The sequence below is a fragment of the Mustela nivalis genome, assembly GCF_964662115.1.
Source record: "Mustela nivalis genome assembly, chromosome: 7".
NCBI lineage: Eukaryota > Metazoa > Chordata > Mammalia > Carnivora > Mustelidae > Mustela > Mustela nivalis.
In genome coordinates, this window is record NC_139026.1 from 77,083,003 (window position 1) to 77,155,091 (window position 72,089).

The following is a 72,089-nucleotide window of genomic DNA, read 5'->3' on the forward strand; positions in this document are numbered from 1 at the left end:
TCAAGTTTTTCAACCCTTGAAGTGATATGGAAGAACAGCGTAATTTTTCTGTCCTCTTGAAGATGTTAAGAAAGTGAAGTGAAATTGTTTGTGGACCTTGAAGAGGTTTCTCAATGATGAGAGAGCTGCTGCAATGTAGATCAAGCAGCCAGAGATGGGGAGAGAACACGGACATCCAGTGGGTATCAACGAAGAGAAAGAATCTTGCCCAAGGACAAGATGGGACTGTTAAACTCTATAGATACCAACATAAATACAAAGGACTGCCATGAAACAGACACCCTACCAACAGCTGCTGCCAAAAAAAATCTCTTAGAATGTATGTAATACTTTGGAGATGAAGACACAAGGAGAGCCAATCCTGAACTGATTGATTGTAAAATCTAAAAATTACTGGTCTTGATCTTATAACAATAAAATACACCATATTCTCTGTCACTTCTGGTTTAAAAATATGTATATATATGACACAAACATATTTTTTATGATACTGGTGGGTACATAGGAACTGAGGCAATTGCTATTAAATCATTGCCAGAGGAATAAATTGGTAAGAACAGTTAGGACAACAATTGATATTAGCACATAAAGTTGGATGTGTAGTCATCCTATGGCTTAGTCCTCTTACAAGAATACATCCCTGGAGATAGCCTTATAGAAAATCCATATAAACATTGTTTTTAATAACTCCAAACTGGTAAAAACCCAAATGATAATATCAAAGGAACACAATTCAATATTTTTCACATAATGGAATATTAATATAGTTCATTCTATTCAGTAAAAAAAAAAAAGGGCTAACAATATAGTCTGTTAACTTACTAATTAAAATATATCATATTTATGGAAAAGTGTGCAATACATAAATATACACTACAGTGCATTGTAGCAAAATGAATTCCTATGTGGCCATCGGAATTAAGGACTAGAATATTGTCAGTACTGCAGAACCTCCTTATCCACCTTCCCCAACATTCCTCCCCAAACATACTATTTTGATTGTTAACAGCATAACATAGTTTTGTTAAAGTTAATTTTGATATAGAAGAAAATAAACAAAGAACTCCCATACACCATTAATCTAGATGCCCTAAGTCTAAATTTCTAACAGTGCAATTGCTGGCTGAAAGGTAAATCCAAATACAGTTTTGTCACATAATGCCAAATTACCTGCCTTCAGGGTTGCACCAAATTGCATTCCCACCAGCAATATATGAGAGTGCCCGTTTTCCCAAGCCTTGTGGAAGAGTATTGCCTATTGGTCTTGATTTTTTGGCACTGTAATAGTTGGGAAATGGATCTTAGTGTAGTTTAATTTGTACTGAACCTGACTGAACTTGAACACCATCTTATATGTTTAAGGCCCTTTTTATACCATTTTATATCATTCTTTCCCATGATCCCCCCCCCCCCCTTTGGCCCATTTCTCTATCAAGTTTCTGATCTTTTTACCCTCTCAATTTTTAAAAATTATTTTTATTAACATATACTGTATTTATTATTTGCCACAGGGGTACAGGTCTGTGAATCATTAGGCTTACACATTTAACAGCACTCACCATAGCACATACCCTCCCCAATGTCCATAACCCAACCACCTTCTCACTATCCTCCAACCCCCAGCAGCCCTCAGTTTGTTTTGTGAGATTAAGAGTCTCTTATGGTTTGTCTCCCTCCCATTTTGTTTCAATTTTTCCTTCCCTGCCCCAAACAACCCCCCACCCTGCCTCTCAAATTCCTCATATCAGGGATATCATATGATAATTATCTTTCTTTGATTGAGTTATTTCGCTCAGCATAATATCCTCTAGTTCCATCCATCTTGTTGCAAGTGGCAAAGTTTTCATTTCTTTTGATGGCTGCTCAGTATTCATATATATATACATATATATATATGTATATAGATATAGTCACACACACACCACATCTTCTTTATCCATTCATCTGTTGATGGACATCAAGGTTTTTTCCATAGTTTGGCTATTGTGGACATTGCTGCTATAAACATTCCGGTGCATGTGCCCCTTTGTATCACTACATTTGTATCTTTTTATTTTTTTTTTAATATTTTATTTATTTATTTGAGAGGCAGAGATCACAAGTAGGCAGAGAGGCAGAGAGAGAGAGGAGGAAGCAGGCTTCTTGCTGAGCAGAGAGCCCGATGTGGGGCTCGATCCCAGTACCCTGGAACCATGACCCGAGCCAAAGAGAGGCTTTAACCAACTGAGCCACCCAGGAGCCCCTACATTTGTATCTTTAAGGTAAATACCCAGTAGTGTGATTCCTGGGTCGTAGGATAGCTCTATTTTCAACTTGTTGAGGAACCTCCGTGCTGTTTTCCAGAGTGGTTGCACCAGCTTGCATTCACACCAGCAGTGTAGGAGGGTTCCCCTTTCTCCGCATCCTCGCCAGCATCTGTCATTTCCTGACTTGTTCATTTTAGCCATTCTGACTGGTGTGAGGTCGTATCTCATTGTGGTTTTGAGTTGTATTTGCCTGATGCCGAGTGATGTGGGCATTTTTTCATGTGTCTATTCACCATCTGGATGTCTTCTTTGCAGAAAAGTCTGTTCATGTGTTCTGCCCATTTCATGATTGGATTATTTATTCTTTGGGTGTTGCATTTGATAAGCCAAAGTTGGTAGCATCACAATTCCAGACTTCAAGCTCTATTACAAAGCTGTCATCATCAAGACAGTATTGTACCGGCACAAAAACAGACACATAGATCAATGGAACAGAATAGAGAGCCCAGAAATAGACCCTCAACTCTATGGTCAACAAAGCAGGAAAGAATGTCCAATGGAAAAATGTCCCAATGGTTTTGGGAAAATTGGACAGCCACATGCAGAAGAATGAAACTGGGCCATTTCCTTACACCACACACAAAAATAGACTCAAAATGGATGAAAGACTTCTATGTGAGACAGGAATCCATCCAAATCCTTGAGGAGAACACAGGCAGCAACCTCTTCGACCTCAACCACAGCAACTTCTTCCTAGAAACATTGCCAAAGGCAAGGGAAGCAAGGGCTAAAATGAATTATTGGGACTTCATCAAGATCAAAAGCTTTTGCACAACAAAGGAAATAGTCAACAAAACCAAAAGACAACTGAGAATGGAGAAGATATTCTCAAATGACATATCAGATAAAGGGCTAGTACCCAAAATCTATAAAGAACTTATCAAAATCGACTCAATTTTTAAGAGTACTTTTATATTAGTTTTAATATTCCTCAATCTATTTTATATGTTGTACTTATTTACTTACAATATATTAGTTGTTTTCCAACTTTTCTTATGATAGTATTTTGGCCATACAAAAGTAAGGTTTTTTTCAATGTAGTTAAACTTAACAAACTTCTTTAACTCAGATTTTGAGCCCTAGTTGGACTTTTTTATACCTATCTTTTCCCCTTCCCATCCTAAATGGTTTCAGTGGGGTTTTTTTTCCCCATTTATATCACTTTTCAATCTGGAGTTTATTCTTATATATGGTGTCAGGTATATAAATCTATTTTTTTATATTTTACAAATGACCATCCAGTTATCCAAGCACCATCTGTTTAAAAGTTCATTTTACCCTAGTGATTCGTAAGACTAGTTTTAATATGTACTCAATTTCCATATTCTGGACTATCCTATTTCATTTGACTGTCTTTTCTTGTAACAATACCAAACGTTTTTAATCACAAACACTTTATAGTCTATTTCCATATCTGGCAGTCCTCTTCCCTCTATCTGTTTTCATTTTTGGAGATCCCCAGCTATTCCTGCATACTTATTTTTATGTATGGGTTTTAGTATCAACTTCTCTACATATATTAAAAAATGTAGACAAATGTCTTTAAGGTGATATTTTTTCCCCTAATTATTGCTTTAAAAATATCCACTAATTTAAAAATTAGTGGGTTGACAGATGGAGGGAGGGAGAAAGATAGCTGGCCACAAAAGTGCAGCAGAAGGGATCTTGTGATGGGACTGTTCTGTATCTAAATTTTAGGGGTAGACACAAATCTACAAATGAGACAAGATCAATTTTATTACTTTTTATTTTTCAGAGCCTGTAATGTTCGATAATTATTCTTCCACTCTTACCACACTTTTTAGTTCTACAATTAAGTATATTAAGTGTATCAGCTCTTTTACTGGTTTCCTAGTTTTCTGTCTGTTGGGTAAAGTGCATCCACTAATAGGCATCTCAGTAGGAGCTCCTGAGTAAAGTATCCCTTCAGTTCATGCTTGTTTAACATTGTTTTTCTGTAAGTTTGATGCTTAAAACATATCCTAGTTGCATGTAGAGTCTTTGATTTTTTTTTTTTTTTCATTTCTGGAAATTGCCTCATTTTATGCCTGGCATCTTCCACGCAACCTTTTATTTCTGAGTTTCATCTGCAGTACCACTGGTAGTAGTTCACTTCATTAAAAGGTATTATTGCATTTTTTGAATGTATCCTGTATCATTTTATTCATGGACAATTGATTTGTTTCCAGCTTTAAACTATTATGAATAATGCAGTCTTATACAACTTTATATATATCTCTTAGTGCCTATGTTTGTGCATTTTTTTGGTGTAAAACTTCTTTATACAACTTTGCAACTTCTCTGTGATAAAGTATATATTCAGTTTTAGGAACTACTGAAAAACTCTCTTTCAAAATTTTTGGACACATTTATGGTGAACAATAGCAGTCATAAGAGTTCCCTTTGCTTATATACTCACCAACACTTGCTTTTAATTTTCGCTGTCTCATGGGTAGTCAGAGGTCTCTTGTGAAGCTTTAATATACGTTTTTCTGATTCCTAATGAAAACAAAACAATTTTCATATGTTTATTGGTCATTACAATATCTCTTTGGTGAAAGGACTACTAAAATCTCATGCTCATTTTTCTGTTAGGTTGATGATCTTCTTAACTTTTTTTTAAATTGACTTGTAAAAAACATTTTTATATGTTCTACAAAACAAACTTTTTGTGAGTGATAGACATTTTAAACAATTCCTCTTATTCTGAAGCTGGTCTTTTAACAGTTTTACTGATGAATACAAAGAACAGTATTTCATAATTTCATTTTGAATGTAGTCATCCCATTTATCATTTAAAATGATAAATTTTAAATTTTATCACTTAAAGTGATAAAGTCATCCCACTTTATCATTTTCTTACATTAGGGCCTCTTTCTTTCTATCTCTTTTCTTTTCTTTTCCTTTTCTTTTCTTTTTCTTTCCTTTCTGTTTGCTCTGTAGGGATCCTATTTGATATAGTAGATATTTTAATTTTATTGTGATAAAATATACATAACATAAAATTCATTAGGCCTTCTTTTAAGAGCATCTATTCTTACTAGAATGATAAAGGAGTACTATATTATGCTCTAGAAGCTTTATTGCTTTGCCTTTAACATTTCATCTCTTTGGAACTGATTTTTTATTATGGTTGAGGAGTCAAACTTTATTTTCCTTTCATGGATATTTGAATACTCCAGAATGATTTGTTTAAAAATTACCCATTTCTCAATGCTGTATGTGCAACCATTGACAAATACAAGTGGTTCTATATGTGTGAATCTCACTGTATAAACTCTATCTTTCCATTTTTTAAAATTTTTGCACCATTACGTTACCAGAGAAGAGAGAAAAAAAATGCTATTATTTGCAAGATGCAAAGCAGTAAATAGTACTTAAATTCCTACATTCAATTTATTGAAATATATACAACCTTGTTTATTTAATACAAGCATAATGAAAGATTGAGTCCCAAGTGATTTCCTGCAATGATCATTCATTCAAAAAATATATTTTATACCAAACCTTCAATCCTGAAACAAAGTCATCTTAATCAACAGGTATTATCTTTTTTAGATATGTATAGATTTAATTTACTCATAGTTTGTTTAGGGATTTTTCCCCCTGATTTTGGTAAAATTTGCATATAATTATCCTTCTAATGTCATTGTCAGGTTTTGATGTCACAGTTAAGTTGGCCCCATTAGATGACTAAAAAATGTTTTGTTTTGTTTTTTTAAATTTACGCTCTGGAAGGTTAATCTCATATCCTTCTTTAAATGACTTTATCTTTTTAATTTTAATTTCAGTATAATTACATGCAATGTTATAGTAGTATCAGGTGCACAATACAGTGATTCACCAATTCTATACCTCAGTGCTCATCATGATAAGTGTACACTTAATCCCCTTTACCTGTTTCACCTATCCCCCAAACCACCTGCCTCTGGTATAGCCACATTTGTTCAGTTCTATACCTTACTCAGTGCTCATCATGATAAGTGTACTCTTAATCCCCTTTACCTGCTTCACCCATTTCCCAAACCACCTGCCTTCTGGTACAGCCACATTTATTCTCTGCATTTAAGAGTCTAATTTTTTGTTTCCTTTTTACTTTATTTTGTTTCTTAAATTCCACATTTGAGTGAAATCATATGGTATTTGTCTTTCTCTGACTGACTTATTTCACTTAGCATTATACCTCTAGATCTATCCATGCTATTGCAAATGGCAATTTTCTTTTTTATGACTGAGTAATATTCCATTATATATAGGTCTCCTTGTCTTTATTCATTTATCTAGTGATGGACATTTGGGTTGCTTCCATAATTTGGCTACTATAAATGCTCCTACAATAAACAGAAGGGTGCATATATCCTTTTAAACTATTTTTTTATCAAGTACTTTGAGTAAATACCCAGTAGTAGAATTACTAGAAGATATAGTAATTCCATTTTTAATTTTTTGAGGAACCTCCATACTGTTTTGAACAGTGGCTGCACCACTATGCACCACCAACTGTGCACAAGGATTCCTTTTTCTCCACATACTTGCCAACACTTGCTATTTCTATTGTTCTTGATTTTAGCCATTCTGATGCGAAGTGATAGCTCATTGTTGTTTTGATTTGCATTTCCCTGATGATACATGATGTTGAGTGTCTTTTCATGTGGCTGTTGAGCATCTGTGTGTCTTTGGAGAAATGTCTGTTCAAGTCTTATGTCTATTATTAATTGGATTATTTGGGATTTGGATGTTGACTTGTGTAGGTTCTTTATGTATTTTGGATATTAACCCTTTATCAGGTGTCATTTACAAATATCTGCTCCCATTCAGTAGGTTGTCTTTTAGTCTTGTTGATCTACTCCTTTCCTGTGCAGAAGCCTTTTATTTTGATGTAGTCCCAGTAGTTTATTTTCTTCCTTTTGTTTCTCTTGGCTCAGGAGACATATCTAGAAAAATGTTGGTATAGCTAATGTCAAAGGAATTAGTGTCTATACTCTCTTCTCTGATTTTTATGGCTTCAGATCTCACATTTAGGTCTTTAATCCATTTCAAACGTATTTTTGTGTATGGTCTACATGGTCTGGTTTCATTCTTTTGCATGTTGTCATCCAGTTTTCTCAACACCATTTGTTAAAAAGACTATCTTTCCCATTGCATATTTTTGACTCCTTAACTGACCATATAATTGAAGGTTTATTTCTGAACTTTCTATTCAGTTCCATTTATCCGTGTGTCTGTTTTTAATGCCAATATCATACTGTTTTAATTACTAAAGCTTTGTAGTATATCTTGAAATCTGAGATTGTGATACTCCAGTTTTGTCCTTTTTCAAGATTGGTTTGGCTATTCAGGATCTTTTGTGGTTCCATACAAATTTTAGGCTTATTTGTTCTTGTTCTGTGAAAAATACTCTTGGTGGGGCACCTGGGTGGCTCAGTGGGTTAAGCCGCTGCCTTTGGCTCAGGTCATGATCTCGGGGTCCCGGGATCGAGTCCTGCATCGGGCTCTCTGCTCAGCAAGGAGCCTGCTTCCTCCTCTCTCTCTCTGCCTGCCTCTCTGCCTACTTGTGATCTCTCTCTGTCAAATAAATAAATAAAATCTTTAAAAAAAAATACTCTTGGTATTTTGAAAGGGATTACATTAAATTTGAGGATTGCTCTGGGTAGTTTGGGCATTATAAGAATATTTGGTCTCCCAATCCATGAACATGGATACCTTTCCATTTGTTTGTGTCACCTTCAGTCTCTTTCAGCAATGTTTTATAGTTTTTGGAGGATAGGTCTTTTATTTCCTTGGATAAATTTATTCCTAGATATTTCATAATTTTTGATACAATTTAAATGGATTTTTTTCTTAATTTCTATATCTGCTACTTCATTATTGGTGTATAGAATTGAAATCAATTTCTTTGAGGAAAACACAAAAGAAATGGAAAAATGTTCCATGCTCATGGATTGGAAGAACAAATATTGTGAAAATGTCTATGCTACCTAAAGCAATCCACACGTTTAATGCAATCCCTATCAAAATACCATCCTTTTTTCCCCAAATAAATGGAACAAATAATCCTAAAATTTATATGGAACCAGAAAAGACCTTGAATAGCCAGACGAATGTTGAAAAAGAAAACCAAAATTGGTGACATCACAATTCCAAACTTCAAGTTGTTACAAAGCTGTCATCATCAAGACAGTATGCTACTGGTACAAAAACAGACACATAGATCAATGAAACAGAATAGAGAGCCCAGAAATAGACCCTCAACTCTATGGTCAATTAATCTTTGACAAAGTAGGAAAGAATGTCCAATGGAAAGAAGACAGTCTCTTCAACAAATGGTTTTGGGAAAATTGGACAGCCACATGCAGAAAAATGAAATTGGACCATTTACTTACACCACACATGAAAATAGACTCAAAAGTGATGAAGGACCTCAATGTGAGAAAGGAATCCATCCAAATCCTTGAGGAGAACACAGGCAGCAACCTCTTCGACCTCAGCCACAGCAACTTCTTCCTAGGAACATCGCCAAAGGCAGGGAAGCAAGGGCAAAAATGAACTATTGGGACTTCATCAAGATCAAAAGCTTTTGCACAGCAAAGGAAACAGTTAACAAAACCAAAAGACAACTGACAGAATGGGAGAAGATTTTTGCAAAGGACATATCAGATAAAGGGCTAGTATCCAAAATCTATAAAGAGCTTATCAAACTCAACACCCAAAGAACAAATAATCCAATCAAGATATGGGCAGAGGACATGAACAGACATTTCTGCAAAGAAGACATCCAAATGGCCAGCAAACACATGAAAAAGTGCTCCACATCACTCGGCATCAGGGAAATACAAATCAAAACCACAATGAGATACAACCTCACACCAGTCAGAATGGCTAAAATGAACAAGTCAGGAAATGACAGATGCTGGCGAGGATGTGGAGAAAGGGGAACCCTCTTACACTGTTGGTGGGAATGCAAGCTGGTGCAACCACTCTGGAAAACAGCATGGAGGTTCCTCAAAATGTTGAAAATAGAACTACCCTATGCCCCAGCAATTGCACTACTGGGTATTTACCCTAAAGATAAAAACATAGTGATCCAAAGGGGGATGTGCACCCGAATGTTTATAGCAGCAATTATAATTTTAAAAATTAAATTAAAAAATTATTTTAATTTTTTAAAAAATTAATTTAAAAAATTAATTTAAAAAATTAAAAAATTATTAAAAAAAAAGAATTACAACCAATTTCTCTATATTGAGTTTGTATACTGAAACGTACTGAATGAATTTATCAGTTCTAGTAATTTTTTGATGGGTTCTTTCAGTTCTGTAAATGATATCAGGTTTTCTATAAATGGTAAATAAATAGTGAAAGTTTTACTTCTTCTTAGCAGACTTAGATGCTTTATCTTTTTCTTGTCTGATAACTGTGGCTAGGACTTCCAGTGCTCTATTGAATAAAAGCAGTGAGGGTAGACACTTTTTTGTTTTGTTTTGTTTCTGATCATAGGGGTAAAGCTCTTAGTTTTCACCACTGAGTATTATATTAGTTGTGGATTTTTCATATATGGCCTTTATTACGCTGAGGTATAGTCTCTCTAAAAATATTTTGTTGTGAGTTTTTATCATGAATGGACATTATACTTTGTCAGGTGCTTTTTCTGCATCTATTGAAATGATCATATGGTTTTTATCCTTTCTTATTGATGTGATGTATTGCATTGATTGATTTGTAAATACTGAACCACACTTGCAACCCTGGAATAAATCACACTTGATTGAGGTGCCTGGGAGGGTCAGTTGGTTAAGTGGTTACCTTTAGCTCAGGTCATGATCCTGGGATTGATCAGGATCCTGGGATTGAGCCCCACATCTTGTTCCTTGCTCAGAGGGTCCCTGCTTCTCCCTCTCCCACTGCCGCTCCCCTTACTTGTGCTCTGTTTCTCTGTCAAATAAGTAAGTAAGTAAATAAATAAAATGAAAATCACACATGATCTTTGGGAATGAAATTTTTAATGTATATTGGATTCAGTTTGTTAATATTTTCATGAGGATTTTTACATCTATGTTCATCAGAGATATTGACCTGTAGTTCTTCCTTTTTTTTTTTTTTTTTAGTTCTCCCTTTTTTGTGGTGTCTTTATCTGGTCTGGTTTTGGTATGAAGGCAATGCATGCCTCATACAATCAATTAAGAAGCTTCCCTTCCTCTTCTATTTTTTTGGAAAAGTTTGAGAATAGGTATTAAGTCTTTTTTAAATGTTTGGTAAAATTCATTTGTGAGCTATCTAGTCTGGGACTTCTGTTTTTTGGGGAGTTTTTTGATTATGGATTCAATTTATTGCTGGTTATCAGTCTGTTCAAATTTTTTATTTGTTCCTGATTTAGTTCAGGAGATGATATTTTTCTAGGGATTTATCCACTTCTAGGTTTTCCAATTAGTTGACATATGATTTTTCATAAAATTCTCTTATAATCCTTTTTATTTCTGTGGTGTCTGTTATTTCTCCTTTTTTCATTTCTAATTTTGTTTATATAAGTCCTCTTTTTTTGTGTGAATCTGCCTAGGTTTATCAATTTTTCTTGATCTTTTCAAAGAACCAATTCCTTGTTTCATTGATCTATTGTATTCTTTTAAGTTTCCATTTCATTTATTTCTGCTCTAATATTTATTATTTTCTTCCTTCTACTGGTTTTAGATTTTGTTTGTTCTTCTTTAAGAGTAAGGTTAGGTTGTTTATTTTAGTTTTTCTTTTTTCTTTTATTTCTGAGGGAGGCCTGTATTACTATAAACTTCCCTCTTAGAGCAGCTTTTGTGGTATCCCAAAGATTTTGGACCATTGTGTTTTCATTTTCATTTGTCCCATGTGTTTTTTTGTTTTTTTGTTTTTGTTTTGTTTTTTTGTTTTTGCTTTCCTCTTTGATTTCTTGGTTGATCCATTCATCATTTAGAAGCATGTTGTTTAATCTCCATCTATTTTTTATTCTTTTTGACTTTTTATTGTGGTTGGTTTCTAGTTTCATAGTGTTGTGGTTAGAAAGATGCACTGTTATGACTTTAATATTTTTGAATTTATTGTTACTTGTTTTGTGGCCTAACGTGATCTATTCTGGAGAATGTTCCATGTGTACTTGAAAATAATGTTCCATGCGTACTTGAAAAGAACTTTACTCCACTGTTTCAGGATGGACTGTTGTGAATATATCTGTTAGAGCCATCTGGTCCAAGTGTCATTCAAAGCCATTGTTTCCTTGTTGATTTTCTGTTTAGATGATCTACCTATTCATGCAAGTGGCGTGTTAAATTTTCCTACTATTAATGTGTTACTACCAATGACTTCTTTTATGTTTGTTATTAGCTGCTTTACATACTTCAGTGCTCTCATGTTGGGTGCATAAATATTTACAATTGTTATATTTTCTTGGTGGATTTTTCCCTTTATGATTATGCAGTGTCCTTCTTTATCTCCTGTTTAAAGTCTATTTTATTTGATATAAGTATTTTTACCCCAGCTTTATTTTAGTTCCATTTACATTATAAATCCATCTCCATTCCCTCATTTTCAATCTGCATGTGTCTTTAGGTCTGAAATGAGGTTCTTGTAGGTAGTAGCCTATAGATGGGTACTGCTTTTTTATATATTCCATCACCCTATTTTTTTGATTGGGGCATTAAGTCCATTTACATTCAAAGTAATTTTTTAAGAGTTATTTTTTTTAAAGATTTTATTTACTTATTTGACAGACAGAGATAGCAAGTAGGCAGAGAGGCAGGCAGAGAGAGAGGAGGAAGCAGGCTCCCTGCTGAGCAGAGAGCCCGATGTGGGACTCGATCCCAGGACCCTGGGATCATGACCTGAGCTGAAGGCAGAGGCTTTAACCCACTGAGCCACCCAGGCTCCCCCATTCAGAGTAATTTTTTTTAATAGGTGTGTACTTATTATCATTTTATTACTTGTTTTATGGTTATTTTGTAGTTCTCTGCTCCTTTCTTTTCTTTCACTCTTCTCTCATGGTTTGCTGACTTTTTTTGGTGAAGTACTTGGATTCCTTTCTCTTTATTTTTTGCATATCAATTACTGGTTTCTGGTTTGTGGTTACCATTAGGTTTGTATAAAACATCTTCTGCATGTAGCAGTCTATTTTATGTTCATAGTTGTTTAAGTTTGAATCCATTCTAAAAGCAGTAAATTTGTATCAACCTCCCCCTTTTTAGGTATATGGTAACATATTTTAGACCCTTTTATTTTGTGCATTCCTTGACTGACTTTTATAGATATTTTCATCCTTCTTACTCTTGCTTATAGTTTTTGTTCCACTCACAATCCCCTTTAACATTTCATGTAAGGCTGATTTACTGGTGATGAATTCCTTTAACTTTTATTTATCTGAGCAACTCTATCTCTCATCCCATTCTGAATCATAGCCTTGTTGGATAAAATATTGTTGGTTGCAGGTATTTTTTGTGTTTTTTTTTTGTTGTTATTGTTTTGTTTTTTGCTTTTTTTTTCTTTTCTTTTCAAATATATTTTGAACATAATATGCTACTGTCTCCTGGCCTACAAAGTTTCTGATGAAAAAGTAGCCAATAACTTTATGGATTTACCTTGTAAATAAGTGTTTTGTTTTCTCTTGCTGCTTTTAGAATTCTCTCATTATTATTACATTTTGCCATTTTAGTTACTATGTGTCTTGCTGTGGTCCTTGGGATGATTTTGTTGTGGGCTTTCAGTGTGCCTTGGGTCTGGATTTCTATTTCCTTCTTCAGATTCAGAAAGTTTTCTGCTATCTTTTCATATAAAATTTCTGCTCCCTTTTCTCTTTCTTCTTCTGGGATGCGTATAATGTGACTATATTACACCTAATGATGTTGTTGAGTTCCCTTAATCTATTCCAATGTTTTATTATCCATTTTTCTATATCCTGTTCAGCTTGATAGCTTTCTATTACTCTGTCCTCTAGGTCACTGATTCATTCTGCTTCCTCTAGTCTATTATTTATTCTCTCTAGTGTAATATTAATTTGTTATTGAGTTCTTTGTCTCTGATTTTTTTTTTAATGTTTTCATGTTTTCTACCTCATTGATGTCGTCCACTCTTTTCTCAAGCACTATAGGTATTTATCACTATGACTTTGAGTTCTCTATCAGGCGTATTACTTATCACCATTTCATTTTTCTCTCTTGCTATGATTTTGACCTATTTTTTCATCCAGGACAATTCTTCTGTCTCTTTTCTCAATTCTTCTTCTAACTTTGTGTCTATTTCTATGTGTTAGGAAATCACCTATATCTCCTGCTCTTGAAAGTAGTGGCCTTATGACGAAGAGGTCATGTGATGCTTTGCAGTGCAGTGTTCCCTGTTCACTAGAACGTGGTGCTTCAGGGGTGTTTTCTGTGTGTGCTGCATGCATCCCCCTCTTGCCGCTGAGTCATGTTTAACTTTTCGGTCCAGTTCTCTGCAGTGGCTCTCTTTGCTTATTGTGGGTAGAGTTTGGTCTCTGGTTTTTTAGTGGTCCAGTCTGGGGCTGTCTTAGGCTTGATTTGGGTCAGACCAACCATTTGCAAGAGCTACAGTGTCACTGAACTGCAGGTACTCTCCCCTGTTATCCTTTGTTGGTGTGTGGGCCTGGAGTCAGACCAGATGTCTCTCTCCAGCTCACTGCTGAGGCCACAGTCAAAATGGTATGGAAGGTTTTCTTCCATGCTTTCTGGGGCAGGAGTCAATTTGGGATTGTGCTGACCACTGTCAGGGATTTTTGCACACTTCCAGGCTTATGGTATTGCTTTGGATTCTTGCTGTGGGTGTGTTGGGGTGTGTGAGTCTCCAGGAGAGCTCCATGGTGGGACATACAGAATTAACAAAGATTGCTGTGGGAGGAGACTTGGAACCATATTAGAGTATTTTTCCAGGGTTGGTTGGAGATGTGGGTCCACAGAAAAGTGTGGGAGGCAGGTGTGTGCTATTACCAAGCTAGGTGGAGTGTTTTGGGTTGCACTGGTTCCTGCAGGTGTCCTTGTATCTAGGCTGGGGGCACAGGAGGGGAATGGCACTTGCCAGCCCTTTTGTTCTTGGAGAAGTCACCCAAAGATCCCTATTCCTCCAGCATAAATTCTGAGATTAGTAAAAAAATCTCCTGCTTATTTACCCCAGACAATTTTCAAACTGCTGCTTCTATGTTGTATCTCAGGAATGCTGTTTAGTATGCTGTCTCTTTAAGGGCATGGATTCAATTTCCTCTCACCCCCTGACTCTCCCAGAGCCATGCCTGCTGATTTTTAAAGTTTGAGGTATTAAGCCTGCCCCACTGATTGTACTAACTCAAGAAAGTAAGACCCTATGGTTTTCAAAGCCAAATGTTATGGAGGTTCATCTCCCCAATGCAAGTCCCTCATTCCTGAGATACCTGGTTTGAGTTCTGCTCCCAACCATGTCTCTGCCCTTCCTATCCTCTTTGATGTGGCCTATTCTCTACATTTATCCATGGAGAATCTGTTTTAGACTTTGAGTCATTTTCTGGGTTAGCTACACTGATGTGTATGTTATCTAGGTGTATTCCTGGGATGATGCAAGCCTACGATCCTCCTACTCTGCCATCTTGATGTTATATCCTTTTAACTACTGGGATAATTCACTGATAATTACTGAGATAATTACTGATGAAGTAATTTTGACTTTTTTTTTTTAAGATGGTTGAATCTCAAAGAGAGTATGACCAAAAAGTAGTAAGTTTTAGAAAATTACATACAATATGATATTATCTGTGTAAAACCCTGTAAGCACAGAGAATCTATACATAATTTAGGAAGACATAATATTTTTAGCAATACATAATATTTTATAAAACAATAGCCATATCTTAAGAGAAGAATATTAAAAATATCAAAATTGCCATTACCTTGAAGTTACCTCCAAGCGAAGGAAAGAATTACCTAAGGAGATGTAATATTCTGGACATTAAATTATTTAAGCATTCCTTTAATTATTAGCTTTATAACTTATATACATGTTTTACATATTTTTTTTAAAGATTTTATTTATTTGACAGAAATCACAAGTAGGCAGAGAGGCAAGCAGAGAGAGAGAGAGGAGGAAGCAGGCTCCCTGCCGAGTAGAGAGCCCGATACGGGACTCGATCTCAGAACCCTGAGATCATGACCTGAGCTGAAGGCAGAGGCTTAACCCACTGAGCCACCCAGGTGCCCCCATGTTTTACATATTTTTGATGCATATCAAATATTACATTATAAATATTTAAAAGTAAGTAAATATTAATAGGAAATATTTGCCTCATCTTAAAGACTAATTTTTTAAAATTAAATTGTTGATATTTTCAATAATTGATTAGGTTAATGTTTTCAGCCATCAAGTGGAATCCAACCTCAAGGTGGACATTCTATTCAGGAAAATAAAGTGTGTTGCACTTTTACACCCTTGAATTTTTTTTGGCTGGGATTTTCCTATTTGCTCTAATTGTTTAATAGGTATTTAGTAAATATTGATTTAATGAATAAGGTAGTTGATTAAGTCATGACATGCCAGCATATTGGGTGAAAATGTGGACCTAAGTAATAAATGATTAAATAGCCCCTAAAATGCAGGAGGGAGGATTTTAATTAACAAAGGAGAAAAGTGAAAACTTTTGCTAGAGGAACAGAAATTAATCTTATCAAAGTGTGTGAAATTTTAAAATGTCCTTGCAAAGAGCAAAGTAAGGTCTTTGAAATATCTAAGGAGAGGAGCTCATTTGACAGTGAGGAAATTAGAATAATTCTAGGCATAGAGTGTTGCTTAGTGATTTATTAAGCATTTTCCTCTTGATTTAAAAGATCACCCAAATGCTAAAGTGCCTGATGGAACTTTGCCCAACTTCTTAAAATTGCTAACAATTGGTAGTTACAAAAAAAAAAAAAAAATACAGATGTACAGCATTAAAATAAAGGCTGAAACAGAAGCAATGGTAGCCTTTGTTCTGGACCATTTTGTTTTTGTTTTTGTTTTCAAGAATAGTTGTGTAGCTAATAGGCTTGGAAGAAAGAGATAGTATCTTCTTTAGGACCAGGAGCAGTTTTGTTTAATGTTCAGTATAATAAAGATAATCTTTCTCTCTGAAATAAAGACAGAACAGGATTACTTGTGACCCACGAGAAAGGATTTAAATTCCCAATCTTGGGATTCCCAAGTTGTGACATAAACCCACTATGTGTACAATATCTACCTGGGCTGCTCTGCATCACCTTCATGAGACCTAGTAACAAAGGAAATAGATGCAAAAATGGAGCTCAAGCTGTGGGCTGCACTGAGTAATAAAGTCCTTTGTCTTTGGTGTATGTGTCTTATATGTTCTGCCTGGCATCTATGAAGTTGGCAGCCTACCATGCTTACTTGCAAATGGGGTAAAAATCACAGATCCTTTACAGTTTTTTTTTATATTATCCTACTTTGCTATCTTCCTGTAGTAAGAGTCTCTGCGTGCCAGAAGTACTTTCCTCTGCTCCTTGCGTAGAGCATGAAATTAACAGTCTGAGAAGCCAGCTAGCTTAGATAAGGCCCACTGTGCCTCCACTGTGCCTCAGAGACTTGTGATCTGACGACCTAGGCACATCCCTCAGGCAGTCCTTCCCGCCAGTTCATTTCCTTACCTTGCTTTCACCTCTCCATTGTCAGCCACAATCAGATGGATCACCTTCTCTCTACTGGTTGGCAATTTAAATTAAAATGATGTTACATTATGCATATCTCCACCTAGCTTACATAATGGCCAAAGCAGTGTGTTTTACGCCAGGGTGTTCTCAACCATGTGAAATGGGAACTCTCTTCTACATGGTAAGAGAGTAGTCTTATTTCTAGTTAGCTGCATTACCTGTTCAAGTTGGCACAGAGAATGCTCGAATTAAATGCTTAATAAATGAATGAAAGAATGAAATAATAAATGTCTAAAATTTTAACCATGAAAGGTTAATTTTTTATTTTGGTAAAAAAAAACACATTAATGAAATCCATCCTCTTAACAAATTTTTAAGTGTATAACACAGTATTGTTAACTATATGCACTTTGTTGTACCAGCACCTCCCTAGAATTTTTTCAGCTTGCATTAATGAAGCTCTATACTTGTTAAACAGCAACTCTTCATTTCCCTCAAAACCCATCCCCTGGCAATCACTATCATTCTTTCTGTCTTTATAGAACTGACTACTCTTGGTACTTCATATAGGTGGTATCATACAGTATTTGTTTTTTTGTGTCCGGTTTATTTCACTTACAATGTTCTCAAGGTTCATCTATGTTATAGAATAGAACAGGGTTCCTTTTCTTTTTTAAGGCTGAATAATAATTGATTGTATGCATATACCACATTTTATTTATCCATTTACCCAGCAACATATTTTTAGGTGGCTTCTATCTCTTGACTATTGTGAATGATGCCATAATAAACATGGGGGTACAGATATCTACTCAAGATCCCGTTTTCAGGGGTGCCTGGGTGGCTCAGTGGGTTAAAGCCTCTGCCTTTGGCTCAGGTCATGATCCCAGGGTCCTGGGACTGAGCCCTGCATTGGTCTCTCTGCTCAGTGGGGAGCCTGCTTCCCCCCCACCCCGCCCCGCTGCCTGCCTCTCTGCCTACTTATGATCTCTGTCCGTCAAATAAATAAATAAAATCTTTAAAAAAAAAAAAAAAAAGATCCTGTTTTCAGTTCTTTTCAGGAAATACCCAGAAGTGAGATTGCTGGATCATGTGGTAATTCTAAGAATTAATTTCAATTTAGTTAATCACCACGTTCATATTTTTATTTCTGGTACTTCTTCTTATCAAAAGTTCTTGAACCTATGAATTCAGGGAAGCATGACTAGGTCTGAGAAGTCCATCCCATCCTGGCAGAGCTAACTTCATACCTGCTGTGGCACTCCAGTGAGGAGGCTTTCCCTTACACTTGCTCCTCTGTATCACATTCTTCAGTTGCAAAGTACTCAGCTAGTTTCCCGAATACTTCATGGGACTCTCACCCATCCTGTAACTTGAACAGTCTCCTCCCTGCTAAATAATCCTCTCTTAAAGTGAAATAGAAAACTATATCTAAAACCTCTTCACCTTTCCCTGAAATTAGCCAGTAGAGCAGGTGGTTGCCTGTGACAGAATCCTGGCATCCGCTATCATTGGACTAAATTGTGGGATCAGTTTTATTAGTACCTATAATTTCTGTATCCAAAATCAATGTATGATCACTGTTCCTTCCATATTTTCTGTCTATTTGTCAGCTTATGGGTCTGGAAATGTTACATCTTAAACTTTGCCTGTATTTACCTAGTGGGTTTACAGTTCACTATTAGAATTAGGAGTGATTAGATCCAAATTCCCCTTACTGAACATGATATCAAAACTATCTGCTCTCACCCTGCTGGTTGACATTCATAAATCTTCCATTTGTTATGTTGATTTTATACCTCATTTCTAGGATTTTATAATGGCTCTTAAAATTTTTTCATTTGGTTTCAAATATTTTGACAATTCTAATGGTCATTTAAAATTAAATGAAATTGTCAATTAATTAAATTAAATTAAATTGTCAATTAAAATTCAATGAAAGCTTTTGTCAAGGAAAAGTGCTGTGCAGGAAACTTCTTTAAAGTACCCAAGGAAGGGGCGCCTGGGTGGCTCAGTGGGTTAAAGCCTCTGCCTTCGGCTCAGGTCATGATCCCAGAGTCCTGGGATCGAGCCCCACATCGGGCTCTCTGCTCTGCAAGGAGCCTGCTTCCTCCTCTCTCTCTGCCTGCCTCTCTGCCTTCTTGTGATCTCTGTCTGTCAAATAAATAAATAAAATCTTAAAAAACAAAAAATAAAAAAAAAAAAATAAAGTACCCAAGGAAGCTCAAAGCATCCCACAGAAGATAACTCACTTGCAATATCTCTTAGGTGATTAAGGCAATCAGGATATATGTGTTTCTGGATGCCAGCATGATCTGTTCACTGGCTTTATCAGTAGGGTGGGTAAGGTCACTGATAATTACATACTCTATTCATGGCTCATTTTTATTGAGCCTTATAACTATATCTGGTAACTATTATTCCCCTATCAGGAATCCTTATTCTCTTAACTTTTCCTGGAGTTATCACATCTGCTACAAATATTAATGTGCCTAAAGGATAACTGGCAATGAGTGCCATGATGCATTTGATGTTTGAGAAATAATGAAATGTCACTTCCATTATAGAACAATGTGGCATTTAATGGAGCTATGCAGAGTTATTTGCATTACTATTCCACTGTAATGATGTTGCTTGCAGTCACAGCTGACAAAAATATCACTGAATGTTAATTCAGATGAACTTTAAAGTCAGCCACATGGGGATTGACCTGAAATGAAAGTTTCTGGTCTTTGTCTTGAAAAGAGACACCCTTATGTGTATCATTAAAGGTTCATCCTAAGCTCTCAGGCTTACAAATGTATGTAAGGAGAGGGAGAGACTGAGAAATAGCATGGGGCACACACATACGCATGCCTATACAGCTATTGGTTTGCTCCAAATTGAAGAAATGACCATGACCCTTATTAGCTGGTAGAGTCTAAGCAACTACAGTGCTGATTGAGACGTTAATTGGAATAATGTGTAGAATGTATTCACAGGAGTGTAGGCTTTGCTTGCAAAAATACAAGTTAATTTCAAATAAAAGCTTCTCAAAATCTCCTCAAGCACACGTGCTGGGAGGTACCTTTAAACATAAAAGGAGCAAAGCTTTCCTATATTTTTTATAGGTTCATAGTGATTGATTAGAAATATTTCCTCTATTGCCCATCTTCAAATTCAGAAATATTTATTCAAACAAGAAAGCACCTTAATATAGGTGCTTTTCAGTCCAATAATATATAATAAACACTGAAGAGTAACCCCCCCCAAAAATGCTTACTTTTGTTGTTATTCTACAAGGAATTAAAGTTTTTTAAAACATTTGTGTTTAAGACACTGCTTAACTCAAATGTAGCTGACACCTACTCCAATTATCCTCCTCTAGGCAACTTTGACCATGTTCATTGCTCTTTTTAATTCCCAAAATTAGATTCATAATGTTAATCCTATAATCCCATTATAAATATCTCATTAAATTTCTATTTCAAAGTTCTCCACCCCCAAAGAGATATTTAATAATAAAATAAAAAAGATAATCTGTAAAAAACACTTGCAAATATTTAGCAATTTACTTTCAAATATCAAAGAATTCATGAAAAAAATAAGATCAGATGGTCAGGCAGATGCTCTAGCTTAACCATCTGCTCCCTTGGCCTTTCCATTTCTGTGCATCTTTAATGCCAATGACCTTTGTTTCTAGTCTACCTCAGCCCCTGCTCTGTGACCACATCCTAGATATTCTCATTTTGAGAAACTATGATACAATTAAAATTCTGCATTAAAATATGTCATTTTCTGTCCAAAATCTCCAGCCTCTCCGAAGTATTTGATCATACCCCTGTGTTACAGCTGATTTTTCTCCATTGGTGATGTTCAATCCATTGCTCCCACTATGCATCAATTACCATTTTGACTGTACTTCTCTTTTGCTTGTTTAGACTTTATGGTTTATCATTAAAACCAGTCTCTTGGAAACAACCTTAACTCCCTTGCATATCTCTACCTTTGCCATAAATATCAGACCATAGTAAAATCCTGAAGGAGCCCAACAACCTGCCTTCCCTTGTCTACATCTGAATGGCTAAATGATACTGGGGAGAAAAAGAAATAACACAACCAAGCAGACTGGTTTCACAATAAATTCATTATCACCATCTGTAAATGCCTACCACATTGCAGAAATAAGTCAGATGTTCCAAAAACCTGCATGTCCCTTTCTTCTAAAACCTAGTGTTTTCTCTGTCTTCCTCTCAGCTGACTTTGCCTTATATGTTAATAGATTTTATTTTTTAAAAAGCAAATTAAATGCATTTATTTATATCTTCCTCCTTTTGAAACCATTAAAAGGTAACTACAAATAATTGAAACTTATAAACTGTCAAAGAACATCAAAGATGATTACAGTTTTGGAAGATAAATAATGGATAATGGAGCAATAAGTCACTTAGTATAGAGAGTTCTCTGCAACAGAAAACATTTAGAGGAAGATGACAAGAAGAAAGCACATTTCAGCCCAAGAAAGTCTCATAAATTGGAGGCAGAAATTACATGAAAGTAGAAAAACAGGGTGGTCAGATAGCAGGAGAATTGGTTGAATTTCAAAAAATTCAGTGAAGAAGCATTTGGATTCACTGACACCACAAAACATTATACAAAAAGAGATGGCCATCCATCTCTCTTTGTAGGAAACACGAGGTTTAAATTAGCAAGATTATAAAATTAGAACGGTAGACAAAAATTAATGTACCATGATAAAAGAGGAGGATCTCATGAAAATCCAAAAACTGAATGGTGAAACTGTCAGCTCCATTCTTGTCCTGTTTCCAGAACAAGTTTCCCACTAAGTTTTAACCCCCAGGCAGAAAACTTGAAAAATCTCTGAAAGTAAAGTGGTCTTAGCAAAAAGAACTTTAGATGTACTCTTTGAAAGTCCACTAATGAATGTAATCTCTGTCATACTGAAAAACTGCCAGTTGACTAGGTAACTCACAAAGCTAAATCTCTCAAGTAGCTTTTCATTGCCACATTTTCAACTTTGTTTTGAGAGCTACATATCACCAGACTTTGAAAAACACGAGTGTCAAAGATTAAAACACTCCCAGTAAAAACAAGGTGAGCAAACACAGAATAAAATAAATGGAGAAAAAAAAGAAAATGCATAAATGATAAAAATTTAAAATATATAATTAGTATCATGATAGAAGTAAAAGGTATATTGCATCCATGACATAAGCAAGATGCTTTTTTCAAAGAGCTGAGGGAATGAAGATAAAAGGCACAGAATCAGGAATGTAATCAATGATATTATAATAGTGTTGTGTGATAACAGATGGCAGCTACCTTGTGGTGAGCATAGCATAATGTATAAACTTGTTGAGTCACTGTGTTGTATGCCTGGAACGAATTAATGTTGTATGTCAACTATACTCAAATAAAGGGGAAATTTTTTTTAAAAAGAGCTGAGGGAAATTAGAGATGCTATAAACAAATAAAAATATTTTAGAAGTACTGAAAGATACTGGAAAAAATATCTTTGAAAATAGAATAAAGAGTGAAAATAGAAAGAGAGGAGAAGTACATGTGAGGAATAATTGGAAAACTAAAATATATTATTGTGAATGCAGGTCCATAAAAAAAGAACAGAATTGAAAGATGGAAATTAACCAAAAAACTCAAGGATATTTCCTATAACTAAAGAACGTGATATTCGGGCGCCTGGGTGGCTCAGTGGGTTAAGCCATTGCCTTCGGCTCAGGTCATGATCTCGGGATCCTGAGATCGAGTTCCGCATGGGGCTTTCTGCTCAGCAGGGAGCCTGCTTCCCTCTCTCTCTCTCTCTCTGCCTGCCTCTCTGTCTACTGTGAACTCTCTCTGTCAAATAAATAAATAAAATCTTTAAAAAAAAAAAAAAAGAACATGATATTCTAGGTTCATAGAGCCGACAGTGGACCTTGCCTCATGGCTAAAAAATATTCTTGAAAAAAGCACATCATCATTACATTTCAAATCCTGTAGATGTACAAAACATTCTAAAAGTTTATATGTGGAGAAAAGAATAACAATTTATAAAGAAGGATCATAAGTCAGAATGAAATTAGAATTCTCAGTAGAAAATTCAGGTAATAGATGACAATGAAGGAAAAGTATATTCCAGCATAGAATTTGAAATACAGGCATTGAAAAAAAATTATTGAAGAAAGGCAATTTCTTATGAGTATTGTAGATCTGTTTTATAATAATAATTTAAATTTAGTAATGAAAAAGGAAAGGAAATAGAATCCATACACCAAAACTCTCTCAATTCCTCACTAAATCTTCAGAAAATGTTAACTTCTATTTTTTCTCCTTTATCCTAGTTATAGTTGATGACATGTTTTTTTCTACCAAAGGCCAAACTATCAAGCTACAAAATTAACTATTATCTTTCTTCTGTATTACTTGTCCCTTCATCTTTATTGGGTCATTTCAATAAGCCCAGAAACATTGTAAGAAATGATACCCTGACTTCCATTGGGTGAACCATTTCAAATCTTACTGAATTCCTTATTCTCTAGTTTCTTTCTTGTATCTGCTTATATAAAACCAAATTTTTGAAAGACATACTCATCCATTCTACCTCTATTTTCCCTCAATTTGTAAATTTAAGTTATTTTTTTTTATTTATTTTGTCTTACTTTAAATTCCAGTTAGTTAACATAGTGTAATATTAGTTTCAGGTGCACAATATAGTGATTCAACACTTCCATACAATACCTGGTGCTCATCACAACTAGTGCACTCCCTAATCCCCATCACTTATTTTACCCATCCCCCTGCCCACTTTCACTTTGCTTACTGTCAGTTTGTTCTCTATTGTTAAGAATCTGTTTCTTGGTTTGCCTCTCTCTCTTTTTGTCCCCTTTCTTATTTGTTTCTTAAATTCCAATATGAATGAAATCATATGGCATTTGTCTTTCTCTGACCAACTTATTTCACTTAGCATAATACTCTTTAGTTCCATCCATGTTGTTAGAAATGGCAAAATTTTGTGTTTTCTTTATGGCTGAGTATGATTCTACTTTGTGTGTGTGTGATGTATACATGTATGTGTGTGTATACCATCTCTTCTTTATCCATTCATCAGTTGATGGACACGGGCTGTTTCTATAATTTACCTATTGTAGATAATGCTGTTATCAACATCTGGGTGCATGTATCCCTTTAAGTTAGTATGTTGGTATCCTTTGGGTAGAGCAATTGCTGGATTATAGGGTATATAACCTACTTTGTTGAGGGTTTTTACCATGAGTGGATATTATACTTTGTCAAATGCTATTTCTGCATCTATTGAAATGATCATATGGTTCTTACCCTTCCTTTTTTAAATGTGGTGTGTCGTGTTGATTGATTTGTGAATATTGAATGATGCATGCAATTCAGGAATAAATCCCATTGATCATGGTGAATGATTTTTTTAACAGATTGTTGGATTCAGTTTGCTACTATTTTATTTAGAATTTTTGCATCCATACTAATCAGCAAAATTGGACTGTAATTCTGTTTTCAGTGGAGTCTTTATCTGGTTTTGGTATCAGGGTAATGCTGGACTCATAGAATGAATTTGGAAGTTTTCCTTCCTTTTCTATTTTTTGGAATATTTTGAGATGAATGGGTATGAACTTTTCTTTAATTGTTTAGTAGAATTCCCCTGGGCCATCTGGCCCTGTACATTTTTTGTGGGGAGTTTTTTTTTTTTTTTAAGATACTATTTATTTATTTGAGAGAGAGATAGAGCATTTGCAAGCAATGGGAAGAGCAGAGGGAGAGGAACAAGCAGACTCCATGCTGAGCACTGAGCCCCACATGGAGCTCCATCCCATGACCCTGAGATCATGACCTGAACTGAAATCAAGTCAGTCACTCAACCAATGGAGCCATCCAGGCACCTCTGTGGGGAGATTTTTGATTATTGATTCCATGTCTTTGCTGTTACCAGTCTGTTTAAATTTTCTATTTCTTCTGATTTCAGTTTTGGTAGTTGATTATATGTTTCTAAGAATTTATCCATTTCTTTCAGGTTGTCCAATTTGTTCACATATAGTTTTTCATAATATTCTCTTGTAATTTGTATTTCTATGGTGTTGGTTTTTCTCCTCTCTCATCTGTGGTTTCATTTTATTTGGGTCCTTTCTCTTCTCTTTTTGGTAAGTCTGGCTAGGCAGTTATCAATTTTTATTAATTTTTTCAAAGAACCGGTTCCTGGTTTCATTGATCTGTCCTATTTTGTTTTGTTTTGCTTTCTGTATCATTTATTTATGCTCTAATATTTTTTTATTTATTTCATTTTATTTACTTTTTTGTCAGAGAGAGGGAGAGAGAGAGCACAAGCAGGGGGAGCTGCAGGCAGAAGGAGAAGCAGGCTCCCAGCTGAGCAGGGAGCCCAGTGCAGGGCTTGATCCCAGGACCCGGGGATCATGGCCCAAGCCGAAGGCAGACACTTAACCATATGAGCCATCCAGGCATCCCTATTTATGCTCTAATCTTTATTATTTCCTTCCTTCTGCTGGCTATAGGCTTCATTTTTTTGTTCTTTTTCTGGCTCCTTTAGGTGTAAGGTTAGATTTCTTATTGAGATTTTTCTTGCTTCTTGAGATGAGACTGTATTAGTATATACTTCACTCTCACTACCACTTTGCTGCATCCCAAACATTTTAGACCACTGTGTTTTCACTTTCATTTGTCTCCATGTATTGCTTTAATTTCTTTTTTGATTTCCTGCTTGACCCATCATTGTTTAGTAGCATATTGTATAACCTCCATGTATTTTTGGTCTTTCCCAACTTTTTCTTATGATCGACTTCTGGTTTCATAACGTTGTGGGCAGAAAAGGTGCATGGAACATTTCCAGTATTTTTGTATTTGTTGAGACCTAATATGTGATCTATTCTGGAGAATGTTCCATGTGTAATTGAAAAGAATGTGTATTAGGCTGGCTTATGATGGAGTGTTCTAAATATATCTTTTAAGGCCATCTTATCCAGTATGTCATTCAAAGCTGTTGTTTCCTTGTTGATTTTCTGTTTAGATGATCTGCCCATTGATGTAAGTGAGTATTAAAGTCCCCAACTATTAATGTATTATTATCAATGAGTTCTTTATATTTTATATTAATTGCTTTATGCATTTGGGTGCTCCTATGCTGGGGTCAGAAATATTTATAGTTGTTAGATCTTCTTATTGGATCATCCCTTTTATGAATATATAATGACCTTCTTCATCTCTTGTTATAGTCTTTGGTTAAAATCTAGTTCATCTGATTAAAGTATGGCTACTCCAGCTTTCTTTTGACATCCATTTATGTGATAAATGTTTCTCTGTCTCCTCATTCTTTTTTTTTTTTTTTAAAGATTTTATTTATTTATTTTGGCAGAGAGAGATCACAAGTAGGCAAAGAGGCAGGCAGAGAGAGAAGGGGAAGCAGGGTCCCTGCTGAGCAGAGCCCAATGTGGGCCTGATCCCAGGACCCTGAGACCATGACCTGAGCTTAAGGCAGAGGCTTTATTTAAGGCATTGGGCCACCCAGGCAACCCTGTCTCCTCATTTTCAATCTGCAGGTGACTTTAGATCTAAAATGAGTATCTTTTAGGCAGTATATAGATGGGTCTTGTTTTTCTTTACCCATTATGACACCCTATGTCTTTTAACTAGAGCGTTTAGTCCATTTACATTCAAAGTCATTATTAATTGATATGCATTTAGTGCCATTTTATTATTTGTATTGTTCTTTCTAGAGATTTCTCTGATACTTTTTTGTCTCTGTCACTTTTAGTCTCTCCTTTGCATTTAACAAGTCCCCTTTAATATTTTTTTCAGGGCTGGGTTAGTGGTCACAAACTCTTTTAGTTTTTGTCTGTGAAACTCTTTATCTTCCTTCTATTCTGAATGAGAGCCATGCTGAGTAGAGTATTCTTGGCTACGGATCTTTCCCTATCAGCATTTTGAATATATCATGCCACTCCCTCTGGCTTGCCAACTTTCTATTGAGAAATTTGTAGTTTGCCTTATGGGTCTTTCTTTTAAGTTAAAGACTTCTTTTGTCTTGCTGCTTTTGAGATTTTTTCTTTAGCACTGTATTTTGCAAATTTAATTACAGTATGTCTTGGTGTTAGCCTGCTCTGGTTCATTTTGATGGGAGTTCTCTTGCATTCTGGATCTGGGTGGATGATTCCTTCTCCAGATTAGGGAAGTTTTCATCTGTGATTTCCTCAAATAAATTTTCTGCCCCCTTCTCTCTCTCTACTTCTTCTGGGACTCTATAATACAAATGTTATTATGTTTGATAGAGTAACTGAGTTTCCTGTTTATTCTTAGGTTCCATAATTCTTTCTGTCTTTTGTTCAGGTTTATTATTTTCCATTATTTTGTCTTCTATATCACTTATTCATTGCTCTGCTTTTTCCATCCTTGTGTCCATTGCATCAAGCCAGTTTTCAATTTCAGTTATTGCATTTTGCATTTTGAACTGATTCTTTTTAACTCTTTTATCTCAATGGTAAGTATGTCCATAAAGTTTTCCATTCTTTTCTCAAGCTCAGTGAATGTCCTTATGATGGTTGCTTTAAATTCTCCATCAAGCATGTTACTTGCATCTGCTTTGCTTACATCTCTGATCATAGCCTTATCTTGTTCTTTCATTTGGGATAAATTTCTTTGTCTTGGCATTTTATCTAAGTCTCTATCTTCTTTTGTATGTTAGAAAAGCCAGCTATGTCTCCTGCTCCTGAAAGTAATGGCCTTAAGAAAAAGAGGTCATGTAGTGCCAAAGTCCTGGTGCTTCAGGATGTGTCTCTGTTGTGTGCTGCATGCTCTCTGGTGTTGTGTCTTGACTTCTCTATCCTTTGGGCCAGTTATCTGCAGAGGTTCTCCTTGCCTGCTTCAGTAATGTTTGGTCTCTGGCCTGAAGGATGAGTTTTAACTAGGTGTGCTCTCTTATACTTGTAAATGAGATCTATCATTATCTCCACCAGAACTGAGGCCTAACAGATTCCTCTGGGCAGGAGACATGGTGTAGACAGAGGTTTGTGCTGGTCTTCTGGGGGAGTGGCCCACCACACTGGTGGGCAAGCTTGACTGAGAGGGCAATTCTGCCAGAGTACAGGAGGGTGGGCTCAATATAAGCAAGCTAGGCAGCCAGTGTTAGTGCTCAGCTGCTTCCTGCAGGTGTCTCTGTGTTTATACTAGGGGGTAGTAGAGGGAAATGGCACCACCCAACTCCTTTGTTTCCAGAGTAGCATCTCCATAAATTTTGCCTCTCAGGGGTGCTCCAAGATGAGTGAATCATCTCCCCACTGTGTGCCCCAGGCATTCTTCAGATCACTGTTTCCATCCTGCCTGCCCCTGGGTTGTTTGCCTGTCTTCTATCTAGGACCAGTGCAGTGCCGTCAGGGGGAAAAGGAACATGTGGGTCATAACCAGAGGAAATATAAATTAATAGAAATAGAACTAACAGAGATGAAAAGGTCATCAGGTAAGTTCATTAAAACAACTATTGTAAACATGGTCTGTAAGCTCAAGCATGTAAAGGAAAACAAAAGTATAATAAGAAAAACGGAAGATATAAAAAAGATAAAAAAACAAAACCAAATAAAATTATTCAAGATAAACAATAATATCTCTGAAATGAAAAGGGGATTAAAACTGTTCCGTTATTATAGAAGAAAAGATCAGAGAACTTCAAGACATTACAATGCAATCTATCCAAAATAGAGTATACAGAGGGAAAAATCACTAATCTAACATACATGCAGTTGGAGTTCCAGAAGTGGGGGATAAAGATTTTTAAATTTTTAAAAATTACTGAAATATTTTCAAATATGGTGAAAACCATAACCTCCAAGATACACACACACACACACACATACAACTACACCAAGGATGATAGTAGTAAAATTTCTGAAAACCAACAAAGAAAAGAAAATTCTAAAAGGCAGCCAGAGGTAAATGACATATTGCACACACTGAAACAGACCAAGATATGGTCGACTTTAGGTTGGAAACAATGCAAGTCAAAGACTGTGTAACTTCATTTTAATACGTCAAAAGAAAAAAAAAAGGTCAACTTAGAACTATTTATTCTATTAAAATGTATTTTAAAATTGAGGAGAGAACTTCAGATTTCTGCTTGAGAATTTTGAATACTGAAATAGCACTGTTCCCCCACTTACAAGAATAAAGTAAAAATAAGCTTCAAGTTCATGACTTTTCCTGAAGCCCTGACAGCTAAGGTAGCAGGGCAAGCAATAAGTTCAAACTCTAAGGAGAGATAGCTGCCTGCAGGGAGATACAGAATGCAAACACTTGTTTAAATGGGGCCACGTTGGTAAGAATTCCTCTGGACTGATGAATGAAATGGTGGGGGTGAACTGTGGGCTAATGAGAGCATAAGGAGACCTTAGAGGTCACAGATGTAGGAGACATTTGCTCCTATTTGCCATCTTTTTCTATATAAATTCTACCAGATACTCACATAAAAAAATGTTGAGATCCCAAGAAAGGCCTTGGGAGAGGAAGAACACTACTGCAGGAGGCCATGAAATTCAACCCAGGACATTCTCTCTTTTCTTTCTTATAAAACAAAACTTCTGTAAGAAACAAGGGCAATAATACTACCCTGTAGGAAACAAGGGTACTGGTGAATACCTCCTCCACCGAGGAAGAGAACAGAAAAATACTCTCCATCTGGGAGAAGGACAGGTAATAAGGGTCCAAAACCACAGCAGAAGGAAGGCTTAGAGCATTTTTGTTCACAATAGCAGAGATGTATTGACCATTATGTTGAATCAGTATTGACAGTAATTTTAAGGGCATCCTTGAGGATATTCCTAATTCATGTCTTAACCTGTCAGCAACATAATCTTAATAGGAATAAAGATAGGGAATAGAAAGCAACCAAAGCATGAGGATCCTTTAAAAATCTGCAGCTGTGTTATTGAGTATGTTCTGGTTATTGCTTTTTTCTCAGGATAGCAGAGGAATTTCCTTGTTATGACTATATGGTGGAAAAATAATTTGATTTTATATTCTCAACTTTGGAATCTCAAATTCTTTTTCCAGTAATAAGAGTATATATCTCACTAATACTGTAATTAAAAGAAATCTCTAAACCTCTACCATTTATCCAGGAAAGGCAGTATCCTTATCATCCATAAGCTTCAGGGGGAAAAAGTCAACAGAAAAAAAAAAATTCTATAAATTGTATCTCTCCTGTTCATCCATCTTTGCTTATTTCCAAGTTTATTTCTTTTAGGCTTACCCATTTAGTCATGTTAGCACTCTAGGTTTCTAAAGGCAATATCTCTCCCTTTGGTTATATATTATTTTTGTGTTAGAGCTATGTCATCAAGCAATATGATAAAGTACTCAATAAGTTAAGCATTTGTTTCTCTCGTTCTCTTTCTCTCTCTCTCTCTCACACACACACACACTCTACAACCAGAATTAGCAAAGCTCTCAGAAACCCTCCAACTCCCATGCCCTAAAGTATTGCCATTTTCCCCAGTTTGAATAAGAAGATCTGGCCCTCTGGAATCCACAAGTTATTTCCCTGTGAGTTAATAACAGACTGTGCTCTGTGTTTGGAAATGTCATTTTCATGCTTAGATTCTTCTCTATTACAAGTGGCTAAAGCAAATTGCCTCAGGGGACTTATAGTGATACCAAAAGGTACAAGCTGATATTTTTAAAGCACACACCAACCAGCTCTAGCATGATGAGAAGCCTGGAGTTTTGATATGCTGGAAAAGATATTATATAAATACTACCTTTTAGACACAATAGAAAATAACATATTATTAACAATAAAAAGCAGTAAAATTTTAAAGTGATGATCCTTAGATTAATTTTTCCCAAATAAATAGAAATACATCATGTTCTCCTGACTATTAGATGCTCATTCCATTGACAGACCTCGAACAAAGATTCTTGAAAATTCTCTAGGAACTGATAATTGTATAAGTAGGCAGCTTCCACACAAGATGACAGAGCAAAAGTGATACTTTCAGCACAAAATCCTAGAGAAAGGTTATAGATATACTTTAAAACCTCTTTTTTCCTCTTTTCTTTATCATTAATTTACTTATGATCATACATTGATGCCTTTTATAACTGACTTGCCTCCATCTGGTTACTCTTAATACATTTCATCACTTATTTCTCAACTAAAAACACTTGTCTAATCTTAAGAAATTGAAATTCCTTATTATGCCTTATCTTCTGCTTGGTTTATCTGACCTTGGTTCACTTTCTCCTTCACCCATCAAACTTCAATCAAGCTGACCGCTTTTTGGTCCCTCATTCTTAGAAACTTTTGCTTACCTGAGGATCTTTATATATAATCTTGCTGAAATGTTACCCTGCTTACAGATATGATAATAATAACCAAGAGACTAATGATAGCCTCTTGTTGAAATGTTACCCTGCTCTCTCTATGCACAGGCTTAAACAAGCACTTTCATTCTAGGGGTGTCAACTTGTATTAGTCAGGGTTCCCCAGAGAAGCAGAGCCAATAGTATATCAGAAAATCCCGATACTATAATGGTGGTTCACAAATCAATTTCAATTCCATTGTAAAAATTAAAAGACAAAGTTTTATTTTTAGCCATAACTATAAAGGATACACAATATAAAAATAAGTAAATTGTGAATCAGTAGCATAGAGCATGTGTAAGTAAAGAGAACTAAAAGTATAGATTTTGAATATCATCAAAGTTCAGATGCTAGCTAAAAATAAAATGTTACAGCTACAAAATATTTTGTGTGAGATTCATGCTAAACACACATTAAAAGCTTATAGCAGATACATAAAATATAAAGAAGAAGAAATCCTGGCATACCACTGTAGAAATATCATCAAATCACACACACAGAAACACACACACACAAAACAAGAAAGGAAAAAAGAACTAAAGAAACTGGGAAACAGTGAGAAAACAGTTAACAAAATGACAGTAATAAATCTTCACCTATCAACAATTACTTTAATCATAAATGGATTAATCAAAAGATAAACAGTGCCATATGGATTAAAAACAAAAACAAGAACCAACTATATGCTGACTATAAGAAACTCACCTCAGCTTTCAGGACATAGGTTGAAAGTGAAGATTTGGAAAAAATATTCCTTGTGAGTGATAACCAAAAAATGAAGCAGCTATTTTTGTATTAGACAAAAGAAACTAAGTAAAAAATTGTCACAAGAGTTAAAGGAGTCAATTCAACAGACGATTATAATAATTATAAGTATATGCTCACCCAAAACTGGAGCCCCTAAATATATAAAGCAAATACTAATAGATCTGAAGAAAGAAATAGAGAGCAATATAATAATAATAGGTGACTATTTCCCCACTTTCAACATTGAATAGATCATCTAGACAGAAAATCAACAAGGAAGTAGCAGATTTAAAGAACACTATAGTCTGAATGGACTTAACAGCCATACACAGACAATTCCATCCAACAGCAGCAAAATGTACATTTTTCTCAGGAGGACATAGGGCATTCAACAGGATAGACCATATGCTGGGCTACAAAAAAGACTTAATTAAGACAACTGAAATATCAAGTATTTTTCTAACCAAAATGTTTTGAAACTAAAAGTTAATAGTAGAAGGACAATTGGGCAACTTACAAATACATGGAAATTAAAATATTCCTGAACAACTAACTGATAAACCAAAAGAGAAATCAAAAATATATCTTGAGTTGAACAAAAAAGTGAAACTATAACATAAAATATAGGATATAGCAAAGACAGTTCTAAGAGGAAAGTTCATAGCAATAAAGCAAGTTCTACATTAAGAAAAAAAGAAAGGTCTCAAATGAACAATTTAACTTTACACCTTGAGAAACTAGAAGTAGGACAAACTAAGTCCAAATTTAGCAGAAGGTAGGAAATAAAAATTATAGTAGAAATAAATGAAATTAAGACTGCAAAAAAAAAAATAGAAAAGAGCAACAAAACTAAGAGTTGTTGTTTTGAAAAGATAAAACTCTGTGACTATAGCAATAGCAAGATGCTAATTTGAATATATATCCTCATGTAAAAATAAGGCTTTAATCCTAGAATTCCTAGATGAATAACATGAAATTGGGAAACCACCAAGAGAAGTTTTTAGCTGAGGAAGATATTAGGTTGGGTGTAATACCAATCAGGCACAAGATTATGGTGTTTTGAGATGTTAGTTCTTCATTATGTACAAAGAATTTAAACTTTCATCTGATATGTGATCACATGTTCAGGTTTCCCAGTATACACAGAAATAGTTGACCTGCATAGTGCCTGCAACACCTTTCTGCTCTTCCTAGAAAGTAAATGCCTGGTGGAGTGCCTGGGTGGCTCAGTTGGTTGGGCTACTGCTTTTGGCTCAGGTTATGATCCCAGAGTCCCAGGATCAAGTTCCACATCCGGCTCCTAGCTCCATGGAGAGTCTGCTTCTCCCTCTGACTTTCTCCCCTCTCATGTTCTCTCTCACTCTGTCTCCCAAATAAATAAAATCTTTAATAAAGAAAAGACAAGAAAAGAAATGCCTGGAAATAGAGGACAAATTAAACCCCCCTTTACAATCTTCCCTTTAGGCCGAAGGATAGCTAAACTTACCCAATCAGAGCCTAATTTCACACTTTCTTGGATTTCACCTCAAGATGAAGGCAAAGCTTGGTTCATCTCACCAATTTGGTAAGAAAGAAGGAAGGCAGTACTGATTGAAATGAATAATGTTTGGTATTTTTCCTTCTTGTGCATTTCTCAAAGATTATTTTTTCCACAGTGGCGTAGGTGTCTTATGTTCATTTTATTATTCATCCATTTTTTTGGTAAATATATTTTTATGTGCCCAGCATATGCCAGGCATTGGTACTAGGTACTGGCGATTCAGTGGTGACCAAAATCATTGTCTCTGTCCGTCTAGAGCACAGAGACAGAGAAGAAAGACATAGTCAAATAATAATACAGGTCTACATAGCAATCACAATTTTTAGAGTATAGGAAGGTCTTCTCAGACTTCATCTACTTCTGAGCACAAACCTCCATCCTTTTCTGAAGTGAAGACTTCGTTAGGAATTTAGGGATAATAGAGGGTGACAATGGGGTAGATTAAGGGACTACGTGTGGATATATGTTGGAACAAAGAAAGCAGAACAGATGATAACAGAGAAATATGCCTTTGAGATAAGAGGTCTGGTGGTTTATTAAAGATTGGATGAATTTTTATTTTCAATGTAATTGATAAGTTAGTGGGTTAATTTTCAAAAATCAATTTGGCAAGCAATATCATTGCCAAATGAATCGGTATCCAGAAGGTTCAGACCTGTGGCATGTGGAGCTTTGAAGAGCTGCGAAATGGTAAATGAATTTTTGGAGTCAGATCTGCTTTTTGTGATTTGAGACACCCTGTGTTTCCAAAGGAGACAATTCAACCTTCTGTGTGAGAATTAATGACGTCTCTAGCCAACCCCAACAAGGGGTTCTCTAGTGAACATCATGGAGAGAACAGATTGTTTAGAAAAGAGACTCTAGCCAAGGAGAATTTATTTCATCAAGAGGAGCCTTTGGGTAAAATTGTGCCAACAGTTTAATAAAAATGAAACTATTTGATGGCAGGTAGGGGAGAGGGAAGAATGGACTCAGTTGTTCTCACTTGCAATTCATCTTTTTACTTTAAATTAACCAGTTGAAATACCTATTAAAATTTTATGAACTTGTACTCCTTTTAAAATCCTTGGACTAATTTTTTTTCATTGTACTAATTTTTTTTCATTGTACTGTTTTCGGTGAAATAACATAGTAAGATCTCAGTAAGCATTTGTTGATAGATGCAAATATTATATTTGTGTTTCAAATTATTACTTCTATTCTTAATTTGGCACTTTGTTTAATAAACTGGAGGATGTAGCAGAATCATTTTGTAAAATACAAAATTTATGCCCTAAGAAGATAGGATGAACAGGATTGCAGAACATAAAAGATGAAAGACTAAGAAGAAAAATTGAATATATATTTGGATTCAGTAATGAATGACTTATGTTTGGTATTTGAAATGTATTTTTCTTTTCCAGAAAATAAAAATACAAATATTTATCCACACTTTGGCAAAAAACATTCAGATTTAGGTTTCACATGTATTTACTAAGCTGTTACTGGAAAGTTCTCACTATATAAGCTATAAATGTCAGCTGAAGTGACAGTGTTCTTCATTACCATAAATAAAATTCACAATCCCCATCTCACATCTCTTGAGAAGTCCCATATCCTCTATGGCATTTCAGTGAATCCCAAGGCTTTCCCTTTTCCTGGCCACCTCTTGTGTTTTCCCTCCCATAAAATTTTTAGTCTCATTTCAACTTCCAGTGCTGCCACTGTCCTGCCTTGCCCACATTAACCCAGATGTGGAACATGTAGACATTCCAGAACTCAAAGAATACGTGAAATTTTGTGTGTGGAAATCCCAACTCCATTTTTCAGGTTGCTCGTCTTAATTCCTTTTTTTCTTTCACACCCCACATTTGATCCATGAGCTCTATTTTCTGAATATATTCAAACTTTGTCCATTTCCAAACACTGCCTCTGCCACTCTGGTGCCAGCCCTCTTCTAGCCTTTGCTTTCAGTCTGTTCTCAACCAGCAGCCAGATGGATCCTGTCTAACCATAACCTATCACTTGTCTTCTCGGAATCCTCCAATGGACTTCAGTTCACTAAGCATAGAAGCCAGAAGCCTCTAAGCCTCTACGTGATCTGATTCCCAGTTACCTCTGTGACAACATCCTCATCCTCATCCCATCATTTGTGAACTCTAGGTTCACTGACCTACATGTTTCTTGAAGACCCCAAGCACCTCCCCACCTCAGGCTTTCCATTTGCTGTTTTCTCTACCCAAAACGTTCTTCCCTCCAGTTCTTTGATGGCTAGTTTCCCCATTCCTTGAAATAAAGGTTATCTCAGCAGTTAGGCCTTTGCTCCTGACATTAAATAAAATGCAGCCCCCTCAACAGACATTTGGTGCCAGAACATTCTGTGTCTAGTGTGTCTCTTTGTCTTTCTTCTTCATCCACCTTTTCCATTCTCATCCCCCATTTTTTTTAGAACAGCAGAATATCTCTGACTTACCCTCTCTTTTCAAACCATGCTTTAATATCTGAACTTTCTTATAATATGCAGCCTGTCAAGCAATTTAGCTAAAAAAAGAAATTATTCAATTAGGAGAAGTCAAAACTTTAATTTGAAATCAACTGTGATTTTAAGCTCCCTCTCCCTTCCATTTTCCCTCACTTCTGCCTTCTGCAGCTGCACTAGGAAGTTGGAGTTTAAGAACTAGTCTACTATTGAGGCAAGGAGGAAAGGAGATTTGAAAGTATTTTTCCCTCTGGACCTTCTTGCTGTTGTGTGATTTAAAGTGACTACCTCCCTTAGTGACTATTATTTTTTCTAAGGATTTTCCTTTTCTAGCTGTTAGCTCATCTATGACAAAAACCTTTCCTCCCCAAACCCCTTCAGACCCAGGGGTGGGATGATGCCTAGCTGTGCTGAATGAGTGCCCTAACATCTCTCTTTGGTTCCCTTAACTTTGCCCACAACTTTCTGCATAGCCTCTTCATTAAAGTCTTTTCAAAGATCCTTGTTACATTGATCACCTCTTTCTTTTAGAGACCCTGACTAATACAGTAGTATTTTTTTAAGGAAATGAAGTAAAATTTAGTAATTAAATAAATTAATAATAGTTTAATAAATCAATGATAATAAATAACATAAAATAATAGTACCTTAGTTATTAATAAATTAAATACATTTTATTTTTATTTTATTATTAAATATATTTTTATTCTAATATATTAAGTATATTAAAATAATAGTAAAATTAAATTATAATACATATAAATAGACTTTAACCAGTTAACTAATGTGAAATTTTCAGATTGGATATAAAAAAATATATATCTTGTTTGCAAAAGATACGGTTAAAAATAAACTTTGGAAAGATTGAAGGAATAGAAAATGAGATACATGGTAAAAGAAGTCTATATTAGTCCTAAGACAAGATAGGCATCAAAAAGATAACTACATAATGATACAAGATTCAAGTCACTGAGGAGTTGTAGGTCTACAATAGTTTTATGTAAAATTCTTGAGGCAAATATGTTTCAAAATTTAGAAGTTGCAGTTTTATGGGCAGTTCAAATTTCAAACTTGGTAATTAATTGAACCAGCTGCGCTTACTAGATGGTTTTAATAGAACTGATAAATGAGTGAAAGAAAGGACAGAGGCAAAGGAATTAATTTAGAATAACATGGATTAACAGAAAAGCTTGGAAGATTTCTCTCCATCTCAGAAAGAAAAAGGAATGGGGAAAACAGACCACGTAAATGCAACATAGGAACCTCAAAGCAGGTCTCTAAATTTGTAGGTTCTATGAATGTCCTGTAAATAGCTTAGTAATACATGTAAGTCATACCTCCACTTCCTTGTTTTTCTCCTTTGGTTCATTAGCTTATTTGGACATCAGATGAAGAATTGAGTTCATTATGCTCCTCAGTTTATGGTACATATTAATCTTTAGGTGGGGAAAGTTCCCTCTCTTGCTTGACTGATTTTTTCTATCTCCATTTTTTCATGCTTAATGTTCTCATGACTATAGACAATCATCTTAATTTTCAAAAAATACCCATTTTTTTAAATTTTAATTTTTTAATTGTTGAGAGCTTCATTCTATTTGACGGTCAGAGATCATAAGTAGGCAGAGAGGCAGGTGGAGAGAGAGGAAAGGAAGTAGGCTCCCCGCTGAGTAGAGAGCCTGATGTGGGGCTCGACCCCAGAACCCTGAGACCATGACCCGAGCCGAAAGCAGAGGCTTTAACCCACTGAGCCATCCAGGTGCCCCCCAAAATACCCATATTTTTATGTGATTATGTTCTTGGAAAATGACTGCTGCTACTTTATGTTCATGTGTCTTTAATTTACCTAAATAATACAATTATATCTCTCATTCTGTTTCTTAGAAACAGAAACAGATATTTAGCAGAGAAGAGATAATAAGTAGCCCCCGAGGAAGGAAAAAACACTGAAGGGAATTGTCATCCAGTTAACTTACTTCCCCTGATGTCTCATTAAACTTCTTAAAGTTGAGTCCTTTGTATATCTGTGTCCAATAAAAAGAAAATTTTACTCTTATTTAAGTTTACTTAATAAGTTTCTCTTTCTTGCTGAAAAAAATCGATCCCAAATAGGGAAAGGAAGTATGATTAATTTTGTTATCTTTTATTCTGAGTACATATGCACTGTGGCTATTAAAATGATAGGTGAAAATTGGTTCCCTGTTTGTACAGTGAATACATAAGAGATAATTAATAGAAGGCAAACTAAGACAATAACACAATGTTAACTTCAAGCTTCTTGGTTTGGTAGACACTGAGATGCTTTGATAAACAAACATTTCTCTGGAGTAAGGGTGTAATTGAATCTTCAATATACCGAAGGACTAAACAGGTTAGTCTTATCTAGGGAAACCTCAGATGGGTGAAATAATGGTTAACTCCCCATCTACATTCAAAAAGTATTTCCTTATGAAAACTATATATTTGCTGGCATGAAAAACCTTGAAAATACCGCATGCCCATATATCCCTTTTTAGGATAGTTCTATAACGATAGAGTAATGATATGTATTCATTTTGGATACACTAGAAAGGCAGTATGTTGGAATTAGGGAACTGCAGAGAAGGTGAATATCTGAAACATTTTTCTAAGAAGTGGCAGAAGCAGCTTCTTAGGGAGACATAAATGTGCTGTAAACTAATACTAACAGCAAAGCTGAGCTTAAAGGGCAAAACAGGTCATTTGTAGCATTTCCAGTCTTGATCTTCCTCCAGTATTGTTTGAAAGCCTGGGTAGAGGTGGATGGAAGCAGACTTGAAGACTGGGATTTAGCTAGGGAAAAAGGGCCCTCAGGGCACTGACCCTAGACTAGTTGGAGTGGTGAGCTGTGTGGTCCAGGCTAGAGAGAATAAGGGGCAGGGACCTAAGTGTTGAGAAGGCATTAGAAGAGTTAAGATCACGGGACTCACTGGAGTCAAACTGAAATAAGGAAATGATATGACTATAAACAGAAGATTAGTTTTTCACTTTTCAGATATAAAATAGTTGTTAGTGATGACAAGAGCCAGTGTTTGTCTATGAACATAAGCTACTATAGTAAAGTGGAGGTGAATACTTTTGGAGTTACATTACTAGAACCTAGTATGCAGATGGATAATCAACTGCTCTACTACCGATAGAATTTGAGAACAGAAATGAACAATGTGGACCAAGGTGCTTGCAAAGTCATTGATAAACAGATGATAGTTTTGGTGGTGGGTTCATAAATGATAGCATGCTGAAGGATATAAGAAGTATAACTAAATGGCCTTAATGTAGAAAACATAGTATTTATGCTACAGCAGAGGAGCAATGGCTTCATGCCAGTATTTGGAATTGAGCATAGAGCCCTAGTAACCATGTGCATGCCTTTGGGTAAATCCTTTGGTCCTGCCGTCATATCTTGTACAGAAGTCTGGACAGAAAACTAGTTCTCTAAGGACTTTGGAAGCCAGTTTCTCTTTTTATAATCTTGATAATGGTCATATTAATGATTTTTTGCATGTCTGCTCCTTTTTAGATTACACCACCAGAACCCAGCTCACTGTAAGTCCTGAACACATACCAGCTTTGCCTATCACCAGTTTCCAAAGCAAAAACCATTGTTATACTTTACCAAAACTTCCATTATTCTCTCTTGCCTTAAGAGGCTACCCTAAGTATCAGATTCTCCCTACTCTCACAGGAAACCAAAAGGAAGAATTAAAGGAGATTCAATAGTGCTCAGAGTCACAAAGCTCCATTGGTATGTGCTCTCACCAGTTTATATTCATACTGCAACAGCCTGCTTTTGCTATCTATGAGTAGAAGTAAGAAACAACAACAAAAACATTGTTTTAAGACAGCTTAGAACTTTTGCAACTCTGTGTTAAACATGAAAATGCCAGAAAAAGCAAATATTTTCCTCTAACGTGTGATGATGCTAGATGTGGGAACTTATGTGATTTCTGGCCTCTTTCTGTCTCTTTCTCCATTTCTCTTTCTTTCTTTCTTTCCCCAACCCTACACACACACACACACACACACACACTCATTAGTATATCCGAGACTTTGACACTCACACATAATGTATACACATAATAGAGACCAGGGATCCCAAATTATGACTTTAAGGCCCAGAGTGGTAATATACATCATGGAGAATCCAAGCTGAAACTGGGGAGTAGATACGCACATAGCAGAACAAGAGAATGTGAGCCTGTATAATGACATTGAAGTCCAAAACTTTTAAGTTCTGTTGTCTGAAGGTAAATAGCTGCACTGTATATTTGGTTGCCAGATGGCTGTCAGATGTCCTCTTACAACTTCAGTAAATATGGAAAACTGTAAAGAAATTGTCTCGTACCTCCCTTCCCTTATCAATACGTGTTTGCTCTGTTTGCTTTTAAATGTCATAATTGCCACAAATATTTGATAATCATTCATTATTCAGGTATGAATAAAGTAAATCAACTACATAGTGGAAGTTCACAAATGGAACACAAAAATCATAGACCAGGGGTGCCTGGGTAGCTCAGTCAGTTGGGCATCTGACTCTTGATCTCAGCTCAGATCTTGATCTCAGGGTTGTGAGTTCAAGTCCCATGTTGGGTTCTATGTTGGGGGTGGAGCCTACTTAAAAAAAAAAAATCATAGACCAGTGTTTTTCAAAGTGTGGTCCTCAAATTATGCTAGTTCCTAACCATCAGTTAAGAGTTCGGCAGAGAGAAGCAGTTTTCAAAGGAAAAAATATTATTACAGATATTGTGTTCACATACATGTCACAAACTTGAAATCTATAGCATTAATTAATGGAAACTCTCTATACGTGATTTTCATGAATAAAGATTATTCACCACAATAAAGCCAGTACAGTTGGAATCTTCACAGTGTCTTTTAATGAATATGAGTATATCCTTGTAAAAAAACTACAAGCACCTATTTTTATCTCACTTGTCTCCTTTGTAGTATTTTGTTAAATTTGATTTTTTTCTTTTAGTTAAGTATTGTGCTATATCCTCAATGGAGATAATAGATTAATAGCTTGAGAGTGGTTCACAGAAATAAAAATGTTAAAATAATAACATAAGTAGACAAATTGTATATTAGGATATTGGCTCTGCTATTTTAATGAAAACAATAGCATTGACTTAAATAGGGTTAAAAGTGTTTTTTCTCTCTTCTATAAAATTTTAATTGGTAGGAGGTCCAAGGAGGTATGAAGGCTCTGCTGCATGAGGTTATCTAGGGACCCAGATTCTTCTCTGGAAAGCTTTAACATTTCCTAAGTTGTCATCCTTGTCTGCATAGTGAACACTAACATATCGCCATCATGTCTCAATTCTGTTTCCCAAGTTGTGAAGGAGGAAGAGGACTGGGAAGGAAAGTAACCTCATATAAAGGACATGACCTCCAAAATTACACATTATACTTGCTCATATGTCATTAGACAGAAACTGATTCTTTAAGGAAAAATTCAAATTACTTATTTTTAGTATTAATTGGATGAAGTTTGAGTGAAACAATATAAACTAAAAAAATCACGAAATTATATTTTTATGCAAAAATGAGCCAATTATACTCATGGGGAGAAGCTTGAAAACTAGTCTAAAAAGTAAATAATAACAATAGCTAGAGGCAAAGCAAAACAAACCAGACACAAAATGTCTTTGTTAAATAATAAAATGGCACCTGAGTGTTATTGGTTATTCAACATAGATCATCAAAATATTTCATTATTTTCCAGCAGATATTTTAATTTGTAGAAGGCAAGTCCTTAATATGTAAGGTTTATTTAACATGTATGGTGACTACATTAGAGTTAAGTCCATGATATCTTTTCCTTTATTAGTAATATTCCTTCTAGAGAAGCTTTTTTTTTTCTTTTTCATTTAGTTAATGGTTACTTCAGGTGTCATAATGTAAAGTGAATTTGAGATTACATATAATCACCATTATTTATTCAAGTGGAAGAAAAATGATGTTCATTAGGTTGATCTTCAATGCCATACCACATTTGATTTATTCAAAGTGAACAAAAATGACTCAATATGCCTCTTAATATTGGTCCATGGGAAATTTTTGATGTCCTGAAATGAAGGTTGCTTCCTTCAGAGAATAGTTGATTTTTCTTCTAGCAAGACCACAGTCAAAGTAACTTTCAGCTTACTCTAAATTTTTAACCTGGGGTTTCGAATCACATCAGTAAGAGAATTTGTGTTATAAATTAATGTGAAAGTTGATTTATGTTTTAGATTCATCTCTGCTAAGCATGAAGTGTAAGGTTCAAGAATGTTGATTTATCAAAAAAATTTTTTTAACTTAAAAATTAAAAATTCTTGGGCACCTGGGTGGCTCAGTGGGTTAAGCATCTGCCTTTGGCTCAGGTCATGATCTCAGGGTCCTGGGATGGAGCCCCACATCGGGCTCTCTGCTCTGCGGGGAGCCTGCTTCCTCCTCTTTCTCTGCCTGTCTCTCTGCCTACTTGTGATCTCTCTTTGTCAAATAAATAAATAAAATCTTAAAAAAAATTAAAAATTCCTTTTTGAAAAAGAGGGTTGATTTACCTAGCAGTTTCTTAGGAGTGGGGATATGGGTGGGGAATATTCATTATTGATATTCACTTACATAATGGGGTCTTTAAGATTCCAGATTTTTAATGAGATCATCTTATTTTGGACTCTAGATTTTTCACCTGTTTCTAGGAGGATATAAAAAGTAAAGTTCAACCTACAAGAGACTCATTTCAGACCTAAAAACACCTGTAGATTGAAATGAGGGGATGGAGAAACATGTATCACATAAATGGATGTCAAAAGAAAGCCGAAGTAGCAACACTTGTATCAAACAAACTGGATTTTAAACCAGAGATTGTAACAAGAGATGAAGAAGGACACTATATCATAATAAAGGGGACTATCCAACAAGAAAATCTAACAATCGTATATATTTATGTCCCCAACTTGGGAACACCCAAATATATATAACAATTAATGACAAACATAAATAATAATATTTATTATTTTTTAGATAATAAATAAACTCATAGATAATAATACAATAATAGTCAGGGACTCTAACACCCCACTTACATCAATGGACAGATCATCTAAGAAGATAATCAACAAGGAAACAGTGGCTTTGAGTGAGATGCTGCATCAGACAGACTTAACAGATACTTTCAGATCATTCCATCCTAAAGCAGAAGAATACACATTTTTTTCAAGTGCACATGGGGCATTCTCTAGAATAGATCACATACTAAGTCACAAATTGGGCCTCAGCAAGTACAAAAAGATTGAAAGCATACCATGCAACTTTTCTGACCACAATGCTATGAAACTTATAGTCAATCACAAGAAAAAATTGGAAAAGATCGAAAATACATGGAAGTTACACAATATGCTGCTAAACAGTGAATCAGTTAACCAGGAAATCAAAAAAGAATTAAAAAAGACATGGAAACAAGTGAAAATGAAGACATAGTCATCCAAAACCTTTGGGATACAACAAAATTGGTAGTAATAGGAAAGTATATATACAGGCCTACCTCAAGAAGCAAGAAAAATGTCAAGTAAACAACCTAAATTTACACCTGAAGGAGCTAGAAAAAAAACAACAAATAAAGCCTAAAGCCAGCAGAAAACGGAAAATACAAAAATTAGGTAAGGAATAAATGATATAGAAACTAAAAAAAAGAAAAAGAAAGAAAGAAAGAAAGAAAGAGAAAATAAAGAACAGATCAATGAAACCAGGAGCTGGTTCCTTGAAAAAATTAATAGAAATTGATAAACCCCTAGCCAGACTTATCAAAAAGAAAAGAGGTGATGGTTTGGTTTAGTCGGTGGAGCATATGACTCAAACTCAGTGTTGTAAGTTCGAGCCCCATGTTGAGTGGGGAGATTACTTAAAAATAAAAATAAAATATTTTTAAAAAAGAAAAGAGAAAGGACCCAAATAAATAAAATCATAAAGGAGAGAGGAGAGGTAACAATCAAAAATACAGAAATACAAACAATTGTAAGAAAATGTTATGAAAAATTATATGTCAAAAAATGGAACAACCTGGAAAAAACAGATAAATTCTTAGAAACTTATAAACAACCAAAACCGAAATAGGAAGAAATAGAAAACTTGAGCAGACTGAAAATCTGCAAAGAAATTGAATCAGTAATGAAAAACCTCCCAACAAACAAATGTTCAGGGCCAGATGGCTTCACAGGTGAGTATGCCAAACATTTGAAGAATTGTTAATGCCTATTCTTCTCAAAATATTAAAAAAAAAATAGAAATGGAAGGAGAGCTTCCAAATTCATTCTGAGGCCAGGATTACCTCAATACCAGAACCAAATGAAGGCTACACTAAAAAGAACCACAGGCTAATATTCCTGATGAACTTGGATGCAAAAATTCTCAACAAGATAATAGCAAATCTAATCCAACAGTACATTAAAAGAATTATTCACCATGACCAAGTGGGATTTATTCCTGGGCTGCAAGGGTGGCTCAATATTTGCAAATCAATTAACACAATACACCACACTAATAAAAGAAAGGATAAAAACCTTATGATCCTTTCAATAGACGCTGAAAAAGCATTTGACAAAGTACAACATCCATTCATGATGGAAAAAAACAAAACAAAACAAAACTCAAGTACATAGGGTTAGAGGGAACATACCTCAACATGATAAAGACCATATATGAAAAACTCACAGCTGATATCAACCTCAATAGGGAAAAAATGAGAGCTTTTCCCTGTGGTCAGGAATAAGTTGGGGATGTCTGCTCCTACCATTGTTATTTAGCACAGTACTGGAAGTCCTAGCTATAGCAATCAGACAACACAAAGAAATAAAAGGCATCCAAACTGGCAAGGAAGAAGTCAAACTTTCAGTATTTGCAGATAACATAATACTTAAAATAGAAAATCCAAAAGACTGCAAAAAAAATTGCCAAAACTGATACATGAATTTAGCAAAGTCTCAGGATACAAAGTCAATGTACAGAAAGCTGTTGCATTTCTATACACCAAAAAGGAAGCAGTAGAAAGAGAAATTAAGGAATTTATCCCACTTATGGTTGCACCAGAAGCAGTAAGATACCTAGGAATAAACCTAACCAAAGATGTAAAAGATTTATATTCTGAAAACTATAAAATGCTGATGAAGGAAATTGAAGATGACACAAACAAATGGGAAAAAAAAAATTCCATGCTCATGGATTGGAAGAACAATTGTTGTTTAAAAGTCTATATTACCCAAAGCAATCTACGCATTAATGTGATCTCTATCAAAATGTCACCAGCATTTTTTGCAGAGCTAGAAAAAACAATCCTAAAATTTGTATGGAATCATAAATGACTCTGAATAGCCAAAGCAACCTTGGGAAAAAAAAAAAAAAAAGTAAGGGTGGAGGCATCACAATTACAGATTTCAAATTATATTGCAAAGCTCTGGTCATCAAGACAGTATGGTACTGGCACAAAAATAGACACATAGATCAATGGGACAGAGAGAAAACCTAGAAATAAACCCAAATCTGTATGGTCAACTAATCTTTGACAAAGGAAGAAAGAATGTCCAATGGGAAAAAGACAGTCTCTTCAATAAATGGTGCTGGGAAAACTGGAAAGCAACATGCAGAAGAATAAAGCTGGGCCACTTTTTTACATCATACACACAAAAAAAAATTCAAAATGGGTTAACAACCTAAATGTGAATCCTGACACCATAAAAATCCTAGAGAAGAGAATAGGCAGTAACATCTTTGACATGGTCCATAGCAACTTCTTACTAGATATATCTCCTGAGGTGTGGGGGTAGGGGGGTGGGAGGGTGGGGGTAGGGTGGGGAGAAGCATAAATAAGTTATCGGGACTTCATCAAAATAAAAGGTTTCTTCACAATGAAGGAAACAATCAACAAAAATTAAAAGGCATCCTACAGAATGGGAGAAGATAATATATCTGATAAAAGGTTGATATCCAAGATCTACAAGTAACTTCCCCAAATCGACACTCAAAAAACAATCCTCAGTGGATTAAGCCTCTGCCTTCAGCTCAGGTCATGATCTCAGGGTCCTGGGATCGAGCCCTACATTGGGCTCTCCACTAGGCAGGGAGCCTGCTTCCCCCTCTCTCTCTGCCTGCCTCTCTGCCTACTTCTGATCACTCTCTCTCTGTCAAATAAATAAATAAAACCTTTAAAACAAAACAAAACAAAACAAAAAAACAATCCAGTTAGAAATGGGCATGACATGAATCAAAATTTCTCCAAAGAAGATGTACAGATGACAATAAACACATGAAAAAATGCTCAATATCAGTCTCATTAAGGAAATACAAATCAAAACTACAATGAAATATCACCTCATACCTGTCAGAATAGTTAAAATTAACAACAAAGGAAAGAATAGATATTGGTGAGGATGCAGAGAAAGGGGAATGCTCTCACACTGTTGGTGGGAATGCAAACTGGTATAGCCACTCTGGAAAATAGGTGCCCCAAAAAGTTAAAAATAGAGCTACACCACAAGCCAACAATTACACTAAGTATTTACCCAAAGGATACAAAAATACTAATTCAGAGAGATATAGGCTCCCCAATGTTTATAGCAGCATTAGCAACAATAGACAAATTATGGAAAGAGCACACATGTCCATTGATTAATGAATGCATAAGAAGATGGAATATTACTCAGCCATAAAAAAGAATGAGCTCTTATCATTTGCAACAATGTGTGTGCATCTAGAGAGTATAATGCTGAGCAAAATAAGTTAGAGAAAGACAAACATGATATGAGTTCCCTCACATGTATAATTTAAGAAACAAAATAAACAAACATAGTAGGTGGGGTGGAAGAAACACAAACTAAGAAATAGAACATATAGAGATCAAAGTGAGGGTTGCTGGAGGGAGATGGGCCAGGGGATAGGTTAATTCATAACGGGGATTAAGGAGGGCACTTGTGATGAGCACCTGGGATTGTATGGAAGTGTTGAATCACTAAATTCAACACCTGAAACTAATATTACATTGTATGTTAACTATCTGAAATTTAAATAAACACTTAAAAATAAAAGTAAAGTTCAAATTAGCTTATTTCTTCAAAGGCCTCCCAGTGTTAAACTGGTAGACAGCTCTCCTTTATGGTATACAGCTGAAGTAAATAAGTAAAAAGCAGCTCAAATCACAATATTAAATGATGAGATGGCAAAACCAAGTTACATAGCCTTTATTTATTTATTTATTTACTAATATTTTTATTTATTTATTTATTTGATAGAGAATGAGATCACAAGTAGGCAGAAGGCAGGCAGAGAGAGAGGGGGAAGCAGGCTCCCTGCTGAGCAGAGAGCCCGATGTGGGGCTCCATCCCAGGACCCTGAGATCATGACCTGAGCTGAAGGCAGAGGCTTAAACCACTAAGCCACGCAGGTGCCCCTACATAGCCTTTATTTACCAAGAACCAAAATAGCTGAAGTCCAGAAAAGGTAGTAAAGCTAAAACAACTATCAAAGCCTACATTCCTCTCAGTAAAGCATAAAATGATTTTTACCTGTGGTGTCAGAACCTTTATTATAATATGGTTTGAGCCTTTGAGGTCTTTGAAAGATCTAGAAGGGTATTGAATCAATTATTTTCTAATTGTTCAGAATACCCACTACACATGTTTTTTTTTTTTAAAGATTTTATTTATTTTTTTGACAGAGATCACAAGTAGGCAGAAAGGCAGGCAGAGAGAGAGGAGGAAGCAGGCTTCCCACAGAGCAAAGAGCCCAATGTGGGGCTCGATCCCAGGACCCTGAGATCATGACCTGAGTCGAAGGCAGAGGCTTTAACCCATGAAGCCACCCAGGCGTCCCCCACTACACATGATTTATAGAGCTTACCAGCATATATTGTAGATATGTCCCAAATGGAAGAGTTTGGGCATAAGTGTTAAGCCCTGAATATATTTGCTTTTCAAAATCAGACAAGATAATGAAGTGAACCAAAACTTTAGTCTTTGGTAGAATTTCTCAGTGGGTGGTCTGAACACCAGATACATCAGAATTAATCTAAGTGCCAAACATGGATTTCCTGGTCCTTACTACCAGATCAACTAAATCAAAATCTCTGCAGGCTTACCTGATATACAGCAGTGTTTGAAACCCACTGCTGAATGAATGACAATCATTCATTAATTCATTTATGCATTCATCTGTGCCTTCAGTTAACAGAGAATTTTGGAATGCCTACTGTAGCAAGAAACTGCAGGGCACTGAAAAGGAAAGAGAACTAAAGCACTGTAACTGGCTAGTCCAGTTTATATTTTAAGAGAGGAGATTAGAAATATATACAAATGATTATAATAAACTGTGAAAACCCTAAAACACATAGAAACCTATAAATCTTGTAGCGTGTCTTGACATGAGATATTTCATTTTAACCTTGTCATATCCTCATAACTACTTCCAATGTTGAACTTATTAGGCTGTATACTACTTCATCAATGTTTGCATACCCATGAGAACATTAATTCCCCATGAGTAGGGACCTGAATTTATTCAGCTGGATCTCTTGGACAATAACAGTGGTTCACACACATCCAAATCTGAAGTTTGTTAAACTGACTAAAATTTGTTACTATGCCTTATAGCATAGGCAACTTTGATATGTTAAAAAAAACCTCCAGTTCTACCCCTTTCTAAAGATTCATTTTTATCTCCTTAATCCAATCATGTCCTCATATGTCTTCTTAAAATTATTTTGGTATTGACTTCATCCAAATCCAATCATGTTTTGACCACTTAACATATTATATATATTGTGTTAAGTGCTTGGAATAGTTAAATAAATGGTGACGCTCTTCTTAGAAGGGTGTTGTATGCTAGCAACAGAAATAGACACATAAGTATATTAATATTATTCAATGTAAAAATCCCTATAATAAATCATAGTAAACAAGACTTTAAAAACAGAAGCAGAGAATAATCATTTAAACCTATGGGAGGATATCAAGGTGTATTTCATTATTTTCTTTATTTTTCATGCTCATTTAATTTTTTTAACATTCCTTTCAGCATCTCTTTATGCATGTATATACAAGTTTATATAAAGAGGGCAATATTATATATGCTCTTTCATCAGAGACATGATTCTATAAATAGCTTTTTCATTATTTTCTATCATCCTCTTCCATTCATTCCAAGGTAAACAGTGTTAACTAAATTCCATGCTTTGGTTTTTAAGGAACAGATTGCCATCAGTGGGATTGCCAGATTGAAGGGTACATGTGGGGTTAAAGCAAAAACTGCACTGGACAAAGTTAATCAGACACTGAAGACTTTATTCAAGGCTATTGCAATAGCAGAGAAAGAACACAACTATGTTAGCTCAATTCTGCTGAAACAAAAGGAGTGTTTAAGAGCTGAGATGGGACTACAGGAATCACTGGCCATCTGTGTTAGCGCATTAGTTTTACCCAAAGGAAAAGTACATAGTCCTTATATCTTGATGACAGGAGATAGCTTTACAACTTGAAGCATGGACTCATTGAAATTAGGCTCCTATAATCATGCACAGATTAGGGGCTAGGGGTACTGTCTTCCTTTATGAGTACATTTCAAAAAAATGGCTCCCACATCCTTGAGAAAAATAGTCCTGGGCTATTAAACTGACCAAAGACTTTTGAAAAGATTTATACCTCAAAGGGACAGAGACAGATTTGCAGTTATAAGTTTTCTAAAGTAAATGCTCTAAAAGAATAGGGACCTCAGTTATTAGGCCATCTGGATTCTGTAAGGGTCTCACAGTGAAAAAGAGGTCAGGAGCCAAGAGACAGGAAGAAACCTGTCTAAAGTTCAATCAAGCTGAACAAAATGTAAGGCCATCTTAGCACATAGATTTAATTTTAATGGCTATCACCAGATTGATTATTTTATCAAAGGTCTATAATAATTTACATTTTACCATTTCTCTCACCTTCTCAACATTATAAGTACAACTGATTTTATGCCCTTACATTGTGATAGGTAAAGAAGTAACCTTATATTTTTGTTTGGACTGGTAATTTCCTGACTACTAAGATGACTATCTTTGGGCCATTTAATTAGATGTTTCTTTTAAATTTCATATCTGCCCATTTTGTCTTCTATTTGATTGGTCTCCCTTTTTATCTTTGTTGTTAATATTGTTTTGTTTTGTTTTTTTTTTTTAAAGATTTTATTTATTTATTTGACAGAGAGAGATCACAAGTAGGCAGAGAGGCAGGCAGAGAGAGAGAGAGGAGGAAACAGGCTCCCTGCTGAGCAGAGAGCCCGATGCGGGACTTGATCCCAGAACCCTGAGATCATGACCTGAGCCGAAGGCAGCGGCTTAACCCACTGAGCCACCCAGGCGCCCTGTTGTTAATATTGTTTAATCTTTCATTGGTTTATTGACTTTTATTATCTTTGTTGTATAACTATTACTGGTTATTTTGGTTAAAACATTTTTTGAGGGATTGCCTGGGGTCAGGGAGAGGGCAAAGGAACAAGAGAAAACTTTTGGGATGATGGAATATTCTATATCCTAGTTTTGGTGAGGCTTACATGAGTTTGTATATTTGTCAAAACTCCTCAAACTATACACTTAAACTGGCTAAATTTTATATGTAATGATACCTCCATAAATGTGAGAGAGGGAAATTAGAAAAAAAAATCCTTAACAAATGGTACAATTAAGGCTTATGTATTTTATTGTATGCAAATTTTTATATTAAAAGAAAACCCTAGCAAGTATTGAATTCTAATTAACAATTTACATGCTGAAATATTTAGGAGGTATGTTGCAACATGCCTTCAAATTTCCATTAAATGCACCGAAAATATAAAATAAATTAATGGATGAATAAAGGGATAGATAAAGATAGATATTAACAGATCAGATGTTTTATCATATGTAAATGAGAGATGTTGATATAACAATTGTTAATTGTAGGTCTAAGTAGTGAGTATAAGACTATTTAGCAAAATCTTGTAACTTTGCTGTAGGATTAAGAACTTTCATAATATTTATAATAAAAATATATCCCAAACACCTAGGTTATAGGTGTTCCAACAAACCTAGGTTGCTATATAGTATACTACAATTTCCTCTAAGATTTTAATGCTTTCTATGGTAGGCAGAATTATAAGATCACCCTCAAGATTTCTAACCTCTCACATATACTCATCTTATTCATATATTCCATATATATATCCATATATTCAATCAAACAGGAATTTAGTTACTTTGTGAAGGGACTTTGTAGATGTAATTAGCATCCCAAATCTGTTAATTTTCAGATTGAGAGATTATCCCTGATGAAGCTAATCAGGTGCATCATTTTAAGGCTCTTTATTTGGCTCCAGTACTGGTCCAGTTGTTAGGCAGTGTTGCCAGGACTCATTGTTCTGCTTCACCATCTTTGATATATTGGCTTGATCTTGTAAGAGGATCAAAGTAGAAGACATAATAGAGCAAACTTGGTTTCCCTCACATGTTTTGTTACCTAGCGCTTTTCTCCCTCTTTCTTTCACTCTTTATGTATGTAGTAAGTTAGTTAGTTAGTTCCTTTATTCTCTCTCCTGAAGGTTAACTAATAGAGAAGCCACAAAGCTTATAAAAACAGCTCTCAAAAGCACTCTTCTTGGATTTCACCAAAGGTCCCAAGCAAGAGGCATTAAAGAAGGAGAAGAAGAATGAGGAAGAGGAGGAGGAGAAAAAGAAGGTGGAGGACGTGGAGGAAAAGGGAAGGTGGAAGGATGGGGGGAGGGGGGAGAAGGAGGAGGAAGAAGAAGAAAAATTGTCTCCAATCAATCCAGTGAAAACAGCTACTTGACCCAAACCACCAGGACCCATGCCTTTTCTTCTCAGCCCATAAAACTACAGTCCCACTTGATTTGAGGAGTCAGCCTCTCTTCAGATGCTCCCCAGGCTTATCAGATGAATGAAGTGTCTGAAATCTATTTGAGTCACTTAAACTTTTATTCATTGATAAGCTTTAGGCTTATCACTTTATAGCGGCAAAATGGTTACTGTATTTTCTGGAAGGTCATGGAGAAACAATGTCCAAGGGCAGAGGAAGTTTTTCTCCTGTGTTTATTTTAAGGAAGAAATTATATCTCAGAGACTGAGTCAGACTTCTCCCTCAGATCCCAGTGGCCAGGACTGAGTCACATTCTGATGTCCTACTGCAATGGAAGCTAGCAAGGTGACTATTCTATATTTTTAACTACTCTGATGGGAGGTATGTCAGCAAGAAAGAAATCCTGAGGGTGGGAGGAATGGTTGCAGAGTATGTAACCAGCAGTGCATAGCACCACGTTCCATTCAATGTTATTGAATATATCATATCACTTCAGGTTAGTACGTTCAATTTTTCAAGTGTACAAACACAATTTTATGACACTCTTTCCTAGTATTTTGATTGCAATTAGATGAGTTCAAGTAAAGCCAAACTATTTCAACATACTTTAAATAATAAATTATTTTCTTGTTTGAAAATGAGCTTGAAGAAAGCCACAGAAAGGTTCTTCATAAGAAATTTAGACGCTGGCATATAGCTGCTGAAGCAAAATAATCAGCCTCAATACAAACAAAATGAGTTAACAAATGTGAAACAAAATGGTTAACTTGTATGTTAATATCATTACGAGTCAGGGTCACGTGCTAGCCTTGAAACCAAATGAGGAAACCAGAATAAAGTCCCCCACTTTGTGCCCTCTGTTGTTTGAGGATGTGTTTCTGTTCAGGTCACTATCCATCATAGGTACCTTGCTAGTGAAATAAGCAGTGTTGCTAAGCAACAGGGGGAGAAAATGATGTTGGAGAAAGCCATCTCTTTGAAGTAATAGCTGACAAAAGAGCGGTTGCTAAGTGTCATTTAACATGCATAAAAACTGAACCTTGTGATCATCTGCAGTTAAGTGTGTCATGCTGCTCTGCACTGCTAACGTTTTTAAAGTTGAATAAAAGGTAAGGAAGAGGATGAAATATGGACCCTTCCATCATGCTGCTGGTGGCTCCAAGAGGACAGCCAATTGGTGATTCCCACATGCGGTGTATTCAGAGGTGTAAATTTGTCAGTTAGTAATCATATTGTTGGCTTTTTCCTCCAACGTGACTTCTTTCTATTTTTTCTTTTGGCCCATATTTGTAAAACATATATCTGATAAGGGACTGGAATTTGGAATATATAAAGAATTCACAAAACTGAAAAAGGAAACAAATACCCCAGTTAAAAAATAGGCAAAAGACTTTAATAAATATTTCACCAAAGAAGTTTAAAACTTCACATATAGATGGCAAATAAATACATGAAGAGAAGATCATCGTCACTAATTAGAGAAATCCAAACTAAAACCACAATGACATACCTCTTCACACCTATAATAATGGCTAAATAAACCAAAACAACAACCAAACCAAAACCGAAACCAAAACACCCAAATCTGAAAGTACCAAAAATTGCTGAAGGTGTAGAATAACTGGAACTTTTATACATTTTTGGTGAAATGTGAAATGGTACTATCACTATGGCAACAGTTTAGGAGTTTTCTTATAACATACATTTAACAAACAACTTAGTAATTCTGCTCCTAGATATTATTCAAAAGAAATAAAATTGTATGTCTTCTCATGAACATGCATGTAAATATTTCTAACTGGTTTTATTTTTCATGGCAGTGTCAGTTTAGAAAAGTCAAAACCACAAGGGATGGAAAAACCAATCAATCATTGCCAGGGTCCAAGAGTGAAATGAAGTGATTGCTTAAATATGAAAGAGCTTTTTGTGGTGATAGAAATGTTCTATGTGTTGATTGTGATGGTAATTATGTGACTGCGTACATTTTCAAAATCCATAAACACTACACTTCAAAAGAGTGAATTTACTTACTGCAACAATATTATACCTTAATAATGCTGACTCCATAAAGTGACAAGAACTCAAGGCTTCTGGGTCCTTTGTCTCCCTCTGCTCCTCCCCCTGCTTGTGCGCTCTCTCTCTCTCTCATTCTTTCTCTAATAAATAAAAAAAATTTTTTAAACAAAACTCAGTTACTTACAGTCATTTACTCTCATAGATCTACCAATCATCCGGGATGTTTTGCCTCAGGTTGGTATTATTACTAAGAGGGTTCTGCCCCTTACTGCTTTCCCTTGGACTAATGTGCTATCTGGGGTGTGATTCTTCTCATGGGGCTGGCATTTTATTATTTTTTAAATTTATTTATTTTTTTATTTTTTAAAAATTTTATTTACTTGACAGATCACAAGTAGGCAGGGAGACAGGCAGAGAGCGAGGGGGAAACAGGCTCCTCGCTGAGCAGAGAGCCCAATGAGGGGCTTGATCCCAGGACTCTGGGGCTGGAATTTTAAAGCCTTTGCATTCATAAAGTGTCTTCCAATATTTAACTGATAAATCAAATGCTTGGAGAACCCACAATTAAGGAGAAGAGATCAGACTAGTGAAACTCCACTCTGCCCTGTATCTTCCTATCCCTGGAAGACTGGAGAATTGAAGCCAATACTGTTACCTACTTTACTACCTAAAATAAATTGGTCATGCACAATTTTAAGGAGCTTTTGGTGAATCAGGGTTATGGAAAAGTAGAGGAAAGTGACATTGTTACTTCCCACAAACAAATCTCAGAGCAAATTTTATCACATACGAACATTTATGGAATAAATATTCTTTAGAAGAAGGAAGAAAATAATTTACATAACCTGTTCTGTCAATTTGATAGATGCCCATCTGTCTCTCTGTCTCTGTCTCTCTTTTTTAGGCACTGACCTGATCTTGCATGGACAGTCGACTTGAGGCAAATATAATTATATTCTAGATGCAAAATTCTATACACTTAGAAGTGGCTTATAATTGTCATCAGCCACAACCAAAATTTTCCATGCTAATAGACGGAGAAAAGACTCTCAGAATAAAGGTCTTCAGCACCCCTCTCAAGCACATAGGCCACAGGGTGTGCTCAATGCATATATCCTGCTCATTAATGTGGAGACTGTGTCTAATCTTATCCTTGAGTAATCTTATCCTTACTTTCACTGATTTCAACAATGAGACCCCATTTCTAACATTCATTATGCAAACTGGCAAACTACTAATTTCCACAGTGACTCTCTGTATCAAAATTCAATTGTTCAATGCCTTAAATAATGTAGTACGTGTACTTCAGAAGTAGGTGCTTCTAATATGAAGCCGTTCTGATTAAAGGAGTGGTTATAATGCCAGAGATGTGAATCCCTGATCACAGCAATTGACAGCCCCTAACATACAGACTGCCTGACACCCATTAGTACATACAAAATACCAGAATGTCTATGCCACAGTATTTAAAAACCAAAGGCCCAGGAGAAATGTATAAATGTTTGTAGCAACAATATTTTTAAAAAATACCCTAAACAGCCAACAGGAGAGTGGGTAAATAAAATCATGCAAGATTCCAATAATGGAATACTTAAAAACAAGAAATACACATAAAACTATGGATGAATCCCACAAGTGTTATGTTGAGTGAAATAAACTAGGCACAAGAGAGTAAATACTACTTCTCTGGTTCCATTTCTCAGGAGTTCAAACATTGGCAAAGCTAATATATGGTCATAAGCCTCTTCCTGTGAGGTTGGGCTGGAGTGGTATTGATGCAAACAAGAATCAGAAAACCTTCTTGGTGATGGAGATTTCCTCTGTCTGAATGGGAGTGACTGTGTTAAGGGTGTATATATATGTCAAACATCATTAAGCAGGACACTAATTATCTATGCCCTATATGCACCTCGTTGTATACATTTTATACCTAAACTGAAACATGAGTAACAAAAAAATATTTTTTAAGTAAACTACAATCCTGATGTTGGTATAAAACCTAATACTGGTTTCAGTGGACCCAAATATGTATAGTAAATAATAAACTATGAATGGTAAAGGAGATTGAGAAGTATCTAATTATCACTTCAGAACTATACTCTGGGGACGCCTGGGTGGCTCAGTTGGTTAAGCCGCTGCCTTGGGCTCAGGTCATGATCCTTGGGTCCTGGGATCGAGTCCCACATCAGGCTCCTTGCTCGGCAGGGAGCCTGCTTCTCTCTCTCTCTCTCTCTCTCTCTCTGCCTGCCACTCTGTCTGCCTGTGCTCGCTCTCTCTCTCTCTCTCTGACAAATAAGTAAATAAAATCTTAAAAAAAAAAAAAAAAGAACTACACTCTGGAACTCACAGGAATTCTGGAAAGTTGTTCTTAGCACCCACCCACCACCCACCAAGACTCCTGCTCACCTCTGCCTAATGTTTGGGTACATTTCTCTCAAATGACGTGTTATGTACCAATACCAATGTAGACCTCTTTGTAGCTGTACATCCATTCCCAAGCCTCTTCCCTATCAGTCTTATTATTTCCAACTCTGTGTTCCTGCAGTGATTTTTCCTTAACTTAATTTTGACAGGCTAATTATTTTATGTGAGATATTTCTTTTTATAGTGCTTCCTCCCTCAAAAGTTCTTTGGAGGTCTAGAGTTGTGTCTGATGTGGCATTTTTATTACCAGAAACAAAGAATGCCTGCACATAATAGAACCAGATTGTTTGTATTTAAAGAAGGAATAATTTCTTCTCATACCTTTCAGAAGCTCACAGAAAGGGTCTTCAAGGGTATGAGTCTACCCTCTGGGATCTATGGTAAGGAAGAGCAGAGCTTTACTTCGGTTATCAATATTTTCATGGTACCACAGTTGGAGTCAATAACTATTTCTTTGTCTCTGGTGGATCTGTGCAATTTTTGGTTTTATTGTGACTGCCTAACATCAGACAATCTTCATTCATCAGCTGCCTACGTAGCAGCAATGACCTCCTACTTAGTCACTCTGTATCTAATTTACCCCCCAGCTCCTACTCCTCAAAAGCGCCTGTCTTAACCACCACAGACCACAGGATCTCTCCATAATGCCTGCTGAGCATGCTGGCCTGTGACCTTCTGTTTAGTCTCAGAGCAGCACTCATAATAACACATTATAATTTCTTGTTTGCATGTCTATCTTCAGCAACCCACCACAGTTCAGGGCAGGGACTTTGTTTTCTTTAATATTCTTTACCTATCGTTTAGGACAAAGCTAATACAGAGTAGATGCTCATGAGTCAAATAAGTGAATCAATAAAAAGGCTTTATATTTTCCACATGCAATGAGACCCACTAATCGAAGATCTTTACAGGGCAGTCTTCTGAACCACTTCTACATCATTTAGGCTCTTCAGTGTGTGTGTGTATGTGTGTCTGTGTGTCTGTGCATTTGTGTATGTGTATGTGTGTGTGTGTCTAAAATATTTTCCACATGTTAAAACATACATGTAATTGGATCTAAACTTTTCATTTGTTAGTACACAATTTTATCAATTATTTCTGTGTCATTTTGTATTCAGAGTTTGTTCTTTCAAGTATATTAAAAACTTTTTGAGGGAAAACAATTTATCTGCTATGCATTGTTACATATTCTTATATACATATCATACTTAGTAAAGTACTACATACAATAATCACATATTACTACAATAATTACTATAACTTAACAAAAGCTTACTTTTGTTCTAAATTTGGCCAATTGCTGTTTAAGTAAAGTTTAATTTACAAAATTAAATTTAAAATTCCATAAAACAGCAGAAGTTTACACCTACTATGTGCAGCCCCTTCTAATCTACCAGGTGATTCTCCCCCCTCTCCCCCCCACACATCCAAAATAGGACACACAAAATATCTTTTCCCACAGGATTTCATAATTTAAAGAAGAAAACAGCCAGCCACAAAGCGACTTAATATGGAGGAGTGTACATCTGGGTGACATGAGCTCATTTTCATGCTAGTGGATTGTTTGATGGTCGATTTAGCACAGAGGTTGAAACGACACTGGGGCTGTGAATGACTCTCCTAAACAAGAAAATAAAATGTAATATAATGTAGTTGATCTGTAGAAAGAAACAACTATTCTTACAATTAAAAATTTTTCCAAGGTACACCATTTATAATTCAATACCAAAACCCTGGGAGGAGTAATGAAATGTTTACAAAGCACACTGAGTTACTTGAAAATAAGCATTGTATAACCACAAGGCAGGATGAAGAACACAGCAACGTCACAAAAGGTATTTCTAAAATTTAATTTCAGGAAAAAATACTGTTCTTTCATTATCTTATTGAAACTTGAGTAGCCCCTGCTGATCTGAGTGCCAAGTCAGATTTTGTCCAAAAATGAAATATTTCTTTGACTTAGCTGTATTCTTCAAAATGATTTAGGAGGGGGCACGCTAATCAGAAACTTACTGCTACAGAGGAAGAAAGGACAAGCCATAGAATGTCATGACTGAAAGGAATGGATGATGTAGAAACTTTTTTTTCCCACTCAATCATTTTATTTATTTTTTTATTGTGTTATGTTAGTCACCATACCGTACATTGTTAGTTTTTGATGTAGGGTTCCATGATTCATTGTTTGCGTATAACACCCAGTGCTCCATCTGATACCTACTCTCCTGGTTTCTACTTACAAAAGAAGCATTTCACAGCATCTGTCAAACAACAGATATAAGTCTGGAAACAAAACTAACATTCACTTCCTCAAAAATTGCCATAGGTCTTTGATCCAATCCTACAGCAGCCATTCCAGAGAATTTTCTTAGCATTGTACTTCATTTAGAATTGCACGTTTGCCATCATATATTTTCACACACCCAACACATACACACACATTTTAAAAGGAGAAAATTCACTCAGAGTAATGACTTCCTTCTCATCTTTTTGCTTTGGTAATTTCAATTTCTGGATGATTTCCAAAGTAAAAAAGGTCTCTTTGGCTCTGCCAAGAGATACAAATAGTTAAAGTATAAGAGCACCTAGCTACTTTTCAATAATAAGCAGGGCCCATTAGCAAGCACTGTCTTTCTGAACCTCTTTGGGCTTGGGCGTACATGTCTGCCAGTGACCCCAGGGCACCTCTTACCTTGCACCATCCTTAAATTCTCTGGTGCAACCAGGCAGTTGTCTAGTTATTCTGTCTCAAGGTAAGAAACATAGAGTCCAAACATACACCTAAAAATAAATCATTTCCCAATGTTATCTCATCCTTGTTATCCGCAAAAGCAAAAACAAAACCCTATTTAAACTGGTCTTTCCTCACAGAGGACACACTTTAAGAATGTGAAAGTACATTGTATTGAGACCACAGAAATAAGATCGGTGCCTCAGAGCCTTGGTGAGTATCCTCAGTCAGTAACCTTCCTTTGGGTAAACCTACACAGAATATCTGTGAGCCTTCGCTTCTTTCTCTGCGTCACCATTTTATGAGCCTCTGGGAGTTTGCCTCCCCCACTGGCTATTCTGGGACTCAGAACCTCAAGATCTAAACCTACCAGAATTCAGAGGTTGAGTGGGAGCTGTTCGTTTCATTATTAGCTCCAGCATTTGGGCAAATTACTTAACTTCTCTGTGTTGCAGTTTCCTTATTGGCAAACTCGAGAATTGCACATTTAGGACTATAAGCAGTGGTTAAGGGTGCAGGTGCTGAGCTAAACTGCTTGGGTTTGTATCCTGGCTCTGGTAATGACTAGCTCTGCTACCCTGAACAAGTTGCTTAACCTCTCACTGCTTCAGAAATGTTTCCCCACGTGCACAATGGATCATAGTAATCCTTATGAAATAGAAACATTATAAATATTTCATTAGCCTGCACATTTTAAACATATAAGAAATATTTGATAAATATTAGTTGCTGTTATTGTCATTATTGTTATTATTGCTGGAATTTCTGGGGGGACTTCCAAAAAAACAGAATTTCTTATCCATGGATTATTAAAAGGGTTTGAAATGAAACAAAGAATACATATAGAGAGCAAAATATTCCCTTTCTTACTGGCTTTTGACTTGAACTGTGGAATTCAGCTGATTTGCATTCCCCACAGCCCCAGCAGCTTCCAAGTGAGGCAGCCCCTGAGCAAACATAAGGCCTGGGGGAGGATTTGTGCTCTCTGTAGCCAAAGCACTTTCAAGAGGAAGAAGAGAGTGCAGCTGAAGAAACAGTGCCCAATTACTCTTCCCATATTTAACTTTATGACAAGTCATTTGCTCTCCCCCAAGGTAGGATAAGGAAAGAGGGGAGGAGAAACCCTGAGTTGCAACACTACAGGTCCATTCACAGGAAGGAAACAAAAGGAGGAAGTTTTCCCAAATAATATTCCCATCATCATCCACCTGCTTCTAGCATCAAGAATGTGCTCTTTTTATTTATTTTTTAATTTTTTAATTTAATTTTATTTTTTCAGTGTTCCAAGATTCATTGTTTATGCACCACACCCAGTGTTCCATGCAATACGTGCCTACCTTAACATGATGTTAAGGAGGCTCAACTAATCCCCCAAACCCTCAGTTTGTTTCTTAGAGTCTATAGTCTCATGGTTTGTCTCCCCCTCCAATTTCCCCTAGTTCACTTTTCCTCTCTCCTTCTCCCGATGTCCTCCATGTTATTCCTTATGCTCCATAAGCAAGTGAAACCATAAGATAATTGATTCTCTCTGCTTGACTTATTTCACTTGGCAAAATCTCGAGGCATCCAGAACAGGGCACTTCCCCCTTCCTCAAAATAATTTTTACTTTTTTCAAACCCATGTGTATTAATGAAAAACTAGGGAATTTTGATGTTTCTGGTCCCTTAGCCATGTGTCAAGTCCCTTTTTAGCATGTATGCTTGCCAGTATAAACTGCATTGGGAGTTGTTTAGCATCATTTAAAAGTAATTATTTCACATATAGTTACTGTCTTTCTCATGTCAGGCAAACAATTTGCCTTCTGCTTTGCTGAAATAGGAATGTGGTCATAATCAGAAATTCAGGCCGTTGGGAAAAAGGCTTTGCACCCACTGTGTTAACAAATGCATGCATGGAGTTCAATTTGAGAGAGAGAGAGAGAGAGAGAGGGAAATAGTAAAAACCAGTATGGAGCATCTGAAGCATGACAACGTAGATCAAAAGAAAAGGACATTCACTAGCAATGAAGATCTAAAAATAAATTAGAATAACAATTCCATTTACAATGGCATCCAGAAGATCAAAACACTTAGGAAAAATTGAATAAAAGAAGTGCAAATCATGCTCATTGAAAATTATAAAACATCAAAAGAAATTAAAGAAGAGCTAAACAAATGGAAAGATCTCCTATGACTGTGGATTGAAACACTAAATTTTTTAACGTAGCATTACTCACCAAATTGGTCTATAGGTCAACACAATTATCAAAACCCCAGCTTTCTTTTCAATAGAAATTGAACAGCTAAAGCTAAAATTCAGATGGAAATCAAGGAACCCAGAATAACCCAAACAGTATTTTAAAAGGGGATCAAATTGGAAAGACTCATAATTCTAAATTTTGAAGCTTGTTATAAAGTTGCTATAATTAAGACAGTGTGTTCTGGCATAAGTGTAGACTTAAAGATCAGTAGAATAGAAGTGTAAGCCCAGAAGTAAGCCTCCCATTGTAGTCAATTACTTTTCAACAAAGTTATTAAGAAAACTCAACAGGAAAGAAATAGCCTTTCAGAGACTGGTTCTGGAACTATTTGCTACCCACATGTAAAAAGATGAATTTGGACAAGGCAAATAATCCAATTTAAAAATGGGCAAAATCTTTGAATAGCTATCTCTCCAAAGAAGATACGCAAATGGCCAATAAGCACTTGGAAAGATGCTCCATCATTAAGCAGGAAATGTAAATCAAAACCACAATAAAAGGTACCTGTGTGGCTCCGTCAGTGAAGGGTCTGACCTGGGTCACATTTTGATCTCAGAGTCCTGGAATGGAGCCCTGTGTCTGGCTCCCCACTCAGTGCGGAGTCTGCTTCCCCCTGCTCATGTGATCATTCTCTCTCTCTCTCAAATAAATAGATAAAATCTAAAAAAAAAACAAAAAACAAAAAACCCCACAGTAAGATATCATTTCTCACCAACTAATATAGCTATAATAAAAAAGCCGGGTAATGAAAGTTGGTAAGAATATGGAAACATTGGAACTCTCATACATTACTGTGAGAACGTAAAGGGTGCTGCCACTTTGGAAAACGATTTAGTAGTTTCCTAAAATGTTAAGTATAGAGTTACTATATGACCCAGCAAAATGTAGGCCCAAGAAATAAATGTATGGGAATATTTGCAGCAGCATTATTTAAGAAAGCTAAAACTTGGAAACAACCCAAGTGTTCATCAACTGGATAAACAACATTGGCTATCTAAAGAATGAAATACTATTTGGTAATAGAAAGGAACATGTGGATGCTAAACATGAATAAGCCTCAAAAACATTATACTTAGTGAAAGAAGTTAGACATAAAATAACACAAATTATATGATTACATTTACATAAAATGTCCAGTAAAGGGCAAATATATATATATAGAAAGAGAGAGAGACAGACAGACAGACAAACTAGATTAGTATTTTTCTAGGATTGTGAATGGGAATGGGAAATGACTATATATGAGTATGAGATCTCTTTGTAGGGTGATGAAAAGATTCCAGAACTAGAATATGATAATGTTTGTAAAACTCTTTATACTCATTAAAATTCATTGAATTGTATAGTTCAAATATATGAACTTTATGGTATATAAATTATCTTATTAATGCTGTTGCAAAAAAGTCTGAGAATGAAGCATTCTCTTGAAAATGATAGTTTCACATTTCCTTAGTGATTATAAAGAAATGTCTTATTTATGATTTAATTTAATCTTTACAATTTTATGAAGTGGAAATTGTTATTTCTGTTTCACAGAAGAAACAGGCCCATTTATCCACCATGGTCTGACAGTAGGTGGGGAACACAAAATCCAAATGCACTGTTTGTTTTTTTAATTCTAAATCATCCCACATGTGGTTAGTGAAAGTTGTTGGTCTACATATTGTCCCAAGTTTGTTCAATGGTTCAAATGCAATAGAAGTTCATTTCTTTCCCATGAGAGACTTCAGAGCAAGCGTCCCTGGTCAGGAATTTGGAGATCCGAACTGCTTTCATCTTGTGGCTCAGCCATCCCCTAGGACTTCATCATTGTCTCATTTACTGGCAACGGAGGAAAGAGGGCATGGTGGGATTTTTAAAAAACCTTTGCCTGGGAAGACACGCTTTATCTACTAACATTCTGTTGGCTAGGATTTCAGTCATACTTAAATTCAAGTGTAGCTAAAAGTGTAGACTGACTGTGGGTTCTGAAAGAAGAGGAGAATGGATTTTGGTGAACAGCCAGCAATCTCTGCCACAGAAATGTAACCTTTAAGAAAATTTGCTACCTGTGATCTGAAATGGCACGTTTAAAGTCAAATTTATGTAATGCATTCTTAGATTCTTGTAGCATTAACTGAGGATATAATTTTCCTATGAAGAAGCAATCAGAAAAAGCCTAAACATTCATTCTGAGTTTCCAACTTTGCTTATCAAGAATATAATACAAATCATGTTCCTTTTTAATTGCCTGGGTAACCAGGAATTATATGGTTCTAAGTTGACAGTGTTCAAGCATTGACTGAATCACCACTTAATCAGTTCATACTTCAGCTCTGTCATTTATCGCTATGCAATTTGGACATGTTATTTAACACCTCTGAATTTCAGATTCTCCATCTGCGGAAACGAAATAGTACACCTCACTTGTCAAGGGTTCAGAAAAATTAAACATACCTAGAATATTAACTGATGTAGCTGACATCTAATAAATATTATTTATCATCAGCTTTACCCTAGAAGGTCCTTTAAGACACCATTAGTCAATGGTTTGGGGATAAAAGACCCAAAACAATTACTTTCTTTTATTTCTTCAGTGTATACTTTTTCAGACACACTTAATTAAAATGCACAGCAATAATATATGCTTTCTGTCTTCCCATTCTTTCCCTTCTGAATAATTAATTCAATATGTGTTTCTTTCTGCACATCCCAAAAATGACGGGTTCAATCATATCAAGTCCAAAAAAAAAAAAAAATCACATATGAGTCTTGCTGAGAAGACTGACACATCATCACATGAACACAACTCTTCCATTAAGTTAGGTCTCTGGCTGGTGGAAATGTGGGCACTAATTCTGAGTTTCTCATGGTTTGCAGACAGATTCTCTCCTTTATTTTGGTGATGCAAGAAGAGAAGTCTATATTAGCTTTCTATATACAACTTTCACTTGCTTCAACTTTCTCCCAAGAAAAATGTCAGGAAGAAATCTTTGCTTTCTATTGAATAAGTTGACAGGAGCAGGGGTAATGAAATGCAGCTTCCTGTTAGACAGAAAAGGGAAGATGACAATAGATCCCTTTGGAAAAGTTTTCTTTTGTTTTAATTTGGTTTTCTAAAAATTCTTTATAGGCATATGACCTAGTGAGTAACCACACATTAATAATGGGAAATCAACCTGGAGCCAAAACAGTGACGTAGTTTAGTGGTCCGCAAACATAGAAGGGTTTATCAACCATCTGGGAAACTTCTTAAAATGCAGACTTTCGCTTACCATCCTGTACCTACTGAATCGGCATTTCTGAGGATTGGCCTCCCAGTAGAGACCCAAGAACTGGCATTTTCTTGTGTTCATCATAATGAACCATATGAAAATGTCAATCCTTGTCAGCTTTTTTTTTTAAACCTATAGGTGGCAATTTTTATATAGTTCAACCTAATATTTAATTAGGTCAATTATTTTAATTTTTGGTCCCCCTGGGTGGCTTTCTGGAAAGTATCTATTCCCAGGTTTACCTCTAACCCACTAAATCAGAATTCTAGAACCAGAAAATTGTACAGCTCTGAAACCCGCAGGAACTATCCTTAGAAAATAGAAGAGCCTTTCCATTTGCAAAGTTGTGGAGTCTGGAAAAGTCTGGAGAAAGGAACATCATGGTAGTGCCTCTACTTTTAAATAAGGAGGAGTAAGTTCTACCGCTTCCTGCATTTGGGATTAGAATACAACTACTTGAAAATTCAGTCCTTTTTCATAGATTTGAATTCCTGGAAAATGAAGCACTGAAGTGAAATTTTAAAATGCATTTTTTGTTATGTTTTGGATCTAGGCATAATTTTTGCTTTATTAAAAATGTTTATATCCCATAGGATTTTATGAATACAAGCCTAAAGAAGCATATTCCACATTAATTATTAAAGCTGCCTTGGAATTAGATGTATGAAAACATGTCTATTGTGTGTGGAACAGGGTAAGAGTTATGGATAGAATCTGGTCTGACAGGAACCCCAATGCCCTCAATCTTTATTTGACTCACTGTGTACCAAGTTTTGACCATTGGTTCTCTGCTTTTTGCACCTATGTGCACACACAGAGAGAAGGGAGAGACAGAGAGACAAAGTTAAGTTCAGTCTGACTCTGTATACCTAGATCTCTTTCTAGCCACTGGCTTATTTTTGTCCAGATGCTTTCAGAATATCTGCACTGGACATTCACAGGACTTGAAATTAGTTTGCTTAAGACTGAAATTATTTGTGCAATGAGCAAACACAACACTAAGGTATCCTTGACTGAAATATATTTTACTCATTTGGTATCCAGTGGTTTATTGTCTTCATTTCAATGCCCACCTCTCTGAAAGTGGTGTTTATAGAGTTAACTTCAGGTGCCCAGTGAACATGCTTGCACATGAGTTCAGTTCTACCCAAAATATTTTGAGTCTTATTTGGAATAAAGTGATCTCATTTCAGGTATATGTCCCATCACATTAAGTTGTTTTTATGCTCAGCCAGTATCCAGGTCAACACCCTGTTATAGGATCACAGGCAGAGCTTTTGTGAATGCCTGCAGTAAGCTGAGACCTTGAGAGTGGACATGAGGGAAACTTCTCTTTATCCCCTATTATCCATATCTTTTGAGCCTGCGCCTGCTTCTATCAAGGGGATAGATATAGGAGATTATCAATACAATTTCCAGTAAATCATTGTTGTTTGTGGCTTACCTCTTAAATTATGGCTGCAGGGGCGTCTGGGTGGCTCAGTGGGTTAAAGTCTCTGCCTTCGGCTCAGGTCATGATCTCAGGGTCCTGAGATGGAGCCCCACATCAGGCTCTCTGCTCAGCGGGGAGCCCGCTTCCCCCTCCCTCTCTCTGCCTGCCTCTCTGCCTGCTTATGATCTGTCAATAATAAATAAAATCTTTTAAAAATAGATAAATAAATAAATAAATAAATAAATTATGGCTGCAAAAAAAAAAAAAAACCCACAAATATATTCTGACCACCATTGTTCCTCTGTGCTTCTGGTGTTCAAATGCCTGGCTCTGCTGTGAGAGACACTTGATGTTCCTTGGGTACCACATGGCGGGATGGGAAGGGAAGTACAATCTCTTGCCCAAGCATAGCTCTACCCCACACTTACAACAGTGTGTCCTTCATCTTTCCACCTCCATTCCATTGTCTCTTTCTCTAGGATCCTCATGTCCGAATAAGCATCCTTCTAAGGATATTTCAAGATGGCATAACTCTGACCACTTACTCTGATATATTCTCCAGTCTCTAGAGATCCACTGTCTTTGCAAAGTCTAAGTGACGGAAATGCAGGTTATTCTCACACACTGCTTTTTTTAATTTAACTAAAATCTCTACTATTGTCTCTACATTTCAGCAGCATCCAAAGTGCCCGCCAGTTCTGTGACCCCACAATTTCCTGACTGAAGCTGGGCCTGAATTTCTCATTTAGCACAGGTAAGAGAGCCCTAATTTTTTAGAAGGGGAAAGAAGTCAACTGCTGTTCTTTCTCATCCTGAGGAGAGCAGGAAAGCTATAGTTTCCATGTCCAAAAAACTCTCTCTCCAGGAAGACAAATATTTCCCCTGGCCCTTCTGGTGATCCAACTTTGGGAGAGCAAGATTGGTATGGTTAAAGAAAGGTGTTTTCATATAGGCTCTTTACAGCTTTGCAGTGGACATGCTAGCAATCCAGGGGACATTTTGAAATTCCACATAAGGTGAGTAGCACCTTTTTTCTTTTTTGCCTCCCTAGATTAATTATATTTATATAAGTATGTCATACGATGACTATATTGACCCATCTTTCATCCCTTTGATTTGTAAGATCTTTTAAAAAAATAAATAAATGATGGAATTTCTCTATTTGGTACATTTTTCTAGGAAAGATTGTTTTTGCCTACTATGGTTATCATTGGTTGGTTCCATTGTGCTTGCTAGGGATGAAGACTGGGAGGGGAGGAGCATGAGTTCATGTATATGTGTGTATTCATTTTGTGTGGTGTGAGGTGTGCATTCCTCTTTTATAAAGATAGTGTTGTTCATTTTAATGGGTCATGAACAAAATAAAACATTCTACAACTGCTTTTAAAACTTGAAGACTGCCCTTTTCATAAAGATTTATTTATATATATATATATATATATATATATATATATATATTTTTTTTTTTTTTTTACTTATATATTTTTATCTTGTGGCAAAGTGAAGTCGTATAAACATACATTTTATTTTATAGAATTTGTCATTTACATTATCTCTACCTTCTAAGACAGGAGAGTAGTACATAGACAGAAAAGTAGCCTGGGTATAGGGCCCTGGAGTATGATAACACAGAGATAATGCCATGAAGAACGTCAGAGGAATGGCCAGGAAGGGCAGTAAGGTAGCAGGAAAATCAGGAGAATATAATGTTCCTGAAACCAAGAAGAAATGCTCTCAGAAGGACGAAGTGGGGGCGCCTGGGTGGCTCAGTGGGTTAATCCTCTGCCTTTGGCTCAGGTCATGATCTCAGGGTCCTGGGATCCAGCCCCGCATCAGGCTCTCGGTCAGCAGTGAGCCTGCTTCCTCCTCTCTCTCTGCCTTCTGCTCTGCCTACTTGTGCTCTCTCTCCCTCTGTCAAATAAATAAATAAAATCTTAAAAAAAAAATGAGGAAGAAGTGGTAAACAGGGTCAGATGCTGCTGAAAAGTAAAAATGAAATAGAGTGGTGACTACTACTTGCCAATGTGTCCTTGGTGATCCTGAGCGGGGGGTTTGGGGGGGTGGGGGGCTGGGAGTCGCTGTGATTGGTAACTATGGTGAACTGACCTAATCAAAGAGGTGAAGTGGAGAACCTATGGGAAAAGTTTTCAAAAACTTTTGCTGTGAATGAGGATGAAAAAAATGAAGCAGAAGAGAGAAATGGTCTAAGAGAGAATTTTCCCCTCAAAAAGAGGTTCAAAAACCTGTTGGTAAAGAAATGATAAGGTGGAGGAGAAAGAGGAGGATGGAAGAGGGAAGAGATAAGTGACATTTATTAACTATTTTCTTTGCCCTGGGCACTCTTCCGAGAATTTCACAGGAATTAATTAATGTCATCCTAATTATGTCCTAACATCCTAGGATGTACATACTATTACTATTCCATTTTATAGATGGTGAAACTGAAAGAGAAATTCAGGAAAAGCTCTACAAAGCTATTAGTTCAGCCAGTACAGAAATAAGGGAAAACAATGCTCAGAAATAAGGGAAGCAATGCTCAGTAAAGGCGGGTTCTACCCAGAGCCCACTCCAGAGCCTATGTTATATCCTTTTGTAGAAAAGGGGAAAGTGGGTAATTCAACAGAGAGAAGAGAGAACGCCTACTCGTTGACCGGAAGTTTAATCAATTTCAAATCTTTGCGAATTGACAAAGTAAAAGAAGCATAGCGTCAGTTATGAGGTTGCCTTATTAGATGAGCAAGGTCTTCATATTTTACAGAAACCCAAGAGGTAGCAGAGAAAATATGCAGAAATGCAGGGAGGATGGTAGGTAGAATGAGAGCAAAATAAGAAGTTCTGATGTATCTTTCAATGAAATACAAATTTAGGTCATGAATGAAGATGGAGGAGGAGTGGGGAGTAATGTGTTTGGGAGGAGAGAGTAGAAGAAAATGGCATAGTATCATTGCCTTCTTAAAGACAACTTTACTACAAGGTACCACATCCTTAATAGAGAAGATATATAGATAATAAAAACAAGAATAAAAAGATTATTTCTAATCCAGAAAATTTTCCAGAGAAAATTTTTCTTTTTTCTTTCTGTGTTTTACCTAATTGAATGGTTCAAAGGTTTTTTGCAACCTGCCTTCCTTGTGTAAAAATGTCAGTTTTCTCTTTCCATTAAGTATCCCCTATTCTTCAAAGTATTCTATTGTTAATAAAGGTGTTCCAATGTGCTGATGTACATTATTCAATTAATTCAACACTTTTGGGTGCTTAGATTCTTTCCCAATCTTTTGCTATTAGAAACAGTGTATGTCTTTATAAGTAAATAGCGATGAGCCTTTTGAAAGTGGAAAAGTGAGCATCCTGGGGAGATGTGGAAGGATTTTGTGACTCAGTAAGGTGTGTACTTGAAGCTTATGATCATGAATTTTTTCAAAGATTTTATTTATTTGAAAGAGAGAGAGAGAGAGTGCACAAGCAGGGAGGAAGGACAGAAGGAGAGGGAGAAGCAGATGGCCCACTGAGTATGGAGACCAATGTGGGGTTCAACCTCAGGACCCTGAGGTTATGACCTGAGTTGAAGGCAGATGCTTAACCAACTAAGCCACCCAGGGACCTCTATGATCATAAATCTAAACAAAAAAATAAGTAAGCAGTTTTGAAGTTATCTTCTGCAATGCTCAGCTGCTCAGCCTATGCAGAGAGGAGACAGATAATTGGGTATAATTTGAACTGTAGTTTAGTTAGATGAAGGTAACAAAGAAAATGAGGGGAGGGAATAGAGGGTTTAATATGAGGTGATTATGATAGACCTTAGAAGCTAAGCTGAATAAAGAAGCAAATGAATTTATATGGTGAGTAGGAAAAACAATGGAAGAATCAGGCTGGTGGAGGTCTTAGTGAGGCAGACAGGTGGCCAAAGAGTAGGCAGAGTGGCAGAGCAGATAGGTTGGAAGGAAAGCAGATGGTGGTGAGAGTAGGAATTTCAAGTAGGGTTTCTGAGGGGCAGAGCAGTGCAGTACTTAAGAACACAGATTTCAAAGCCAGAATGCCTGGTTTCAAATCCCAACACAGTCATTTAACCCTGGTCACTCATTTTTGTGTCTGCTTCCTCATTTCTATTATGAAGCAGTAATGGTATCTAGAACATAGAGTTGTTGGCAATAAAGGAGTCAATATGATAAGTGGCAAATGTTAGATGCTATTAATATTGTTGAAAATAAGTCCAGTATGCTTGAACCTTTGTTAAAAGGAGTGTTTAAGAAAACACTAAAGTTTTGCCATATGAGATTTCATTTAGCCCTCTGTTTCCTTAAATATTGAAATAAATTCTAGATTTCTAGCTAATATATTTAGAGTTTGGTTGTGGTGATTTATTTATAATAATGGAGGCAGCTTCCCTTCATGAAAAATCTGTCACTCTTCTTTTAACTCTTAATTAAAACAGGTTTAAATTTTGTGGGAATTTCTCCTGCGAGAGTCTTAGATTTCACTTTCTACCTCCTCTTCAGTGATTTTATATGTCCGGTAAGTTTGCCCAAAGGTAAATGATAAAACAGAGAAGTTGAAGCAAAGGAAAACACATAGTTTGAATAATCATATAGCAGAAGAAAAATACTGTTTTGTGTCCTTTCTCCAGAGCATTTTACATGCCGACGTTCTTTAACATTTATCTTCCTAGAATCTCGTAAAAACAGCTCAAGGTCTAAATAGCAAGACCACAAACTAGATCTTAAGTTTATTTTTCTAAATACTTGAGGTTAGTTTCCTTTGCCAATTACATTATGAAAAAGACATGTACTTGTTTTTGCTTTTAATGACTTTTAGAAATAACTGAGCATCTATGTACGCTAAGTATTATAGACACAATGAGTGGGATATCATATAATTAGTAATACAGTGGTAAGCACAGGGCATTTTGTTGTGGTGGAAAATGAAGCACCGTGCTTGTGAAACTAGCAGGACAATTCAGGATTTTAGTTCTGGCAATTTAGCTATCTGTGCATTTAGCCGCTATCCTATACTGTTTTCCGGAGAATAGCAGAGCCATTTCATCACACAACTTCATGGGTATCGTTGTTATTGAAGTCTACATAAGTGATATTTTTCGGATTTATTTTATATTAAACAAAATATACACCTTTTTCGTAGTTCTTAGTTCATATTACAAACAATAATAACATTAGTTCTTTTTATTTTTATTTTTTTTTTAAAGATTTTATTTATTTATTTGACAGAGAGAGATCACAAGTAGGCAGAGAAGCAGGCAGAGAGAGAGAGAGAGAGGAGGAAGCAGGCTCCCTGCCCAGTAGAGAGCCCGATGCGGGACTCGATCCCAGGACCCTGAGATCATGACCTGAGCTGAAGGCAGCGGCTTAACCCACTGAGCCACCCAGGCGCCCACATTAGTTCTTTTTAAAATGATGGGAAAAGAGGCACCTGGGTGGCTCAGTTGGTTAAGCATCTGTCTTCTGCTCAGGTCTCATGATCCCAGGGTCCTGCGGCTGAACCCCCACATCAGGCTCCCTGCTTGGCAGGAAGCCTGCTTCTCCCTCTTCTGCTCCTCCTGCTTGTGTTCCCTCTCTTACTGTCTCTCTCTGTGTCAAATAAATTTAAAAAAAGCTTTTGAAAAAAATGATGGGGAAAAAAGTATATTCGTGGTATAATTTTTAATAAGGACAAGGATGACTTTCATTGCTAATAATAATGATGGAATGAGGGGCACCTGGGTGGCTCAGTCAGCTAAGCCTCCAGCTCTTGATTTCGGCTCAAGTCATAATCTCAGGGTCAAGAGTTCAAGTTCCATGACGGGCTCAGTGTTCCACATGGAGACTGCTTGGGATTCTTTCTCCCCCTCTTCTTCTGCCCCTCCCCAGCTTACGTGATCCTACATGCTCCCTCTCTTTCTTTTTCAAATCATCATCATAATCATTGAATGATACTGCTCTGAATGGCTCCTTTACCTAGAATAATAAAAGAAAATTTTAAGGGAAATGTTTCAATAGACAATGAACATTGTTTATAGCTGAATCCAAGTGAAAGGGTGTGATGCTTCTGCAGAGTAACAAAAGAAATCT

General features: G+C 36.0%; 1 long non-coding RNA gene across 1 annotated transcript; it reads right to left on the reverse strand.

Moving 5' to 3' along the window:
• Positions 1-2,217: 2,217 nt before the first annotated feature.
• LOC309868891 lies at positions 2,218-48,310 on the reverse strand. Its single transcript, XR_014313861.1, has 3 exons — positions 48,192-48,310; positions 4,726-4,805; positions 2,218-2,999 (listed from the first exon to the last, which is right to left on the reverse strand). It is a non-coding gene; the product is annotated as an uncharacterized lncRNA (long non-coding RNA).
• Positions 48,311-72,089: the final 23,779 nt, after the last annotated feature.